This window comes from Photinus pyralis, unplaced genomic scaffold (genome assembly GCF_008802855.1).
Source record: "Photinus pyralis isolate 1611_PpyrPB1 unplaced genomic scaffold, Ppyr1.3 Ppyr1.4_LG9, whole genome shotgun sequence".
Lineage (NCBI taxonomy): Eukaryota > Metazoa > Arthropoda > Insecta > Coleoptera > Lampyridae > Photinus > Photinus pyralis.
Window position 1 is genome coordinate 21,217,682 of NW_022170878.1, and position 72,089 is coordinate 21,289,770.

Here is a 72,089-nt window from a genome sequence, read left to right on the forward strand (position 1 = left end):
AAGTCTGCTTGCTGTTTTCAAGTTTGCGCTCGGTGCTTGTGTTTAGAATGCGCTCGTGCAAACTGAAAGCCACTCCAATGTACTTCAAACAACGGGGTAATTTCCGAACTGTTCTTATGATTCGGCTCTAATTAATGAGTTGTTCGATGAAAAGGTTTTTTGCTTGTAATTAGCGTACTTCAAAAATAGAGCAGTTAAAGGGAAATCTTTCCAGGTAGGAGAATCTGGGAAAGACAATATTTCATAGTTGCATTAGGAATCTACGAAAAGGGCTAACAACGTTCTTCCTCACAACATCTAGTGCCGATAGCACTTACAAAAAACCCCACAGAAAAAACTTAGCTCAATGGCATTTTTTCTGCACCTATCAGAATGCAAAATATACCGACTGGAAACCTGATTTTCACCAGCGGCTACTGTAAGCGATCCGAAAAAAACTTCTCGTTCCATTTTTTATTTGAAAAGCGGGTCTTCGACTCGAAAATGTTCCTTCGCCTATATTTTAACAGTCGTAAATAAAAGGCATTCCTTCGAATCGAAAGTTTTTCTTCGTCGCGAAATTTAGGAGTGCCGAGTGCCCGCTACTTAATATGTTTTTACCCGAAGATAAACTGCTAATTCTTTACTACTATCCGGCTTGATTTCGCTCACGTTGCGGTTCTCGGGTTACAACCGCAGAAGATCTTCACAAATACATGAAGATATTTCTCGCAACGCCGCTAAAATGTCGTCCGTGAATCAATTTTTTTTCACACACCAGTATTTGTATGTTGTCGCTCTTGAAATTAAACAAAAAGCCTTTCATTTTTACTTGAAATAAATTAAACAAATATAGCAAATGAGCTCCTGGGTATGGCTGTAGCATGTGCAAAACCAAATTTTAAACCTGATGTTAGTTTTGCTTTTATTTAAAGTGTATATGTATGAAATTTCATTTAATTGCTTCCATAAATAAGAATGTTGGCGTTGCACATCCTACACAAAACCAAATTTGGAAAATGGCGCTACATTTGCTTTTATTCCAAGTGGCTATGTATCACATTTCATTTGAATGCCTCTATAAATAAGAAAGTTGGCACTGCGCCTGCGCAAAACCAAATTTTGAAACAGATATTAAATTTGCTTTTATTCCAAGTGGCCATGTGTCAAATTTCATTTAAATCCCTCCATAAATAAGAAAGTTGAAACTGCGAATGCGCAAAACGAAATTTTGAAACTGGAGTTAAATTTGGTTTTATTCCAAGTGGCCATGTGTCAAATTTCATTTAAATCCCTCCATAAATAAGAAAGTTGGCACTGCGCATGCGCAAAACAAAATTTTGGAACTGGCGTTAAATTTGCATTTATTCCAAGTGGCTATGTATCAAATTTCATTTAAATAACTTCATAAATAAGAAAGTTTGCAATTCGGTCTGTAAATGGTCGAGATGCGCAAAGGTTACTGTGAATGCTGATCGATTAGGCTTAACTTTTGGAATGTATTTTATATGGCTTAAGCTATGCGCATATTGAATTTCATGCAATTCGGTTTATAACTAACGGAGATGTCAAAAGGGCCTACTTTATTTTTTGGGCTACATTGCCAATTCAGGAACTCCGATCTACAAATTTGATGAAGAATCCACCTGCAAATTTCATTGGAATCTGTCCATTCGTTTATGAGTTATCGTGCTAACGGACGGACGGACGGACAGACATCGCAAAATTATAAACTCGCTAGGAGCTCGTTGTCAAAATACAAATTCAACACCACATTTTTGTAACAGGCTAAGCGATCACCTCTTAGAGCATAAAGAAAAATAAGACATCTGAAAGGTTAGTATAGTCCTGAAGACTCTCATGGACCAATACTTTGCACTGTGAAAATTAAAAAAAACCCATTCAGGTTTATTGCAGATTTCTGGAGCCAAATGTCTTTAGAGGGCTCTTGAAAGTACATGGAAAACGCTTGAAGGCCCTTAAAGATTCTCTCTAAAAGAATAGGAGTAGAAATTCAACAGTTGATCAAAGCTTTTAAATGCCCTTAAACACTTGCTCTCATAAACATTTTTTATCAAAAATACAAAATCTCATGGGAGATATAAAGGCACGACATTGAAAGAGAAACGGGCCTTCTTTTCTGAACGCAATGAACTCGATTGGTGTGCCCTAACAATCAATAGAAAACTCGCATTTCGGTGCAAATGGAACGAACGCAACTTTTAGGCCCGAAAAGATCGTGGCAACCGCGCTCGCTTTCCCAAATGCGTTTCTTACTATCGCCAGACTTACTTTCGTTCAAGTTTACTATGAAGCGGTACATGTGAAAATTTTCATATTTTAACAAAATCAATACCAAATTTTTACATCGGCAAAGCGACCACTTATTACACTATTCTCTACGCCTCACACCTTCTATACATTTTTTCATGTCCTTTTCACAGTAATCTTTTGTCTAGATTTCTTTCCACCAACTCACGCATGCCCCAAACCTCCCTCCTTCACTTCTCTATCGTAAGCTGTTTGTAGGTCTTTCAACCCCCTTCGGGGTTCTTTTACACCTTCCTTCTGTCACCTTCACTCTTCACTTTTACCTCTTTAAGCCACCAGCCTGTAGTTACTGCCTTCTCCTTTATTCGTACTCTCCACGATCCTCAATTCCGTCATTCCTACTTTAAACCACCCTCGCTCCCTCACATTTCTTCCCGTTTCGTATTCTTCGTACTCGTACCACATCTCTTTGCATGCCCAGTTCACGCCTCTTTAACATCGGGTAGTCACCACCCCTCTGGTGCCTCGTTTACAGCTTTCTTTCCCTTTGCCCTTTCCTATTTTCTGTTTATTTTAATATTTGCCTCTCATTCATTTTAGCGCATTTTTTAAGAACTAAAAAATGTACTATTGTTTGCGTTTCGTCCGTCAGTCCGTCCGGACCCACTTCGGTAGTTTTTAACTACTTCATGAGAATTGTTCTAGCGACCTGGAATTTTTTGCATTACATTCTACCCTTCATGGTAGTGAAATTGTCGATCGGGCCGACAATTGTCGATTAAAAGTTATGAAGTCGTTTTTGGCCCTTTTACGCATTCGTAGGAACCAAAAAGTGGGGCGACCCCCGTAAAATCACACCGTAAACATTTGGCAGAATTTAATATCAACACAGCGAAATTTGGCGTTTTATTCCAGTGCACAACAACAATGTCGCGTATTCATTTCACGAAATTGGAGCTGCTCTGTTGGAGTTCACTGGTATGTATGGGCATCTTTGATTGGAATTCACCACGAAGTTAACGTAACGTGGTACAAAGAGTCCACTATACTATTAAAGCGTTCTATTTCCAAAATTTTTAAATAACGCTGTATTGTTCCGTGTAGGGAGAGAGAATCAATTGTAACCTGAATCCCGTCCACGCTGGTTACTGTAAGTTGTTTAAATGTTGTGTTCTGTATAAACTACTGGTTGGTTTTTTTAGAATTTGCATACTGATTTTGCTTAAAGTAACTTTGATATTTCTGAAGAAATCGACCTACGAGAACCATTTGTTTAAAAAGATTCCGTATTGCATTTCATTCAAATCCAAAACAATATATTTAATTAACTAAGCGTATTTATTAGATTCCTTTGAACCAGAACATTTGCCTTGGGACTTCAGACCTTAGAAGGAGATAAGTCAAATTTTAGCAAAGTAAGGGGTGTAATTATATAACATTTTAATTACTGAGCTAGCCTTGGGTAAATTAAAAATTAATTGTTATATTGGTATTTCTGTCAGTGCCGTAGAGATTCAATTCCATCTTATGCAAGAGGGACTTTCCACCCCTGTAAATGCAACTAGCCCGTTACAGTCTTAATAAGCATTTTCAGGAGAATTATTTACATCATAACTGTGAAGATGATCCACAAAGGAATTGTGGTACTTAAATTAAATTAAACTTAAGACTCATGACAACAATCAAAAAGACTTTTCTACATTGTACCCTTACAAAATCTTGAAGATCTTTAAGGATCTCCTTCAGTAAATTTTTCAAAACTGAACCTGTCCGCTCTCAAAGCCAAATCTAGAATCCCCTTTAAGCCTCTCTAAAAACTAATTTCCACTCAGTATTTTAGAGAATGAAACCATACTATAACTTTCATTGGTCAATGTTTTTTTTTCAACCAATCCCAGTTGTTTTCCAAAACTCACGCAATTTAAGAAACCGTACACTCAGCCCCCTTCACGTGCAAAATGAGAAATGCAATACGAGACGGAAGTAAACCTATCCTTAGGCCAGCCACCTCGACCTAAAAATACAAGCTCATTTAGCACCAGCTGCGTAAAAATGATACGCATTTTCTTGACTCCAATCATCCAGATAAATTCTTTACATCATAACTAATCATGACTAAGATTCATTTGGGGAGACATACCTTGGCCTTTGTTGGAATATGGGGGATTATGCTAATGATGACAATAACAAGAAAAATCTGAACCCGCCTACGAGAAAGAAAATACCAAGAATTCATTCAACGGGTTAAAACAGTACATAGTTTAACGTTATATGTTATAAACATAATTAAATGTCACCCTTCTTGTGGATTGTCTTCCATAATTTTCCATTTACGTCACTGCTCCACGTTATAACAGATCCATACAATGAGCCTGTATAGTAACGAGATAAGCTGTAAAAGAGAAGGTTGCACAGCGCTGCATATTCACCACCACTTACCCTCAAGAACACTACTTTAGGCATTTTAAACTAAACATTTTTGTTCCTGAAACGCTTGCACGTCTTTTATACATTTTCACTGAGCGATAACGTTATCAAAAGATTACCATTAATGATCCTCACCTAACCAACACCAATTAAAGGATCATTTAGATATAAAGATGATATTGCAGACGATATGGTTTCCACATTTTCATGACCATATCATCGGGATCAGTCCGAAATGCAGCGAGGGAATTTGGAACGATCCAGGGAGGACTCTAACACTCTTATTTTTGGGATCCTAAATTCCACCACAAACATTTTATTTATTTATTTTATTTTGTATTTATTTTCACCCTACAAAGGACGCTCTAAGGGACGGAGGGAGGATGGCGTGGGAGTTTTGATTTTCGCTGAAGAGCACCTTTCCCTTTTCGAAAAAAGGTCACAAATGTGGAACTCTAACACGGTGTTCAGGTTAGTTGAGTCAGTTAACCATTCTTGGTTCTCAGTCTCATACTTCCCAATTTTTCTCCTCACTCTCCCCTCGTCAATCAGCGATCTATGGTTTTCAATAGTCGGCTTTCGGTCTTTTTTTTAACACTAGTCCGATTATTTACCGAATTCCAATTCTTTTGATCTTTTGAATCCTGCGTTTCAAACAGGGAGTTGGGTATAGTAATACAGAACTGACAATAAAGATTCATTTATTAAAGACATTCTCAGAATGTAACCACTGCAAGTGATCGGTTATTTAGTAGTGACCGTACTTGGAGAATCCGTACGGGGAGGCGATTCTGCCGAGGTATCCGCCGGCGTAACCGGTAGCATAGCCAAGCGATCCACCGAAGTGAGCGCCGGCGTAACCGGTAGCATAGCCAAGCGATCCGCCGAAGTGAGCGCCGGAATATCCCAATCCGTGTCCAAAGTATCCGTCGCCGCGGATGAGAGGAGCTGTGGCGATCAAAGGAGTGGCAGCGGTGTAGACGGGTGCTGGGGCGGCGAGTACCGGGGCGTGGTGGACGGTGGCCGGTTGGATTTCGTAGGTCCTCTGTTGGGGAGCGACGGCGACGTCGGTCTTGTACGATGATACCACGGCGGGTCCTAGGTGTTCAATCCTGGAGATTGCTGGAAGAGCAGGTGCTGGGAGAGCGACGGGTGCTGGGGCGGCGTAAGCGATTGGAGTTGGGGCGGCGTAAGCGATTGGAGCTGGGGCAGCCAAACCGATGGGAGCCGGCGCTGCGTATCGGAGACCGCCTTCCAAGAGTCCGGCCTTTGCGGCTGCAACGGCGGCGAAGAGAACTACGAACTGAAACAAAAGTTATCACTACCTGATCTTCACTGCAGTTAGTTCTTACTTTTCCGAACATTGTTGGTTGATTGAACACCGATGAATGACAATTTTTCATTGGAACTTTGCCTATTTATATCTCGATACAACGTTACGACCGCCTCCAGCTCCATTTACTACGCGCAATTCAACTTCCTAGTTCGGTCAACGATTAATGATAATTAGAGAGGATTGTTTGGGTAATTACGTTTTAGTGCAATTAGAACAATAACTACAGGCGTACGTTTGAAAGTTGTTATTAATTAAAGACGTACTTGTGGAAAAAAAGCGTTTTCGGAAAATTTTTGCATTCTTGGACGGACTTATGTAACCATGGCTACGCGCTGATGATTTTTTGCACTTTTTCAGGCTTCCAATAGTACTAACCTCTTTTGGCGTTGAACAATTCCACTGGATTCCACTAAAAGTGCACGAAATATTAAATAAGAACGTTTGAGCTTGAGCTCGATGACCTGAGAAGCTCAATGAAATTGAGGCATTTCTTAGACCTGAGAAGTTCAAAGGGGTTGCACAGATTAATCAAATATCTGGAGGATTTGAAAGAGAAAACAAACCTGAAAAATGGGAGAACTGAAAAGAACTCCAGGGATTCAAAGAACTTGTAGATTTCGAAGAATTAAAAAAGCTGAACAGGAGTTGAAAATCTTGGATTTAGAACAATTGGAAGAAGGCGCAAAATTTGAGAAATTCTGCGAATTGACGGAAGGAAAAGATTTAGAAAAACTCGGGAAGTTGGGAGTGCTTAACCAAGAAGTTAGTACAAGGTTATCTCCAAAAATTGAAAACGGCAAAATAATTATAAGAATACAATATGAAGAGGTTGGAAAGGATTGAAGACCTGCACAACATGAGAATGTCGAAAAAACCAAAAAAGTGGGAAAACTCAAATCATGGGGAAGTAATTAGAATTGGATGTGATCAAAAGAAGCACAAAGTAGCAAATGAAAAATGGAAAGAACACGAAAAGAAGGAAGAGCCACAAGAGCTTGAAAATCTTGTGGAACTCGTGGAAGTGGGAAAAGTTGAAGCTAGGCGAACAACAGGAATTTAAAGAACCTGATGAGGAAAAATGGGAAGGAAAAAATGTGAATATGACGAGGATTTCGAAGAATTGGACGTATTGGAAGAAGTCCAAGAAACTGATGACCTAGACGAATATAAAGATTCAAGAAAAGAAGAAAGCAATAGTCCACGAAGACACAGAACGCAACTAGATAACTGGACTACTTCGGAAATATTAGTTGCAACGAAAAAATTGGGAATACTGGACCAACTTGCAGAGTTTGGCGAACTCAAAGAATTGGGAGAACTTTTAGGATTCGGAATCGCGAGAAATCTATAAGATTTCTGTCAACCTTATATTAGGAAATCGAAGAATCGGAAAAATTGAAACAATTAGAGACAGAAATAACTCGGAGAACCGAAGAGCGAAGATCTGTGTATCGGCGAAGAATTGAAAAAACTGAAAAGGATGAACGAATTCGAAGAGCTTGAAATACCGAAAAATGTACAGAAATTACAGAAACGTATACAATGAAGTAATGGAATTTTAAAAACTGGTAAGAAGCTGAAACGGAGTCGAGTCACTCGAAGAACGAATTAAAAAGATTTAAAGAACCCGTAATTGGAGAATTTTAGGAGTTTAAAGGCTTTGGAGTAATGAAATATTTAAAAAACAAATGAAGAAACCGCAATAGCTCGAATGAACCGGAGAGGCCGAATATTTCAAGGAATTGAAAATATTGGGAGAAGTGAAAGAATTGGAAAAAGTGGATTAAATGTGAAAGGTGGAAGTAGAAAGATTAAAAAACCGGAAAAGTTTAAGCGCGAAGAAAGGATCCGAAATTGTGGAAGATCTCTAGTTACCTGAAGCTTTTATAAACATAGAAGAGCTCCACGTGGAGCTGAAAGCATTTGAAATAGCGCTTGAAAAACTTGACTTCGAACAAATTCGGAGATTGGATAAAATGAACTTAAAGGTTCGAAGAACATCTTGGTAGACGTAGGGGGACTAGAAGGTAAAAGACCCACAGAGCCTACAAGACGTACTGAATAGTACTAAGAGGGTTGAAATAGCGCATAGAGGGTACAAACCCCTGCAGAATCTGGGAATACTAGGGGAGTTTGAAAGAGAATAGAAGGATTAGTTCAGAAGGAACAAAACGCATTCCAGAGAGAACGGAACTGAAAACGAAAACAGAATCACAACGTGGAACGGAAAGGGAACGAAAGGAGAAACTAACACAGAAGAGAGTTAGACAGGGAAACAAAAAAGGATAAAAAGAGAGTACGAAAAAGGAAACGAGATAACGAAACGAAAACTAAGCAAAAGCGGAAGCGAAACGGCGACGAGATAGGAAATAAAAAAAAGAGTAAAAAAAACAGTGGACAAAAACAGAGAAGAACATATCGAACACCGAAAACAGGAGAACGAAAGCAGGAACAATGAAAAGCCAAACACGGAATGAGCAGAACTGAACGCGGGAAACAAAACGAAACCTAAAATGAAGAAATAGAAGTGAGAAGAGGGAACTAGAAGAAAAATGGAAATCAACGAAATATTAAACCGAACGAAAGTCAAAAGAGAAGCAAACAAAATAGTGTCAAAAGGGAAACCTAAACGAGTAACGAATGGGAACCAAAAGAGAAGCGAATATGAAAGCGAAAAGTAACACGTAAGACTGAACACATCATTCGAAGCAAAAACGGAGACAAAGACAACGCAAGGGTACAAAGAAGTAGAGAAGAAGAATTAAGGATAACAGAAGAGGGGCGCAAAAAAAGAAGGAAGAAATATAAGGCGTTAATTGAAATTGAAGTAGAAACCAGAACGAATGGAGGAACGAAAAGAAAGTAATGGGTAACTGAAAATGAAGGAAAGATGATATCGTAATTGAAGCGAAAAACGCACAGAAAAAATAAATAGGAGACTACGAGGGAAGGTAGCTGCAAAGAAAAATGGAAAAATGGAAAGGAAGCGTAGAAAGAAAAATTAAAATGAATACTGAAACAAAAGTGCCAGCGCATATTGAACCAATGGAAAACAACGGTTGGTAATGCCCTAATCATGCAAGAACAACAATCGGACAAACTTCTTTTTGTTTAGTTTTCTGGCATATTCTCGGAAGTAATGAAATTTTCTGGTTTTCTTAAAGCATGGTACTGGTACCGGCTCATTAGTTGCGCATCTTTTCTCTAATTTGACTGGTTTCGGAAATCCTTATCTTGGACACTGTGTATTATGTTATTATTCTCTGGGGAATAGCCGCGTGTCATTCTTATTCGGTCACTCGGTAGATAATAACCTTTGGCGTGCAATGAGTTGCTCAAATTTCCAGAAGACGTGCATATCTGAACAATTGTTTATTTGTGTTTGTCATACTTATAGCTATTGTAGTTAGACAATAACTTCAAAGAACAAAATTAATGTGGAAACAAGGACATACTTCGGAAGGACAAAGAGTACCTACCGACAGACCTGTAAAAGATACTCGCAGAAAGTATGTAGTTACATTATAGTTATAGACTAGCCACATATTTGGAAATATAGAATGTCAGAAGTATTTCATATAACAATTGGGGAAACAGCTTTTTTAGACTAATTAAACCTCGCTGAATCCGAAAATGCATGTTTCCACGTCGTGATTTAAACCGGAAGTCCGGAATCCAAGATGACGTCCAGATTACCTTTGAGCGCATCTATACCTTGTCTCTTTAAATAAAATCGTAATTTAAACGTCGATCTTGAGGTTTTCAATGGTAAGGAATTCAATGCAATGCTTTAAAAAAAGGCATCTTATGGTTTTAGGGCCAATTTTTCGCCCAAAATATGGCAGTAAAAAGACCATGATTATAGAGTAATTCTATGGAAATCCTAACGCGGCATTTTCATTACGAAATAAGGTTACATAATAAACAAAAACGCTATTTTTTCACTTGATACACTTGTTAAACTAACTTTCCAAAATTTAAACTTATTCCTGCTCCTGAGTTAACTCATCACTCAAGATGCGAGAGTTCAGACATTGACCTTTGCAGTAACACAATTTTGTACACGGCAAATGGGACCTTTTGCATCCGCACATTCTGTTTGCGCATTGCGTTTGACAATTACAGGTTTTGAAATCAATGCACTCTTTTGGAACAGGATCAAGGGTCATCAAAACGGGCACTGTTGCAACTTCCATCTACAACTTTTTTCCTCTGCTTACAGCGTACACGGTGTCTTGGCCAATAGACAACTCAACGTTCCTGTTTATTGCACTATCTGAAACCTCCAAATAGTCATCTTCGTCGTCTTCTTCACTATAATCGTCCAGTTCAGAATCCATATCATAAAGGGCTCTTTCTTCACCAAGCAACACTTAAAAACAAATGAGGTCACTTAGGCGCTACGGCTGCAGCCTCAGGTTGCGAGACGTCCAGAGTGGCCAGGCGTTGAGTTGAGGTCTTCTCGAATCTTCAGTGCTGCATCGACAACTGTTAGGAGGTCATCTTCGGAACGATACTCTGGCAGAGTCAACCCGGAGAGGTCGTCACTCGTCACCAGCTGCCAGATCTGCCGTAATTTTTGCTGACAATTTCGCGGGTATCAAAAGAAGGTGCCGTGCAGTTTTTTCCCTGGTAAAACAGGAATACGTCGGTAAAAACGTCATGAAATCCTCTAAATGTTGATCATCTGGATCGGAAGGACACAGAAAGACATCGGAAAGACGCAAAACCTGGAAATAAAAAAGGAATTTTCACTATCTATCTAGGCAATGCCCTTAATTCTAATGTAAATAAGAAATTAATAATGACTTACGTAGCTCAAAGGACGCTGATACTTTTAGCTGTTTGCAAATTTCCATGAATGGTAAATTACTTTGTTCGACGGGCCCTCTATGCTGCTTTTGAGCCGTTTTAGCTTTTAACAACCATATATGCTGTGATATTTTACGTCTCCTGCTATCAAGCACAGCATACAGTTGATTCGAATATGCAGCCTGCAATCAAATGCACTTAAATCCATTATGGTTTTCTTCATATTATTATCAGACTGAACAGTGAACGAGTATGGGGTGTTCCTTTGTATCTTTTTGACAAAAAATGCACTTTTCATTGAGCACAGGAGCAGTCTTGGTCCTAGTAAAATAACGACTGTTGGACTCGGGAGTAGAGGCATTTTGTTCAACAAGCTCATTTTTCTTTTTCAGCCGTTCCATAATATTATGTACTGTGTTAGTGAAGCTGGAGTAGCATGAACGGTGGTCTTGTCGGCATTTTGAAAATACAGCCTCTGCTTTCCTAAGTTCGTTAAGTAGCTCTGACAACTTCTCCTCCTTTCCTCGACCTTTCTGGCATAAAATCACAGATTATGATTAATCGTAGTACTCGCTTGTAGGAAGGAATTTAATGTAAAACAGCCTGCGGGGAATTAATAACACACCGCGTTTAAAAACAAAAATCTTTCACACGAAAATTAAGAAGAGACGACAGGTGACTACTTACCGTAACAACAGCTACAACAAAAGCAAAGAATTCAGGTTCTCTTACTGCACGTACTGTAGCACTCGCATTTATTTACTAGTTGACACGCACTGTATGCATAAAAACTGATCCTTTCTTAAAAAACCGTAAATCACACCTTCCGCGATCAGCGAATAATTAACATGCTCCATCAACATCAGCTGTTTTTTTAAGCATTGCATTGATTTTCTTACCTATGAAAACTCCAAAATCGACGTCTAGGTATATTACGATTCTAGCTCAAAAGACACGGTAGATACGCTCAATCATGCTCCGGATACCATCTTGGCCGCCATCTTGGATTCCGGACTGTCGGTCCAACTGTCGACGTGGAAACAGGCATTTTCGGATTCAGCAACGTTTAATTAGTCTAAATAAGTTGTTTCTCCAATTGTTATATGAATTGCTTCTGACATTCTTATTGCCACACAGTAGAAAATCAATGAATGAATTTATCCAATTTTTAACGACTACATAATCATAAATCGAGAACAAATTACTCATGGAAATTTCACTCAAAATCTAAGTAGTCATCTTCCTCCCGATATTGGTAAAATAGCCTTGTACTATGCAATCGCGTAATTGTGTAATGAGAATTTCTAACCACTGACAGGATTCTGTGGATGATCAAGGTTCTGCACGTGTTAGTGCTTTGCTCACCATAGGGTGTTGTCAGGAGAATATGACGCTAAGAGTATGAAGAGTTAAATAGCAGACGAGGAAGAGAGAGAACAGTCGGTAGTACACAGTGCCATACAATAGTTATAATCTTCCTACCAGAATGCAAAGGTAAGATTTTGTAATATTTGCTTCAGCTTATACTTAAATAATAAACCTTTAAACAATGCAATTCTCTATCTGTAACAACGATCCCCAATTATAGTCACGTCACCTCTCGTATGCATAGAGCTACCCCCTAGACGTGACATTATTTTAAAACATATTGAAAATCTATCCTAGTCTATTACTTCTACTAAAAAGTAACTATTTACGATACGTAAATTGTTACTTCACATAAAAAGTATCTTAAGTCACAGATACTTGACATCGGTATCTAGATACTGTAACTAAATTATATGAATGTATCTCAGGTACCTGAAAGTATCTTTAGATACCGTAAAAGTATTTGAAGTATCTAAGAACTTAGAAAGTATCTAAGATACTTTAACGTATTTAAGATACTTTGAAGTATTTAAGATACTTTACAGTATGTAAGTCTAGGGTAAAGTTTTGATGTTTATTGTGTCTTAAGAAATTTGTTTATTACCTCAATTTTTTATTTGATACATTTGCTCCAGTTAAAAATGCTCGCATCACTAAACGTCCATCTCCTTGGTTGACTGATAATATTAGGTGTATGATTTCATTAAGAAACGATGCCTTGGCCAGATTTAAAATAACAAAATATAAACCTCATTGGGAATATTACAAAATGCTGAGAAATTATGTAAATTATGCCATTAATAAAGAAAAGAAAGCTTTTTTAGAATACCGAGTGAATAAGTCACATAAACTGTGGAGGGATCTTAGATATCTACTAAATATATATAGTAATAAGACGTTTCAGAGAGAGATTCCACCACAGTTAAGTGACGTTAATGCCATAAATAAATCCTTTGTAAATAATTCAAATATTCCTTGCGATTGTGACTTATTAAATTTCTATACACATAACACTCATACTCATTTGGATGGTAAACTTAAATTTCGAGATGTTTCTGAGGATAATATAATGCGAATAACCTAATGTCCAAAGCTACAGGTGAAGATGGCATAAGTTTACATATGTTACTCCTGTGTTGTCCTTTAGTAATACCGCATGTTACTTATATAAAAAATTTTTGTTTGAGGACAAGCACAATTCCAGATATTTGGAAAAGAGTAAGGGTGGTTCCATTAGTAAAACGCAACCCACCTAAGGATTATAATGATTTGCGACCAATTAGCATCCTTTCAGTATTATCAAACGTCTTGGAAAGAGTAGTATCAACACAAATCAATGATCATCTACGTGATTATGACATTTTGCCTGCATCTCAGTCTGGTTTTAGAAGCGAATACAGTTGTGTGACTGCATTATTGAATATGAGTGACTATTCAATTCATCTAACATTTGTCACATTTCAACCAGTGAAATGTCTCGATTTCAAATTGCTGCGCCAATGGGAACGAATTATAGTGATAATTTCACGTGTGGTATTTCAGCGATAATTTCACGTGTGGTATTTCAGCGACAATTCAATGCGATTATTCAATGACATTTGTCAAACTTCCACCAGTGAAATGTCGCGAAATTTTGTCGTATTAACCGGAACATTCTTCTTAGTTTGTTAATCAATTTCGACAACCCACTTATCACCACATCTTTTAATTTAATCACTCATAACGAATTAGCTTGGAGCACAAAAGTTCGAATAGAATCGATAGCAAAATGAAAAGCAACTTCCGTAATTTATTTTGACGTTTATTGTTGTCATGGAAATACATTCGCGTGGGTAATTATGCTTAATTTTTCTTTTGATTCATTGAATAGTCCTCCGAATACCATTCGTAGTCGAAGTATTTTTAGATTATTTTTGAGCTGCTGTTCCACTCATGCTAGTTACGCTTTTTAATACCACTCGCGCAAGCGCTCGTGGTATTAATCAGCGTAACTAGCATTCGTGACAGCACCTCAAAAATATTCGACAATACTTCGACTACTTATGGTATTATATATGATAATTTATTTGCTGCGAGAGATTCAGGCAGGATGTCGGTCATTGTGCAACTTGATTTTTCCAAGACTTTTGATACTATCAATCACATCACAGGATACCTGTAGCATTACTACATTATGTTGCTTTTAGTTCGGAAGCTTCCTTGCTTATTCACAATTATTTGGAAAATAGAACGCAACTTGTTATGATTGCTGGGGAAAAATCTTCTTTGGCTCATATAACGGCTGGTGTGCCGCAAGGATCTGCCCTTGGTCCATTACTTTTTATATTATATACCTTTAATTTCCACAAAAGTTAAACTGAGACTAAAATTCATCAATATGCGGATGACACCTCCAGTAGCAATGATGTACCTAATTCGTACTAATGAGATACTGAATACTGACATATGCAGTTTAATTACAACAGCTGAAAGCCATGGTTTGCGAATCAATTCCGCTAAGTCGTAAGTAATTCTGTTTGGGCAGTCTAGAATGAGAGCAGATTAAGTCTCAATTGGAGGAGCGTAAAGTGTTTGGGTGTTGTCATAGACTGTAACTTACGATTTAAGAAACAGGTGTCGGAAATGATTAGAAAAGTATATGTTAATTTAAAATTAATTTCCTGTAATCGTTTCAGTCCGAGTCAACATATCAGAACTATACTGTGTGAGGCATTGGTTCTATCACATTTCAATTACTGCGACGCTCTTTACGGTCCCTGTTTAGATTTGGCCGACGTAAATAGAATTCAAAAAATCCAAAACTCTTGCTTGAGATTAATTTATGGTAAAAGAAAATACGAACACATATCCCACAGTTTAAAATTGAATTTAGCAGTAATTCTAGATTTCTTTCGTTAATTAAACCACCTTGCCATAAAACATCGTTCTATGAAAGATCCTTTAGTTAGTGTATGGCGAATACTTATAACGCAATGATAACGTACTTAAAAAACTAGATACCTCTAAATTAAAAAAATTAATTCGCCAGACCATGTTTGACAGGCAATGTAACTATTTTAATTAATTAGTACCCCACATCATAGGAAGTATATTAACGCTTCAACAAAAAAATTTTTATTTTATTGTTCTTTTTAGTATTATTGTTATTTGAGCCATAAATTGTGCCATTGTGTATTTTGTTGTGTATTTTGTTATAATCTTTTCTGTAATAATTTATTAAATGATTGGGTTAAGTGGAAGAGCAGAATTGGAGGCAGTCGCCTCCACTAACTGAACGTCGCCCATTAAGTTGCATTACTTTAATTTTGAAATATGTCATTTAGTTTATTTTTTACTGTAATTGTGTGTATGTAACTTAATAAAAGACCTAACCAAAATTTATTTTTTATAATAATCTAGATAGATTATTTAAAACACCTTTACTTGAATAGAAATTAACAAACAGTTCAATAAGCTAAATCCAATAAATCCGCCATAGATAGATGTGGTGTATAGGAAGAACATCAATTTTGTACTTGTAAACATTTTTATTGGACCGTAAAAGAACTAAACGTTCAAAATTTTCGTCACTTAGCGCATGTCGTCGTCGAGAATCAATAAAAGTGGCGAATGAAAACAAACGCTCTACAGGCGCAGAAGGTCTAAGATACTTATAAAGTATCTAAGATACTCTGAAAGTATCTTAGTTACTTTTCATGGTATCTAGATACTTTAGAAGAGTAACTTGTATAAGATACTTTACAAAAGTATCTAAAACTAGTTACTTTTTGGCTCAAGAGAAAAGTATCTTAGATACCTGGTATCTTAGATACTTACAGTAACTAGATATCGAAAATACTCTTTTTCTAAAAATATTTACAGCTCTGCCTACCGATTAGGTTTTTTGTCTAGGTCTTCGAAAGGATGGATTTATTACTTCCTCCGAATTAACCAAAGATTTGCTGAAGAAAACCTAACACCATGCGGAACACCATGAAAGAATGAAGAGCGCAGAACCATAATATATCCTAGAGAATTTTTAAAATTCAGAGGGTTTAATAAATTCTAAAGTAGATTGAGATATACAGAAGATCCAAAAGAGACAAAACTTCACAAACAACCAGATGATCTACTACTATCACAAGGTTTAGAACCGAACGATCATCCTGTAGGTACAGGGAGATCTAGAGGACTCTTGAAAGGGTGTTAAGAAAATCAATCACAAGCTAGAGAATGGAGAGGAGATCGTAGTGATCTAGTACTCTGGAGTTAGGAAACTTTGACAGCAACGGAAAATCCAAAAGATCATTTTGACCTGGTAGATCCAGAAGGTTGAAGATTCTGTTAATATTTGAATTGTTCGGGTGGAACGAACTAGAAAATCTAGAAGCCGTCAAAGATTCAGAAGTTCATAAAATGTAAAAGGTCCAGGTGGTCCAGAAGAACAGAAACAAAAAACCGTAAAGATACCGGAGATTTTGAGAGTCTTTAAAACGTTAATTTAACCTGAGGGATGCCTGTCAAAGGAGTTTGGCCTACTACTTAACCTTCAGCTAACCGTAACGTTTTCCTTCAGGCCTTCCTAAAAGCGATTTATGAATGAATTTGGATAGCGTTTTCTGTGAAAATGTTTACATTAACCCGTGTCATTATTGCATCACCTACGGCGTTAACTTTCCGTAAAACTTACATAAGCCTTCATTCACATCGTACCAGCCGTAACAATTAGTGCAAAGTTCACTTTCAATTATTCCGAGGTATATAAGTCAACGACACTCAAAGTGTCATCAGTTTGGAGACATCAGCAACATCAAGATGTTTAAGGTAAAGTCATTTCGATTCTTTGTTTCGGTGAGAGATTAACATTGGTTTTTAGGTTCTAGCTCTTTTCGCCCTTATCGCCGCAGTAAGCGCTGGTTACTTAGAACACGCCGGTTTAGAAATTGCCGCACCGGCCCCTGCCGTTTTCCACGCTCCGGCTCCTGCCGTTTACCACGCTCCGACACCAGTTGCCTACAAGAGCATCGTCACGCCAGCCGTGACCAAGACCGACTTCCTTCCAGGCTCCTACTCGTCATCCTACAGGAGCGACGTCATCACTCCACGCGTCCAATACACCGAAACGCCCGGATACAGTTACTCGGTTCCGCAACCGCCCGCGATCGCCTACGCCCCGACCGTAACCAAGGTTGCCCACTATGAACCGGTTGCGCCCATCATCCCCGCCCTTCCGGTCGTGGAAAAGTACGCGCACGTCGCTCCAGCTCCACTTCCTTTAGCCCACGGTGAACTGTTGGGACATGGATATTCACACGGATACAAAGGATATTACTAGGAATGTACTAAAACACAAATAAAGCCTAGTTTATTAATGCGCCTTCATCATTTCCTTGTAACGTAGAAGAAAAGTGCTTCTTACAAATTGAACTTCTTTCTTTACCATTAGTTTCCGCAAAATACCATTAGCTACTACTCCTTTCAAGGGAAAGAAACCACAATTAGAATTATACATTTATAATGACGACTTCCGCAGACTGTTGAGAGTGAATCATCATTTGTTGAGTTAAGTTGTAATCTCCCATGAGTCAAAAGTCGTGGAAGACTTTTGAAGGTTTTTGGAAGACCTCAAACTTTTTAAAAACCATTAAGAATCCGTAAATACTTATGATAGGTACCTGTTAATGGCTCTAATCTTAAGGACTATAAAAGATTTGAATGATATAAAATGATCTAGATTGCTTTTAGAGATTCATAAACCCGCTAATAGCTCAGCTGCTAAACACTAAATGCACTGTAAGCACTTTGGGGCTTTTACATGGAGGCTATTCGAATCTGTAGTCTGGTATTGAAAAGCTCTTTAAAACTAAAGCTTTTCAGCGCTCACTAAAGCACCTTAAGGGTTCTAATTTCTAATAGATTTTTACGGTTCAGATTTAGAAAAATGATAAGGTACAAACTTTAAAGGCCAACTGTCTGTTAGTCTTCTTTAAAAGCTCAAAAGGTTTTACCGGCTCGCGTCAAACAAAGTAGACAATCTCAAAAAGAACTTCGGAGATTCTTTGAACCCTCCGGAAGCTCTTGAAGACTGTTTCGACTCTTGAGAGTACGGATCTCATAGAAAGAGGAGCATTCTAGAGAAAGTCACTTTTTTGAGGCTCTTGAATATTGTTTCTTCCTCAATTGCAATAAAAGCTGTTGAAAAGAGTTAGGGACATACAAAGGTTTTAAAGGCTCAAGATTGGTCTTTTAAGCAATTTTAGAGTGTATTAAGGGATTTGGTGGCTCTTACAAAAGTTCTTACCCGCTCGTTAGGGCAAGGTCAAGAGCAGAAATCTCTTGGTGAGAAAACTTTTTGAGGCCCATGCAAGCTCTTACACAGCCTTAATGAGATATAATGCCTCTAAAAGGTCCTTAAACTTTGACAAAACCCTTTAAAAGTACTGTAAAACCTATTGAAACCTTTGCATTGGTAATTCTAGTGATTCATCAAGTTCTGAAATGGTTTTAGAGAGAAATAATGTCTCTTAATATTATTATTATATTAATGGCCCTTGAGAGTTTTTAAATACCCATAAAACCGACCAATGAGGTCTCATAGACTAATAACGGGAGAATGCTCTTAGATATGTGGTAATAATTAAAGTCGCCTAAAAGCTCTTAGGAACGCAAAAGGCCTTTGTGAAGAATTTCTTTAAAAACATCGTAACGACTTAACGTGGAGGCTCTCTACAACTGTACGCGAGACTTAAAATTGTTTGGAATCCTTAAGGATTCTTAAGCGATCACATTAAAGCAGTTTTAAGATCTTAGAAGATCTTTGGGATCAGATCTGAAATACTCCTAACGAATAAGGCTTCTAATGGTTCTGAAAGACCAGGCGTCTCACAAAAATTTTTAAATTGGACGACTCTATTAAAAAAGCGTTTGGAAGGTTTTTGGTGCACCTTTACAGGAGATCATAGGGTCCGTTTGCTACTCCTAAAAGCTCCGCTTTTATAGGAAAGGAGCATTTCAAGAACCTCTAGACGACTTATTTTTAAAGGAATTGAAGGCAGCTATCAAAGCCTCTCGGATGCCTTTTGAAGCGCTGCTTTTACACGTAATCGGTCTTTTCAAATTTTGGATACGTAACTCCCTTGTAGGCTATTAAACTGTTTTAAAAACTCGTAATAACTCCCAACTTGCAAGACTCTTAGGGGCTTTAAACGCGACTAAAGACAACTTTCGTAAGGTCGCAAAGGACCATAAACATCTCTAAAGGCTAATAATATGGTAATGCTCTTACTTTAAAAACTGTTAAGGAGTTAATACTTTGACAATTGAAAGCTAGCTGTCTATTAACTAGGACAAAAAAACCCTCGGAAAAATTACCTGGACCTACCAATAACCTATTTTCCAACACTGCTGGGTGTCACACTCTCTGTTATTCGAGAGGGGTTTTTATCCGGGGGATTGTATACTAATAATAATGCCTTTCAAGAGATTTAAGTGTTGTTAGAACTTTTCTTAAAAGCTCGATTTTTAAAGAGGACAGGTTCTCAAGGACTCTCAAGGATTACGGGAAGCTTTTGGTGACCCTTTGGAGAGCTCTTGAAGGGATTTGGAATTTGCATAAGATTCTCAATTAAAGGATCGACATGTAGAGAAAGAAGAACTTTTGGTCGTCCTGTTACGCTCCCTTGATACTGTCTGCATCTCTCAAAGGTTTTAAAGAGCCTTTAATGACATTAAGCCTTCTTCGAGATTGTCACATTCGCTTAAATATTTTTACTGGCTGGTCTGTAAAGTGTTTTCTTGAAATTTAGATAAATAATAATCTTGCAGATTCTAAAATCCCTTAATGACCCTAAATGACCGCCCAAAGCTCTCTCAAGGAACTTTAAAGGTGGTCAGTACAAGCTCCTAAGTACTTCTAAAGAGCAACAAGACCCTTTAATTTGGGTGCGTAGAATCCAAATCAATTCGTACTTTTTCGATCAGACTAGGAACCAATTTCGAAAAAAAATTCAAAGGGCTGTAACTTTTGAACTGGTAGCCCAATCTTGGAACTGTTTGAAATTATGGATTCTACAGGCCACATTCTATAAGAAAATTTTTTTCCGGGTCGATCTGAGACAATTTTTTTTTCGGGGCTCAAAAAAAGGCAGTGTATAACCTTCCTTTTTTACCAAAAATCGACTACACCAAAATTTCTCGGGAAAACACTTTTTCTTATTAATTTGGGTGCGTAGAATCCAAATCAATTCGTACTTTTTTGATCAGACTTCTCAATCAAAAGTTATAGACTAGAAACCAATTTCGAAAAAAAATTCAAAGGGCTGTAACTTTTGAACTAGTAGCCCGATCTCGAAACTGTTCGAAATTATGGATTCTACAGGCCACATTCTATAAGAAAATTTTTTTCCGGGTCGATCTGAGACAATTTCTTTCTCTGGACTCAAAAAAAGGCAGTGTATAACCTTCCTTTTTTACCAAAAATCAACTACACCAAAATTTCTCGGGAAAACACGTTTTCTTATTAATTTGGGTGCGTACAATCCAAATCAAGTCGTACTTTTTCGATCAGACAGCTTAATCAAAAGTTATAAACTAGAAACCAATTTCGAACAAAAATTCAAAGGGCTGTAACTTTTGAACTAGTAACCCAATCTTGGAACTGTTTGAAATTATGGATTCTACAGGCCACATTCTATAAGAAAATTTTTTTCCGGGTCGATCTGAGACAATTTTCTTTTCGGGGCTCAAAAAAAGGCAGTGTATAACCTTCCTTTTTTACCAAAAATCGACTACAATAAAATTTCTCGGGAAAACACTTTTTCCTCTTAATTTTTGTGCGTAGAATCCAAATCAATTCGTACTTTTTCGATCAGACTTCTTAATCAACTATAGACTAGAAACCAATTTCGAAAAAAAATTCAAAGGGCTGTAACTTTTGAACTAGTAGCCGAATCTTGGAACTGTTTAAAGTTATGGATTCTACAGGCCACATTCTATAAGAAAATTCCTTTTCGGGGTCGATCTGAGACAATTTTTTTTTCTGGGTTCAAAAAAAGGCAGTGTATAACCTTCTTTTTTTACCAAAAATCGAATACACCAAAATTTCTGGGGAAAACACTTTTTCTTATTAAAATCTCTTAACGATCTTCAAAATGGATTAAAGGTTTTCTGCTGGCGGTTTTAGGTGCCCTTAACTACTATACTTACAAACGCTTTTTATAGACTTTTAAGTGGCGTGGGCTCTGACAAACACCAAAGTCTCACGAGGTTTCAAAAAGGTTCATGAAGAGTGACCACAACATATAAACAGAAAGTGATGGGTGGCTTTGCTTAAACTCCCTTAAAGGTTTTTGGATGCTACTAAAGTTTCTAGAAGCATACTTTAGGAAGCTCCAGAAGAATACAATAAACGCGTGTGTTTTTAAAATATTCTAATTAGAGCTAGTGGATGATTTTGCAAACGAAGGGCCCTAGGGGTCCCCAACATTTTGTAAAATGTCTAGAACGGAGTCTTCTCAGGATTCGTAGGTATACACAGACTATTGAAATGTCTTGAAAAGTACATAATAGTCGCAAACAGCTCTTACAAGCCCCTTAGGTGGCCGAAAGGTTATTAAAAAGGTGAATACTCTTGAAGAGGTCTTTTGTACGTCACGTAAGCAATTGTCTTCCGCAATTCCGTCCCCTTACCTCTCCCCTTCCATTCTTCCTACAAAACTCCCACGCCCCATTTATTTTATTCTCTGCGTATCTCCTGTCGTCATCAATGTTTTTCGGTGCTCCATCTCTATTTTCGTTCCCCATCTCACCTTCTTCCCCTTTGTCTTTTTTCCCAATACTAGGTACTCTGACCTCTCTCCCCCTCGTCGTCTGTGTGTAACTTACACACCTTTATCTTCTTTCTCCTCACACCTCCCACCGGATTATCACGCACAAGCGTTTTGCCCTTAATAACTCCTTTGACAAAAGATAAGAAAACAGTATGGAAACACTATGAACTAACAAAAACACAGAAAGACAAAGAGGATTATATGCAGTGAAAAATGAAATTAAAGGAACAAAGAAAAAATCCTAGAAGGGGTTTGGAGAAGAGATAACAGAAGAATACGAGGAAGAATACAAAACAGATTGTAAGAAATTCTGGACGAGAATAAAAAAATTAAGGGGGGAAAACAGGGAACACATGAGAATAAATAAAAATAAACAGGGATAAACACTAACAGATACAAAAGAAATACTAGAGAGAACATTACATAATTGAGTATACCTAACACGATAGAGCCAGAAGATAAAATATCAAGAGAAGAACAAGTGGAACAGGCACAAAGAATAAAGAGAGAAGAAGTCGAAGAGCCAATACAAAAATCAAAATTGGAAGAGCAAGTGGAGAAGATGGCATTGCACCGGATATTAGGAGAGAGGTATGGGAAAAACTGAGAGAACTGGAAATACCCAACATGTTGGTAAACACGGTGAGATGTACATATTATGAAACAGTAAGAGCAAGAGTGCAGATGGCGGGACAAAGACCAGATGAATTCAAAATGTGTAAGGGAAGGAGACGGCATAAGCCCTCTACTTTTTATCATTATTATAGACAAAATTACTAAACAAATTCAAGAAAAATATAACCAAATGGACAGGAACCTGGCAGCAGTTAGAACGAGCAGCCCGTTATTCGCAGATGTTGTGGTATTAATAGTAAATCAGAAGAAACAAAATGCAAAATTTAGTAAACGCCTGGACTAAAGAAATTGAAGACAGGCGAAAACATGAAGATAGAAATAAATACAAACAAAACAAAAATAATGATCATAAATGAAATAGAAACAGACAAAGGAATCAAATGCAAGAATAAATAATATTGGAAGGAATAACAACACACGAATGCTTGGGAAGTGTAATGGATGGGAAAATAGAGCTACTACATCAACAACAATATATTACTCAGTAAACAACACAATACTAGGAGATAAAAACGTAGGTATAGAGGTAAAAAGAAAAATACCAACTATATACGCTTCGGAAAACTGGACACTAATGAAGGAAACGAAATGGAAATGAAACAATTTCTGGAAAAACCAAATGGGACAGGGTAAGAAATGACCTGATCAGAGAAGTAGAAGAACAGAGGTAATAACGGAAAAAATAAAAAGAAACAACTGAACTGGTTTGTGCATATAATAAAGAGGAACCAGAGAGATTTACAAGAATGATAATGGAGATGGGAGAACCAAGGGAGAAGTAAAGAGGAAGACCAAGGAGACAATGAATGGACCAGATCCGAGAAATAGAAATGGAAAGAGGAAAGACGGTAGAGGAAACGAAAATCCTAGCAAGAGACAGGATAGAATAGAGGAATTGAATACAGCGGATAAGGAGTAGAGAAGAGAAAGAAGAATAACCCTTTTTTTATGTGAATTCGTTCTTTTATTTTCATGGGAAATTGCAATGCGACTAATGTGGCTAATATTGCAAATATTTCATTGGGACATTTTCCAGTACCGAATGGTACAGGAAGTATTCCATGGGCAAATATGTAGGAAGTGAATTTATCTGAAATACGTGTGACAATTTTTGAAAGTCTTTTCTCCATCAAATCATATTCTTCTTTGTGTATCAACCAAATGGCGCTGACAAAAACTCAATCTTATTACTAAAGATAAACAAGGTGGGGTTGCCTCTGTACTCTTAATACCTATAATCGTCATTAAGCTCATTTACAACTTTCAACATTCCATCAAGATATTAAAATAGAATGATAATTAAGACTTGAAATACTAATCATACGCATTACTTGCTGGAGGAAAAGTTGCTTGAATTGCGAGTATAAAACGTAGCAGAAGGTGTAACATGAATCAGTACCAACAAGCTACTCCTCAACCAACAATGTCTGTTACGGTAAGTGCCAAGGAGAAGAATCATCTAAGCTTAGCATTAATTTTGTTTCAGGCTCTGTTACTTGTCGCTTTTGCTTCGCTTGCCAACGCTGGCATCTTGGAGCCGCTACCAGCTGCGTTAAGGCTCTCAGTTTCCCAACCAGCCCCAGCTGTCAGCCTAGTGTCACCAGCCATCACTAAGACTGAGTACACACCAGGATCATACTCATCGTCGTACAGAAGCGATGTCATCACTCCACGTGTTAAATACACCGAAACGCCCGGTGTCAGCATTACGGTACCCCAACCGAGCATTGCCATCGCACCAGCCGTAGCCCGTGTCGAGCACGTCCTCCCAGCAGTCGAAAGGATCGCCGTTCCCACCGTTGCACGTGTTGAACCCCTTATCGCTCCAGTGGAAAGGATCGAAAAAATTCTACCGGCCCTTCCATCCATCGCCCGATTCGAACATCTCGCACTGCCAACCCCCGTCGAAAGAATAGAAAAGGTCATCGCACCACTTCCGACCGTCGCTAGATTCGAGCACCTCGCCGCCGCTCCCCTCCTGGAAGCGCGCACCATTGCCTCGCTCCCAACAATTTCCAAAGTCGAGCACCTCGCTCCGGCCGTCGCCCGAGTTGATCATCTCACCACCGCTCCTCTTCTCACCGAAACCCTTCACGGTATCGCAACTCCAGCCATTGCCAAGACGTTCGCCTTCGGAACCGCAGCGCCACTTCTTCGTTCCGAACTCGTTGCACCTGCCGCATATGGATATGGCCTCGCTGGATTCGGCGCACGTGAAATCGCATTAGGTCACGGCGTCCACTACAAGTCTATTTTGTAATTTACACGTTTTATGTGTAACTTAAAGGGTTGAATAAATTTTTGCATGGATTTCAATTTTGTTCTTAGTATTCCTTCGCCTAACACTTCATCCACATTGGAAATAAAAAGGAAGAACCATAAGCTTTTCACTGTGGTCTAAGTTACGTTTAGGGTTTCTACGACACCACTACCTATACCCTTAGAAACACCTGATGTGTTGTTAGACCCTTAAAACTGTTGAAGGTTCTTCTTAAACGGTCCTGAAAAGTTCTTTCAGATGAAATTTAAGCTCTACCTTGAAATATTCCTCATCCTCATCCACTATTTAAGGCTGTCTTATACCTTCAAACGCTCACAATAGCACTTGGATGTTGCAGAACGATGTTCTAATATTTGATAAGCTTCTGCTAGTTGGATACCTTTGGAAGATTTTGCAAAATATTTGGGACCTCTAAAGGCTCGTATAACTAAATCTGTATTAAATGCTTCTCTAAAACTCTCTTGGACAGGGCTGAAAACCTTCGGATCTTACAGTAGTAAAATCCTTAAAAGGTTGACCACTTTTTTACTGTGTCTTTGAACAGCACGAAAATTTACGCGATTTAGTCTAAATCACCGATAATTTGCACAAAACGGAAATAGTAATAAATATAATAAATATATAATATATAATATATAAATATAATAAATAAGGATAATACCCTGTAGGTTATTGTCCTGAAATGTCGCCCACGTTGTTACTAAATGCCTCACTGAAGAGGATTTCAGGTTATCGGCTGATGACGCCTGCAGGCTGGGTTCGGTGTACTGCACCAGTTTACACGCCAAATGGCCCGATTTTCGCAGTAATCAATACAAAGCTTCATTAATAACACACCGCAAGAATTTAAAAAAGAACGCATACACTAAGGACAAAACGCAGCATTTCGTACTGTTCCGATTTAATTAATTATAGAAAACTCGGAATACACTTATTTTTCTGCTCCACATTTTCGCTTTGAATTGTTACTCTACCACTTTTGCATGCCGCCACTTTGCTAGGCAGACCTCGAACGAACATTTCCGCACTTTTATGTACCAACATACTCGGTATGATAAGAAATAGCTGTGTGTTCGTCGACCTAGCATAATATTACGTGACAAATTACCACGTTAATGATACAATATGATTCTTTTTTTATATACACAAATTTTCCTCAAGGCAAAGATCTAATATTTGAAGGTAAATGAACATTAACCACTTCAATGCTATAGGGAGGTATGGAATACTGCATTTTTCCGTAAAATGTTTACGGCCCTTACAGCATCATTTTAGGCCTGAGTCTTGAGTGAAAACGTAGCATCGGGTGGTATGAAATAATCCCCAATATATTACGAAGATGGTACGATAGTTTTAAGGAAATGAACATTAAATTTTTCATACCCCTCAGACCTCCAGTTTCGGATTTCTCCCTAAAACATTTACGGACCACCTACAGCATCATTTTTTTTGGAAAGTCTTTAGGCCTGAGTTTTGATGTAATACCGGGGGGTCTGGGGTGTATTACGATTTATGGAAATGAACAATAAATCCTGAATTGTTGGGGATGTTCTATACTCCTCCGGATCACCAGGTTCTGCATTCTTCTCTAAAACGTTAACAGACCCTACCACTTCCCCCTCCGCCTAACCCCCCGGATCTGCATTCTTGACCTTTTATTATTGTGGACCACTCCTACAGGTTTTTAACGGTTCAGAATGGCGCTTAAAAGAGCTCCTAGGAACCCTTAAGGTCTCAAAAACCTACTTAATGGTTTTCGTTTCTTACAGACCTCAAAGGCCAAAGTAGTTCTTAATAACCCTAAAAAAAATTAGTAAAAACGCTTGGATCGTATTTGCGTAAGGAATCTCAGCGCTTTTGGAGTCGGAATCTGTGTAACGTGGTTTTTTAAACCCTATTTAAGTAATATTGTTACGCCATCTATGTATTTCCTCTGAAAACCCGCGTAGCTTAGATGTAATTATTACCTTAGTTCTTTAGTTCACCACTAGAGGCCATCCGAGTATACCTTTTTTGCACATAATTCTGTCCCTTTTTGTCTTGCGATCATACTCCGATCCAAAGTTTTGAACAGACTCCAAGTGAAGGACCTAAAAGCTTCTAACTCTTGAAAACCTCGTGGAGAACTTCACTGTTCGAAGGATTTAAAAATTTGACAAGGTTTTTGTAAGATTTTGAAGGTTTTTAAGAACCGCTGAAGACACATAAATCGACGTAAAGGGAATCTGAAAAGAAGAGACGTAAAGAAACGCACTCTAAGGAGAGAGGCGTAATGAAATGTAACGTGGAAGAGTGCTGATGAGGATAGCCGAGTATGAAAATGTTGGGAGTAGTGGAGCAGCTGTGACAAAGGTGTGTAATACGTATAAAGCAGGAGCGCCAGCAGGAGGGTGGTGTAAAGAGGTCATGATGAAGATAATAAAGAGACACGAATGGAGGTGGGCATCACGGAGAGCGTTTCATTGGGAAAGAAGGGGTAAAGGAACCGTGTATAACAACAATTTCCAGAAAGTAGGCGGGAAAAAGGGGTGATGGAAGCGAAAACGAGTAAGTTGTAAAAGAAACGGGCGTTAGGGTAAGATGCGTGAAAACGACGTGTAGGATAGTTGAAGAAGCGTGAGAAAAAAAGATGTGTGAACGAGGAGCGACTACGTATGAAGCAAAGGTAAAGAAAGAAAGTAAGAAGAAGGAAGATCTGTACAAGCCAACGAGGTGTAAAAGGAAAATGTGTCAAAATCGTTAGAAGAATGTAGACAGAAGAATTGAAAGATTTCAATGGAATGGAAGAATCCATTTTGTGGAAGTTCAAGAATTAGAAATTGAATTATAGATAAAGGTGTTTTTAATATGGAACGCCGTTTTACTTTTTATTACGAAAGTTTACAATGTAACATTATAAACAACAGTTAATTTTATTTCCCGATTTATTATGTTTGTTGTTTTTATGTGAAACATTAAATAAGTTTGTTTAAAAAACATCACTTAATTGAAATGATGTATGAATTATATAGCAATGTGTATAACGAAAGTTTAACAATACAAATCAACAAACGAATACATAAACGAACAGTAATATAACTAACTAGAACTAATTCAACAAACATAAAAATTTATTCATATTAAATGTGGGATTAAGATTATGAACAAACATTTTAATTCAACAATCATATTAATTCAATTATTGAAGTGTTGTACAAATATTCCCAACAATCATTTTAATTCAACAATCATATTAATTCGTGCTGTTAAAATCGGAAAGCATTATTTAAAATTATTGTTGAATTAAAATGTTACATGAATTAAAATGTTCGTTGATAACTTTAATTCGTATCTGTGATTGTGCGGAAGTTTCAGGAACTACAGTTTAGTGTATTTGGCTACGTGTATACTAGCGCCTAATTAAAATGATCAACAAACATTTTAATTCATGTAACATTTTAATTCAACAATCATATTAATTCAACAATCATTTTAAAAGATTCTTTTACTACGTCTAACAATAAAAATTTATTTGTTTGTTGAATTAAAGTGATTGTTGAAAATATTCGGCCTCAATTTTCATATCGTCGAATTTATATGACTGATGAATTAAAATGTTTGTTGATAATTTTAATTCCACATTTAAAATGAATGAATTTTTATGTTTGTTGGACAAAATCGTATTATTAATCGAAGTATTTCTTGCAATTCAATTTAATTGTTTGTTATTAATTGTTTGTTGAAATACAGTTTCATATACACTCATTCAATATAACAATATAATTTATTTCACATTTTTATTAAGTAACATTTTTTAAACAATCATATTTAATACGTAAGACAATAACAACAAACGTAAAAAGTAGAGGCATACGATTGACTGTTATTTAAAATGGCACATTGTAAAATTTTGGAATAAAATTATACAAATATTTTCAGAGAACATTTTAATTCAACAATCATATGAATTCATGCTGTTAAAATCGGCAAGAATTATTTAAAGTGATTGTTGAATTAAAATGTTATATTAATTAAAATGATTGTTGATAATTTTAATTCGTATCTCTGATTGTGCGGAAGTTTCAGGAACTACAGTTTAGTCTATTTGACTACGTGTATACTAGCGCCTAATTAAAATTATCAACAATCATTTTAATTCATGTATCATCGTTATTAATCAACATTTTTTCAATCAATCTCTTAATACGTAAGATAAAAACAACAAACGAAAAATTTAGAGACATATGTTAGAGATGGCTTGGTAAGAAAAATAATATAGTTCGTTGTTGGTATGGTTACATAATAATAACAAGATTGTAAAATAAAAATACAAGTTGCGTTTTGATTTCTTGTTGAAGAAACTACGTATATCAGCGTGTAGGTACACCAAATTAGCGGCCCCGTTCCTCAGAGTGATACAGAGTGGCGACCGTGACAGGACAAGTGGGTAAATTTAAGTGGTGTACAACAAAAAGTAATAGAGATTGTCAAACAAAAAGTTGAAGATGACTGAACCACTCAAAAAACGACGTACTGTAGCCCGCGGTGCTTTTACTCGAGCTTTCAATACCTTTATGGAGACGGTTTGTACGGAAACCACTTTGGACGTTAAGCAAAGCGCGTTTCAATTACTAGAAATACGGCTGAAAGAATTAGATATCAGTCAAGAACATTATAACAAAAAGTTGTTTCAGAGTGACATGTCGGAAGATGAAATTAGTGCTGAATTGGAATCAGATGATACGTACCATAAACAATTTATCGACGCGAATATCGCAATGAATAAATTTCTTGCATCTGCAACACAATCTCCTGAAATCGTTCCGTCATTTACACAGAAAGCGTTATCGAAATTACAGATACCGAAGTTCGAGGGATCGGTAAAGGAATGGCTTCCTTTTTGGAGTCAATTCAAAAAGTATCACGAAGATCCGACTTTAAGCAATGAAGTGAAGTTTCAATACTTGTTACAGGCTACAGTCGAAAAATCTAGCGCCAAGAATATAGTAACCAGTTTTCCTCCCACGGGAGATAATTATGAAAAAGCGATAGAAAGTTTGAAGAACCGTTTCGGACGAGATGACCTCGTGAAACAGTTTTATGTACGAGAGTTATTAGCCCTTGTACTTCAGAATGCGTCTGACACAAGGAAACCGAAACTGTCAGATTTATATGACAAATTGGGATCGCATTTACGGGCACTCAATTCATTGGGTGTAATGAAAAAGGACTACGCTACGTTATTGTATCCTTTGGTTGAATCTTGTCTTCCTGAAGAGGTCCTACGAGCATGGAAGCAGTTCAGTAGGAAAGACGGTTTAACAACTGAATCGCATGACCAGCTGACCCAATTGATGACGTTCCTGGAACTAGAAGTGTGCGATCAGGAGACTATTAAGATGGCAATGACAGGCTTCAACATTACAGCGAACCAAGAAGGAAGGAAGCAGTTGCGAGGGAAGCAAACCTATGAAGTTCAAGGTGATGTTGCGACTGCAAACGCTCTGTTTGTTTCGAAATCCAATTTGTCGTGCATATTTTGTAATGGCGAACACGAAAATAACAAATGTACTGTTGCTCGCAAACTAAACTTTGATGAGCGGAAAAACATAGTGAAGCGAGAGAAATGTTGTTTTCGCTGTTTAAAGCATGGCCATAATTCGAAATCATGCCGTGTAAAGTTAAGCTGTAGTTGGTGTTCAGGCCGACACACACTTCTTTTGTGCGAACTGGTAAATAAACACGAGAAAAGTGCATATGTTTCAGATGGAGAAAGCGATACCAATACTCGTCGACCACAAAAAACCGCGAAGGAGAATAATTTGACAACACTTTCGGGATGCCCAGAAGTTTGTTTACCAACTGCAAGAGTTGTTTTGTACTCCGACACCAGAGAACAAGTAATACGTGTACTTTTCGACGCCGGTTCTCAACGCTCGTATGTACTTTCGTCTGTAGCTGAAGAATTAGGCTACGAATCCCACGGCAAACAAGAAGTCATTCATTCCCTTTTCGGTGGTCAACGGTCGAAGGTAGGAAGCCACGATCTGTTTTTAATTAGGTTGCGTGATTTAAATAACCGTTTTGCTTGCAAATTTATTGCATTAGGTCAAGATATAATTTGTGAATCAATTCCGCAATTAAAGTGTAAACCCCTGTTAAAGGAATTAGATAATAAGGGCATACATCTCAGCGATATTGACGGTGATTCAACTCCCATTGAAGTTCTTATTGGGGCGGATGTAATAGGGAAATTGTTCACAGGGAAGATACGCGAATTAAGCAATGGGTTAACTTCTTTTAAAACTAAGCTTGGGTGGACCGTAACGGGAAAATTACCGTCAACATCGCAACTTTCAGATTCGGCGATACTTTTAAATGCAATGTTTATTGAAACTGCTACGCCAACTGACTTATGGCAATTAGATCTACTTGGTATTACAGATCCGATTGAAACAGTAGAAAGGTCAGAAATAGACATGAAGGCACGTAAGTATGTTTTAGAAACAGCTAATTTTAATTCGGATGGTCGATACGAGGTTAGATTACCTTGAGTGGATAATCACCAACCATTACCTACGAATTTCGAAATTGCGTGCAAGCGGCTATTATCTAACGTTAAAAAACTGAAAGGCCAAAATATTTTTCTTGAATATGATGAAATTTTGGACAATTGGTTAAGCGAAAATATTATTGAAAAGGTTCCCTTTTCCAAAGGTGATTTGCATTGTCATTATCTACCGCATCGCGCAGTACTGAAACCAGGTAGTACGACTCCGATTAGACCGGTATTTGACGCGTCGGCAAGCACTCCAGGAAAACCGTCGTTAAATAATTGTTTAGAAAAGGGACCCAATATGATAGCGCTCATTCCGAATATTATTAATAGATTTCGGGAAGGGAAAATCGGGATTATAGCGGACATCAAACGAGCATTTTTGCAGATAGATGTTGCTAACGAAGATCGAGATTTTTTGCGATTTTTGTGGTTTAAAAACGAGGAGCTTGTCACTTATAGGCATAGACGTGTAGTATTTGGTTTGTCGTGCAGTCCTTTTTTGTTGGCGGCAATTATCGAACTACATTTAAATAATTGTTCAAATGATCAAAATATGACACGTAATCACAACTTTCAAAAAATATGGTCTGCCGACATAAGTAAAAAACTTAAAGAATCATTTTACGTTGATAACTGTATTACAAGCGTTAACACAGTTGATGAATTACATGAGTTCATCAAAACTGCAAGTGAAATATTTGCCATGGGAGGTTTCAATCTTAGAGGTTGGGAGTACACGCTCGATACGACTAGTGATAACGTTACCAATATTTTAGGGTGGGATAAACGGAAAGATGTTATTATGATTAATCCTGATGCTCTTGGACCGGGTTGTACTGATAATATAACAAAACGAACAACTCTAAAAATTTTTGATCCCATAGGTGTAACATGTCCCGTGTCTTTACAGCCAAAACTTTTATTAAAAAGGTTATGGAAAGAAAAAACTGATTGGGACGTAGAAGTAATGGGGACCGAGAGAGACGTGTTTTGTCAGTGGGTACGAGAACTGCCACTGATGAAACAAATAGAAATACCTCGTGAAATAGGGCCAGGAACGTTAAGTTTACACGTTTTCGGAGACGCTAGTGGGCAAGCATATGCTGCCGTAATTTTTGCCCGAACCGAGCATAATGGGAATGTCAAAGTCACTTTATTAAGTGCAAAGTCACTCCGGAAAAATCAACGATTCCTCGTCTTGAATTAATGGCTGCTACTATTGCCACACGACTCACGTCATTGGTAATTAACTCTTTAAATCGAAAAATAGAAACCGTATACTATTGGACGGATTCCACAACGGTGCTGGCATGGATTAAGAGCGATATTCAATGTGGTACGTTTGTTCACAACCGAGTTTCCGAGATACGTACACATAGCGACAAAGAAGCTTGGCGGCACATTTCGGGTGACCAAAATCCTGCAGATCTTCCCTCGAGGGGGTGCAGCCCGTCTCGTTTGGTAAAATCCATGTGGTGGCACGGTCCAAGCTGGCTGTATGAGAGAGAAGAAGATTGGCCCACATCCGAAGCAATAGTAAATGATGAAGAAGTACAAAGCGAAAGGAAAAAATCAGCGATTGTAAATTTGAGTAGTGCTGAACGTACAAATGATTTTAATTTTTGTACTCATTTTTCGTCTTACTCAAAAATTATTCGATTCGCTGCATGGGCCAGAAGATTTAGAGAGAATTGTAAGTATAAAAAGGAAAATCAAGAGAATTTTCGTGGAAATAACATTGATGTAAGAAACTTACGACTAATGGTTAGAGAATTAGAAGAGGCAGAAATACGTTTATTAAAACGTTTACAATTCGACATGTTTTCTAAAGCCAATAATCAAAAGTGGTCTTCGTTTAAAATAATGGAAAACAAAGACCGATTACACGTGTTAAAAACGAAAATTTTATATCGTGAAGATGATCCATTATTTTTATATCCAATTTTATTAGATTCAGATCACGATGTAGTAAGGTTATTAGTTAAAGAGACCCACGAAATATTGGGGCATGTCGGCGTTACGCTCATTATGAGCCGATTAAGGGAAAAATTTTGGATCACATCGTTAAGAAGAACGATAAAAACTATCGTAAACAAATGCATCGTGTGTAAACGACAAACCGCAAAACCTGCAAGCTGCGAAGAACCGGCTCTGCCACCGAACCGCGTCCGTGATGCTGGAGTTTTCGAAATCATAGGTGTCGATTATGCAGGTCCTGTTTTTCTTCGAAATAACAAAAAGGCATGGATCAGTTTATTTACATGCGCCGTGTATCGGGCCGTTCATTTTGAGTTAGCGTCGGGACTTTCTACTGAGGCATTTATCGAAACTTTACGTCGTTTCATAGCCAGACGAGGGCGTCCGCGAATCATTTATAGTGGATAACGGTACGAATTTTGTAGGCACTAATAAAGCGTTACGAGATTTAGATTGGAACAAAATAGTTAAGTTTAGCTCGGCACAAAGAATAGAGTGGATCTTTAATCCACCTTCCGCTCCCTGGTGGGGAGGGTGGTGGGAAAGGTTGGTAGGAATTTTAAAATCATGTTTACGAAAGGTTTTGGGAAAAGCGTGTCTATCGTACAAAAGTATGGTGACAGTGCTATGCGATGTGGAGGCAATCATAAATGATAGACCTTTAACATATGTATCAGAAAATCCTGACGATTTAAAACCCTTAACACCTTCTATGTTTCTCCACGAAACAAAAGAGATAGGCGTACCGGATTGCGGTATGCTTTATACAGAAAAACTTAATAAACAATTTAAACATAGGCAACATATTTGCAATGATTTACGAGCGCGTTTTCGGTCAGAATATATAGGCAAATTGACTATTAGAAATCAAAAACAAAAGGTCTGTGATTTGAAAGTTGGAGATCTTGTAATGATCGACGACAAAATGAAAAAACGTTTGGAGTGGCCGCTTGCGCGCATATTGAGTGCAATCCCGGGACGTGATGGGATTAATCGTGTTTTCATTTTAAAAACAAAAAAATGGGATAGTAAAGAGACCAATCCAAAAATTATATTCACTAGAAATATCAAAATCAACTTTTGATAAAGTAATAGCTGATTCTGTAAGTCAGGGTGGTAAGCCTAGTAGTTAAGATGTAGATAATTAGTAGTTTAGTTAAAGTATTCAATGGTTAAAGCGAAGAAATAATTTTAAGATTTTGTATTTTCTATTCTTCTTGTATTGTTTCCGAAAATTTGTAATTTCCGTAAACGGGGGGGAGTATGTTAGAGATGGCTTGGTAAGAAAAATAATATAGTTCGTGTTGGTATGGTTACATAATAATAACAAGATTGTAAAATAAAAATACAAGTTGCGTTTTGATTTCTTGTTGAAGAAACTACGTATATCAGCGTGTAGGTACACCAAATTAGCGGCCCCGTTCCTCAGAGTGATAGTTTTTTAACAACATAAGATTGACTGTTATTTAAAATGATACATGATAAAATGTTGGTATAAATACTAAAACGGCGTTCCATATTTTAAGGATGGGTAAAATGACCTGAATGATCCGAACCAAAGAATTTGGAGGTTACTGATAATCTGGAAAATCCGAGGAAGCTGAAGAATTGGACGAATTCATCAAACTGGAAGGTGTTGGAGTATACGAAAATCCAGGAAAACTAGAGGAAACATACGCGCTCTGAAAAATCTGGCGGATTTAATAAAATGCGAGAATCTGTACAAGGCAAACAATCAGACTGGAGGAGATCTGAAAAGAACGAAAGAATCCGAAGGATGGAAAGAGATCCAAAATATTCGTAGAGCCATAAGGAGCCACAAAATAAGTTTCGTTTTCGTCTTTTCCTGTTACATATTTTTTTGGCATATTTACGTGTAAAACCTTTTCATCCCTTCATCTTGTACTCTTCTACTGGTGGTATGCCATGGTTAACCATAACATTCGATCACAAGTTGGATTTGGCCTTGTACTTGCTTCAAAGGTTTCCACTGGTAATTCTCATTACGACGGTAAGACCCGGAGGTACTGTATATGTAATTAAGCGCAACTTGCGTTAATTATTGCACATTACGTGACAATCACAAGTGAAAAGTAGTTTTGAGAAGTGAAGTATAAAATCCCAACCGGTCAGCGTAAGGATCATTCGCTTCATACAATGTCTTTCAAGGTAAGTCATGAACATCGTTGCGCTGGTCCCCTAACTGTCTCTCCTTTGCATAGGTTGTGGTACTTTGCGCCGTGGTCGCCATCGCCAACGCCGGTTACCTGGAACCCGCCCTCAGGTACGCAGCTCCAGCGCCGATCGCGTACAGAAGCTACGTCTCGCCGGCCGTTACAAAAACCGACTTCATCCCAGGATCGTACTCGTCCTCCTACAGGAGCGACGTCATTACGCCACGCGTCCAGTACACCGAAACTCCCGGGTACAGTTACTCGGTACCACAACCACCGGCCATCGGTTACGCTCCGACGCTGACCAGGGTTGCCCATTTTGAACCGGTCGCGCCGATTGTAAGGGCACATCCCGCACCAATTGCTCAAGTGGGCTACGCGCATGGAGCCGCTCCATTGGCATTTGCAGGGCATGATTTGAAATACGCCAGGGCTGCTTCGGTTTGGGGTTAGGCGGGTATTTGACTATTATTATTATTAATACAGTTGATATTTCAACAAATACAAATTATAACAGATCTCTCATTATTACTCTCTCATCCCCTTGTATTTTGATACAGTATATTGACGTAGAACCCTTTAAAGAGCACACATACAGTGCAATGAAGATTATAAGACTCATATCCTGTTATGGTTCTCCTCCTAATATATATGCATTATGGTCTCCTGGTATCGAGTATTTAATCTACTAATTATGATGTTCTCCTTATAGGAAAGAATTTAGTACAGACACTAGTATAATCTCTAAATCTTGTACCCAAAAAAGAAGTTATAGCCTTTTCATGTTCTCCTGGTAGAAAATACCGACAAGATATTTTTTCTTCTTACACATTGCAATCAAAGATAGTTCTTCGCTAATGCCCGTGTTGTATAGATTTAGGGGGGTCTGTCAAGAAAAAAAACCCTTTGCGCCACTCTTAAGCTGACACCTATTTTCGATTATATTTTCCTAATACTTATGACGGACAATGGAAGAGAACTGAATGTGTAGGTTGTGAAAGCGCCTTTCTAGCAGACGTTCAACAGGTATGGGACAGGAGAAAAAGAAAAGAAAACGCTTGGTGTAAGATTCTTCATATTATTTGGTTGCTTGGTATTCTTTGGTTCCTACGAATATTTTAGATCCCTTTTTATCCCTCAGTAGAAGACACAAAGTAGATCTTCTCCTCCTTCAAACTATGTTCATCACCACCTCCTTTAACGCTTTCTTTCCGAATTTTTCTCGCATGCGCTTCTTACCTTTTATGTCCTTTGGCATTTTCTACCTTTCGAACTAGTTCGTTAATCTCTTTTTATGTCGTGCTGGTATGAATTTTTCACATTTATTTGGAACTTTTCCTCCTTCTTCGGCCCTTTGACATTCACATCGCCCTTTCATCGTCATTCATTTCGTACACTCTTTGTGCGATTTCCTTACACCTCTCCCGCACCATCTTCAGAATTTCTCTTTGCACCCTACCATTGCGCTTATTTATACACCATCCGCCTGCTTAACACTTTGTTACCCCACGCCTGTTTCTTCCACTTTACTCATTTCTTCTTTACATCTTTCTTATAGTAACCGCAAAGACAGTTTTCTAACGCATTCTCCATGTATTAGGAACAGGAAACACCTCCCTGCAGACTATGCTCTTCTGGCACAAAGGTTTAAACCAAGACAACGTGTTGGAGAATTTCTCTTGCGATCTTCATCGATTACGTTTTCCTGGCAAGTAGAGGAGTTCGTTTTTTGGCAGATTATCCGTGTATGAGTAACAAAAACACTTCCTCGTAAATTGCATTCTCTCAATACCGAAGATGTAAGAGTTTAAATACACATTCAGTGTTGCCACGCTTAATATGACAATCATCTAAAAGGACAACCTCATCTATTATGCTCTCCTGGTAGCTTCAGAAAATTGACAACAGATTATTCGTGTGTTGTGTTGCATTCTCGCAATACATAGATCGTAAGGTATTTAAAAAACTTCTTTTCGGCATAGAAAAGGATTTCCCTATTGATTATATTCTCCTGGTAACAATTATCAGTGTATTAGGAACAGTGTTGAAAAACCTCTCTTCAGCATAGGAAAGAGCATCCTCGTCGATTATGTTCTCCTGGTAGTTAGAGAAAATGCGCAAGAACTTGAGAGAGAATCTAGTAGCACCTCTTCGTTAATTGCATTCCTTCAATACCGAAGATGTAAAAGTTTAAACACACATACAGTGTTGCCAAGCTTAATGTACCGATCATCTAAAAGGACACCCTCATCTATTATGCTCTCCTGGTAGCTTCAGAAAATTTATGACAGATTATTCGTGTGTTGTGTTGCATTCTCGCAAAACAGACGTCGTAGTGTATTAGAAGAAAACTTCTTTTCGGCATAGAAAAGGATTTCCTCATTGATTATATTCTCCTGGTAACAATTATCAGGATATTGGGAACAGGGACAGATTCTCTTGCAGCATACTCCTACAAATTATAAGGATCAACGAAAATAAGCTGCTGAAAAACCTTTTTCCAGCATAGGAAAAAGTATCCTCGTCAATTATGTTCTCCTGGTAGAACTTTTTGAGAGAGAAACTGAAACACTTCGTCGTGTATCCGATTTTGGCAATATCTAAATGTTTGCACAATAATGAAGGGCTTGAACATTCCTTTTCAGTATAGAAAAGAACCTCCTCATATTGATTATGCCCTCCTGGTAGCTAACTTCTCCTAAGGAACATCCTCGTCGGTTACGTTCTTCTGGTAGCTAGGAAATATTTTTAACAATTGTAAAGAAAGTGTTGTAAACCTGCCCTTCGTAATTGATGTGCTTATCGATCATGTTCTCCTGCTAGCTACTTAAAGCCATTTTCTATGATTATCTCTTTATTACGAGCAGAAACTATGCGTGCATTCCATCTTCATAATACATAATTTTTGAAAATGGAAACGAAAGTGTTGGAGAACACTGCTAGGACAAAAAATCCCTCTCATTGTTTTTCAGTAAAATTATATTCTCCTGATACAAAAGTTAGAAAGCTGTACAGGGTGTCCCATTTTCGATGCTTTTATACGGTATTTTCGTAATTGTTAGTGCTATTAAAAAAAGAATATAGGGGTCATGGGCTCATGTTGGGTTTAAAGTGGTAAATTAAAAACTTTAACAGATTCTATCGCTTAAGGCATATTGGGGACAGTAAACAAAATTGCCATTTTCAGAATGGCCCTATATTTTCTTAGTCAAACGAAATACAGAAGAAATTCTTTTAAATGATTGTTGCTTAATCTGCCGGTTTAAAATAAGTATGCAGGGTTTATCGGACGTAATCTAATTTTTTTCTGTGTATTTTAATTTAAAATGAGATCATTTTGAATTCCCTTTTCGAAAATATAACATAACAAGTTAAAAAGTAATCGTAAACGATTTACATAAAGCGCATATCCACTTGCATTCATTTCCCATTTGTAAGATGCAACTTCTGTTAAAATCGTAAAAATCCGGCCACAAATATGAAAGATAGCGTTGCACATGGGCAATCCATTGTTGACGTGCTACTTCAATTTCAGTTTATAGAAGAATTTCATTTCAATGCTTTTCTAAATAAGAAAGTTGGAACTGCGCATGCGCAAACCTAAATTTTAAAACTAATTTACTATAACTAACTAATAAACTAAGATTTTCCTTTATTCCAAGTGCCTATGTATCAAATTTCATTCAAATACTTTTATAAGTAAAAAAGTTTGCAATTCGGTTTATAAATGGTCGAGATGCGAAAAGGGCAATGTGAATTTTGAATCGATTCGATTCAACTTTTGGCATTGCGTATTATATGGCTAAATCTATGCCCATATTGAATTTCATGCAATTCAGTTCATAACTCACGAAGATGTAAAAGCGATCGAACATTTCTAAACAAAGTTATCGTTCACAGGGACAGATAGACGGACAGACAGACAAAGGAACAGACGGAGAGACCAACCGGCAGGCGACAAATAGCAATGCAAAATTATAAACGATCTCTAGGATCGTTAATAAACGGCAAAAGTGTAAAATTATGGAACATGTAAAAAACGGTTTTTTGTTTTTTTTACAATAAATTTTTTTTGTAAGCGGTACAGAAAAAATTCCTTCCTTGGTGCAAGACTCGACACCATAACGAACCAAATAGCGAAAAAAGTAGAACAATAGCTCTTAAGATAAAAAACTAGTAGCGTCGCAAAGTTAGCGGACGGACGGACGGACGGACGGACGGACGGACGGACGGGCGGACGGACGGACGGACGGACGGACGGACGGACAAAGTGGCCACAATAGCGCATTTTTTTTTTATTTTTGTGGAAATGCGCTAAAAAAACACAAAGATTTAAAAGGGATTTAAACATTGAAAAATATTTTTTTGACTGTGTATCAGTTAAACCTTTTTTAATGTTAATTAGCATAAAGAAAACCTTCTCATTGACTATGTTCTCCTGGTAGACGGATGTACAGTACTTTTCTACAAGAACCTCCACGAATTAGGTGCAAAATTCTAGTCCCCTGATATTATAATAGTCAATGTTTAAATAAAAATAACATGTTGCAACACTTCTCCTGAACATTGCGACGGGTATCCTCATTGCCTATGTTCTCCTGGCAGCCTTCATTTTTCACTTCATTTGCTCGGGATCGTTTAGCATCTTTTGGTACTACGTACCTTTTCTACCATTCGGTTTCCTCGACTGCATATATGCATATTATTCCAATAAATTTTCGCATATTAGCTTCTGGAGCTCCTGAGATTTCCTCGTTTTACCTGATAACTTAATATGGCTGCAGCTACTGTGTTTCATCGTCCTCGCTTGTTTGAGTGGTTCGGCTTCGACTGTCCCCTTTTCTTAGACTTCTTCAGTTTCTTCCCGAATTTTTTGGTTTGTGGGGCTTTTTCAACATCCATCACCTCCAGCTGGTTCCACTTTTTTGTTTTTTTTTCGGATCCCTTCATATCTCTGATTCCCTTGGTTTTCTCGCATTCATACGCTCGGATCACCACCAAAGCGAACTAAGTGGAACTAATAAGACTATGGCGACTAAGGAAAGTAACTTAATGGGCCAAAGAGATGCTTGTTCCTAGTGTCAACGCAGTGGATTTCTTCAAAATTAATTCATTTGCAATTCCATGGAGATTTATTGGAGAGGATGGATAGGCTTCCAATTAAGAAGCACTTTGGTGATGTGGATGGAGTAAAATTGAATTAAGGATGCTCTTTAATTGATGCTTAATTAATTGGATTTGCTATCTAGAGATTCACAGTCTCTTTTAGAAACACGGAAAGTAATTACCTCGTCGTTGTTATTACTTTAACACGGACGACAAGGAACTAAAAAATCAATTAGGAAAAATTCTGAAGCAATTACTAATCCTGCACGAGCATTGAGAAAAGTTGTTTCTTTTGCGTAACATTTTGGTATAAAATGAGTGCGCCGTCTACATACTGCATCAGTAGCACTGCTAGCCGGTCCAACAATGTCTCTTAAGGTAAATTTCCAAAAGGCATGGCCCTTTAGGCGCAATTATCTTATTTTAGGTTATATTCTTCGCCGCCTTCGTTTCAATTGCAAGCGCCTGGAACGTGGAGTCCATCCCATCGGCTTTAAGGCTCTCAGTCTCCCAGCCAGCTCCAGCTGTCAGCTTAGTCTCACCAGCCGTCACCAAAACCGAGTACACGCCAGGATCGTACTCGTCCTCTTACAGAAGCGATATCATCACTCCGCGTTTGAAGTACACCGAAACCCCAGGCGTCCGTATCACGGTACCGCAGCCAAGCATCGCCATCGCACCGGCCGTAACCCGCCTCGAGCACGTCCTCCCTGCAGTGGAAAGGATCGAAAAGATTGTACCGGTCGCACGAGTCGAACCGCTGATCGCAGCCCGCTTCGAGCACCTCGCTCCCACGTTGGAGAGAGTCGAAAAGATCGCTCTCCCCGCTCCTCTCTTCACCGAGAAGATCGCAAGAGTTGAGCATCTCGCCCCGCTCACGAGAATCGAGCACCTCTCTACGCCGGTCATTGCGAAGACCTTCGCCGGTCCACTTCTGCGTTCCGATCTTGGATTAGTCGCACCATCCGCTTTCACCTACGGTGTTGGTAGATTGGATTTGGGCCAAAAGATTCACTTCTGAAGATAATGGACCTGTGTAGTACTACTTCATGTTGAAATATAATTTTGCATTATCACAATACAATTTGTTTCACTTAGTCCCCATGGATTATATTCTCCTAGAAGCCAGTAACAGTTTACAAAGCTTCCATAAGGGATCCTCCAGGAATTCTCCTAATACCACATATTAATCGAAAATCAGGTGATGGAACGTTTCGGTTTTGCTTAGAAAAGTTCTTCTTCGTGGATTACGTTTTCCTAGTGTCCATAAAAATAGTGAATTAAGAGTAGAAACTCTTCGCACAACTTATTTTCTTGATGCAAAGGTTTATACCAAAATTAGGTACTGGAAAAGGATTTGATCGTGGATTACGTTCTCCTGGTAACCCGAGCAAATACATTTTTCTAACGAAGACCCAGCCAATTAAAAGTGGAAGCGCCTCATCGCACAACATGTTCCCCTGATACACCACTTGAAGCAAAAATAAGCTGTTGGAACATTTCTTGCGACGTTCAAAAAATTCTAAACAGATACTCGTGTTTAGTTGCAAACTTCCCCTCGCACAAAATATTCTCCTGATACAAAAGTTTAAACAAAAAATAACGTTCTAGAACACTTTAGCTTAGAAAAAGACCTCCCCATAAACTATGCTCCCCTGGTAGCTAGGGAAACATTTTCAGTAAATTAAAAGCAGAAACACGTCCTCATGCAACACATTCCCCTAATGCAATAGTTTAGACAAAAATAAGCTGATGAAATATTGCTTTTGAGCTTGGAATGGGTATGTTTTCCTAATAACCATAACAAATTTACTAAATTTCCACCTCCACGTGCATTTTACTCTTGATACTGATATTCCTCTGTTACAAAAGTGTAAACCAAATCAAAATGATAAGACAATTATGTTGAGATTCTCCTGATACACACGTCTAAATGAAAAAAGTGCAACAACGTATATCTCTGGCTTAGAAAAAGAGCTCCTCATAGATCATGTTTTCCAGGCAGCCAGAGAAAACACGTATACACATATACTGAACAACTCCTCAAGGGTTATATTTCCTTGATAGAAATGTTTGAATGAGAGTAATGTGCTGAATCATTTCTCTTGTTTATAGAACAGGACTACTGGAATACGTTCTCCTGGTAGCTAGAGAAAATTTACATTTGCCCGACAGGCACTAAAAACATCTTCGCATATTATATTCTCATGATATGGAAGTTTTGAGTGACACCAAAATATTGTTGTTGAACTTGCTCACAGGTTGTGTTCCCTTTGTAGACAAAAAGGCAAATAACGAGCCTAAACTCCTCCTCGCGTAACATATTCTCCTGATGCAGAAGTCTAAATGAAAAGGTAGTTCTAGAACAATTCTCTTTCGCTTTGAAAAGAACTCAGCCTATGTTTTCCTGGTAGCAAAAGACGATTTACATTATATTCCTAAAATACACACAGTGGTATTAGGAACAGATACACTTCTCTAACAGATACTCATTAAGCACCTCCTCTCAAAACATATTCTCCTGATACTAAAAGTTTTAAGTGAAAATATGGCGAGGGAACCTTTTTTTTAAGAAGACCTGTTTACAGATTATGTTCTCCTAGTAGACAGATACAATTTTTAACATTTTACTAACATATATTCAGTAAATTAGGAGCAGATACAGCTTATTATGGATTAAACTCTGTTTATACAAACGTTTAAACGAAAAGGATATACCGAATCAGTCTTTTTGTTCATAGAAAATGGTCTCATCATGGATTATGTTCTCCTAGTAACTAGAAAAAAATGTACTACATTATTTACTCGGAGTAGGAATACCTTTTAGATCTACCTATTCGCCTGGTATAACAAAAATAGATATTTTCTTGGGCATAGAAATTTACCTCCTCATCGATTACGTTTTTCTGATAGTCAATAAAATTATAAAAAGTTCTTTCTACAGATCACTCGGTGGATTAGAAGCAGAAACATCTCCTGCGCAACATACTCCCCTGATACAAATGTTGCAACACTACTCGGTAGCAGGTACTTGGGGAATTAGGGACAGAAACATATTGTAGAGCATTATATGTTCCTTTAAAAAAAATTGTTCTCCGGAAGATTTACAACACTTTTGTAACAGATACCTTTCAAATTAGAGGCATTAACGCCTTCTCACACATATTCTCCTGACATGAAAGGTAGTGTGTTTTTCGCGATGGTAAAAAGAGACGTCCTCAAACATTATGTTCTCCTGGTATAAGTATAAGATTTGCAATATTTTTGTAACAGATACCTCTAGAATTAGGGACAGAAGCACCTTCTCGCACATTACATTCTCCTGGGACGAAAGGTAGTGGGTTGAAACACGTGACGTGCGCGTAGAAAGAGACGCCCTCAAGGAATATGTTCTCCTGGTAGAAGTATAAGATTCGCAATATTTTTGTAACAGATACCTCTAGAATTGGGGACAGATACACCTCCTCCCACATTATATTCTCCTGGAACAGAAGGTAGTGTGGTCGAACATTTTCCGTGAGCGTAGGAAGAGACATCCTCATGGATTATGCTCTCCTGGTACCTAGAAGAGATGTACAACATTCCTCGGACTATTCAAATTCCTTAGTTTCATATTCTTCGATTTCCTGGGGTCTGCCCGGATATTGAGTTCACATCGAACCCTTCATAAGATGTACCATACGATTGGCATTTTGGCGCATTTTTTAAGAATTAAAAAAATGTGCTATTGTTTGCGTGGTGTCCGTCCGTCCGTCCGTTCGGACCGTTTCGAACTACTTCTAGGGGAATGGTCCTAGAGTCCTTGAATTTTTTGCAGTAGGTAGCCTATACCTTGAAGGTGTGCCAGCCGGCCATCAAATTTCGCTGTCTAAAAGGCCCCCCCCCCCCTACGAATTATTTCCTGAGATGCTGTTTTCGAAAGTAACACGTGCATAACTTTTACATACGATAACCAATTGGTCTCAGATTTTGCATACGCATGCCTGTAGTGGTGCCAAGCTAAACTTTAGAAAATGGGAAGGGGGGGGAGTAAATACATGTTCTACCCTTCATGGTATTCTAATGAAATGTCTCATCGAAAGAAATTGGTTTGTACAAACTATAACTTTCTCGTGCGACTCTCTTTCGCGATCAGTGAGCGACAGGGACAGAGGGGGGGGGGGGGGGTTAAAAATTAGTTTTATCTCTCATTGTATTCTAATTAATTAAAGGTTTCAGCAAAAGGAACCGTTTTCTACCAACTACTGCCCTTCTTTCTGTCATCTTATCAAAGTACGGGGTTTAGGGGGGGGGGGAGTGGAACTACCTTTATCCTTCACGGTACTCTAATGAAAGGTCTCAACTAAAGGAATTAATTTTTACCAACCATAGCCCTCCTCCTCGACCTCTTATTGTGATCGGGTATATTCCCTTATACCTCAAGAACGGATTGTCGGAAGAGGGTACTCATAAAGGGCGATTGAGACGTCTGCAATAAATATATCCATTGGTGTTGTCAAAACAACAGCTATTTCGTTAAAAAAATGAGTTGTGCACAATTTATACTTGTTTTTAGATAAATTGGATTCATTAGAAGTTTGATACACTTTCAAATCTCTTCCCATTTTTAGGATTGCTCAGATATTCAATTTTTATAAGATTCTTGAAATTATTACATAAGATTCTTCATATTATTTTGAAGATTCCTCGGGATTCTTCCAATATATCCTGCTGTTTTTACATCTTAAGATCGATTTGGTATTTTATATTCTTCACTTCTACAAATTCATCTGATTTTTGAGGTTCTGTGGCCCTGGGGGAACTAGAGTAAACGGGGTATCCCCCAATCTGGCCAAAACTATCTTCAAAATAGAATAGCAACCAATCCAGAGGGCAAAGAGCACAAGTTTATTTCAATCTATGGGGTTCCACAGGGCTCCGTTCTTGGTCCCGTGTTATGGAACTTCGCATACGACGGCGGTCTCAGGGTCATGGTGTCGGAAGGTCCAATTTTCTGATGACCTAACTAAATTGGAAGAACACAGCTGCCAGCCTCTTAGAAAAGGGGGTTAGTGGGTGCAAGTTCCACAATACCCGCACAGTAGACCCATGTGGGGGTGTGCCCAGGCATTCGCAGTTCTTTCATTAATGAAAAAGAGACTATTTCGAATCACGGTTTGCTTCCGTTTCTTCGGATTCTTCTGACTGGCCCAATTGCCCTTCTTGGAGTGGTATAAGGCGAACTTAGGTACTAGCTCTCTCGCCTAACCTCCCGTTTAAACCACTTGTGTTTTTATTTGCTCCCGTTTCAGCGTTCTTTCATAGAACGTTTGACAAGCAACTTGTGAACAAAACGCTGCATATGGAACAAGGTACGTCCAGACATCGAGAACACGGGGCGTTATTTAAAGAGCATTTATTAACAAATGCATTAAGTTATAACATGCAGTTGTCTACCAGCCGGCACGATATGCCCCCGCGTATCCCAATGGGAGCGCTCGGGCGTATCCGAAGTGGGATCCGTACCCAAACCCGTGTCCGAAGTAGTTAGAGCGAACGACAGGTGCGGCGACCACGGAGTGTACAGCGGGAGCGACCAGGGAGGTTCTTGCGATTGGGGCCGTATACAACTCGGTCCTGTGGACCGAAGCAACTGCGGGCGCCAAATGGTCCACTCGAGCAATTGCCGGCGCTGCGAATCCGTATGCTACTGGTGCTGCGTACCGAAGTCCACCTCCCAGATATCCAGCGTGGACAGTGGCAATTGCGCAAACGAAGAAAACCTACAAGCACCCTACAGTGGTTGTTGCAAGATAAAAATGGCTTACCTTGAAGAACATTTCTGTTGCTTTTCGGAAGATGACTGATACCCAATTGGAATCTGTCTTGGTTTATATACTCAAGAGACTCCCGAAACATGAATTGATTTTCCTGTTTTATCCAATTAACTTGATTGATCGAACTTAAACAGTTAGAAGTTAATGACACTTGGAAGGTCAATGGAAGAATGTCAATCATATCCTCATTAAAAGTAGACGGCGATTGCCATCTACTAAATTGGTTTTTAAAATCACTAAAAATAGAAAATGGGAACTAGCTGCAAACGACGTGACTCGAAGAACATCCTTAAATTCATACAAATTGGGGGATCCTCGGGATCCGGATCCTCAGATGTTTGGGCGCTGAAGGCAATACATACTACTATTTGATAGCCAATTCCCTTTTCCTTCTTGAGGTTCGCAATTCGGTGAATACAAACTTGTACGTCGAACAAGAAATAGTATGGAACGTAAAACGTGTATGGAACTTGGACCCTAAAAGAAATCAAAGGTAACCCATTTTCTTTGATGGCATAAGATTTACCTATCTCTTATATAAAAGTAGATGAAGCAGTAATTGTCGATGGAAATGACAGTAGAACAAATTATAGCCGTACACGATCAATAAACGAAACGCAACACGGCGGTACTTACGATGAAAGAAAAGAACGCATACGATAACCTCCACTGAGAGCACACGTGAACTTCGTCTAAACTAATTACTTCGGAAATTCCCAAATTATGAGTCCAATCGTCAGGAGATCAATATAATCGGAAGATGGCAATTAGAATTCCATGCGTTCTACCTTACGCTTTCAGCTGTTTTTTTTATTCCACGTGTGATTCGACGCTGCAAAACAAGGGCCGACCGCCGGAAAAATCGTATTTGGAAATTAACCACACAACTAGCTGTCACGTACGCTACAGAAAATGACCAGAAACCAGAACCAACATCATCGCGTTCCTTATCTTCTATTTACCTTACCTATTACTTAGCCTACTATTTTTCTAGCACGGTATAAGATAATATCGAAAGGCTTTTTAAGGTTTTAAAATTTGCTAGGAAAAGTGTCAGGCTTATGATGCAACCGGTTTCAATTCTACGTGTCATAATTACTTGAGTTAAACCGAGGTAATTTTCGCGTTTACAATCACTCTTTGTGCAAATAAAATAATTGGATCAGTCTCGAGCGATAGGCCAAGTACTTACTGACAAAAAAACAATGGACGATTTGAAACCGTAACCCGCCGAGTGCTGTAAAAAAATCAAGGGGTTGACGTTTACCAATTTATTTGCAATTTAGTGCTTTTGCTCGACACAGAGAGAGGTTTGTAATACAGTGCATAAATAGACACATTTACGTTTGAAAGGTTTGTAAATGACCCTCGGTCAGCTTTTGATTAAAATTACTTTTTGACATCAATATTACGCGTATTTTGTTTTGCTGGTGATGGACATGTTTCGGTTACAGAATCGGATGTCGTAATATGTACCTATAAATACATTTGAAAAACAAATATTGCTCTTTCCAGAATTATTAAATTTGCATTCGTCAAATATAATACCATTTAATGACGAACGGGAGAACGCAAAACTAATATGTGGATGATTAATTTGTCGCAATTGCTGTATTCGTAGTTATTCCTATTGCAAATGCCAGACGCAGTCCAAGTCCTTCAAGTATTCCAACGATTGTAAGAATCGCAAAGGTTTTCCATATTTTGTAACGTAGCTCTAATATTCGAATTTTTTTGGAAAGTTATTTTCGAGATTATTTAGGGGTGCGCAGTGTTGTATGTTTTTTTAGCAGAGGATGAGTGAAGTAGGCGTGGTAATTTCAAAATTTGAATAAATTTAGATTTGGATAGAAGCTGTAGTTACCATTTTAAGGTTAGAAATAACATTTTTATTCTGTGTATTTCAATTCTATGCAGTGTTCTCATAATGGGTTCCAGAAGTCTGGCGGCATAAACTCGGAGTGGTTTTATCTGCAGCGTAAGGATTGGGTCATTCCATTGTGACAAATGAAACGTGGCATATTTTAACATACGTAGGATGTTTTGTTTAGTTCGTAGAAGTGAAATAACGAATCAGTCATTAAAGATGGTCGTTCTCGTTAATAAGAAGCCATTTTGTAGGAGTTAATTATGTAAAAAGAATAGGGAGTTTCTTGTCGATTGATTCGGTCTTGGCGTAGAGCTCGCAACAGCGGAAAGTTCCAATATACGCCTCCTTGTTTAATCTTTTCCAATCGTTGCCATTGTAAGTCTTCAGCCTATTTTTATATGAAGATCGTCATCTTTAGAAGGACATTTCTTGAGGTACCGTTACTTTATTAACGAGCTCCTAGCGAGTTTATAAGTTTGTTGTGTCCGTCCGTCCGTCCGTCCGTCCGTCCGTCCGTCCGTTAGCACGATAACTCATAAACGAATGGACCGATTACGATGAAATTTTGCAGGTGGATTCTTTATCAAATTTGTAGATCGGAGTTCGTGAATTGGCAATGTAGCCCAAAAAATAAAGTAGGCCCTTTTGACATCTCCGTTAGTTATGAACCGAATTGCATGAAATTCAATATGCGCATAGGTTTAGCCACATAAAACACAATTCCAAAAGTTGAACCTAATCGATCAGCATTCACAGTGCCCTTTGCTCATCTCGACCATTTACAGACCGAATTGCAAACTTTCTTATTTATGAAGGTATTTAAATGAAATTTGATACATAGCCACTTGGAATAAAAGTAAATTTAACGCCAGTTTCAAAATTTGGTTTTGCGCATGTGCAGTGCCAACTTTCTTATTTATGGAGGGATTTAAATAAAATTTGATACATAGCCACTTGGAATAAAAGTAAATTTAACGCCAGTTTCAAAATTTGGTTTTGCGCATGCGCAGTGACAACTTTCTGATTTATAGAGGGATTTAAATGAAATTTAGTACCTACATAACTACTTGGAATAAAAGAAAATTTAACATCAGTTTCAAAATTTGGTTTTGCGCATGCTAGTTAATCACGTGTAAAAGAATAGGTTGTGCATGCGCACCAGTGCTAACTTTCTTATTTGTGGAGGCATTCAAATGAAATTTCATACATATACACTTTAAATAAAAGCAAAACTAACAACAGGTTTAAAATTTGGTTTTGCACATGCTATAGCCATACCCAGGAGCTCGTTTGCTATATTTGTTTAATTTATTTATGTAAAAATATTGAAATGCAATTAGCTGTGCACTTTTTTTATTATATATATAGTTCTGTCACGTTTTTCCATTGCTATTTTACTTAATTAAATGTTTTTTTTCCGACGGTTTTACACAATTCGGAATTTATTAGGCTTCAGAAGTTAATTGGGCCCTTTCAAGTTTGACCTTTTTTCCCTATTAGTTTTTCGACTAATGATAATTTAATTTCCATGTAACTTGATAGATGCCTGTAAATTTTAAAAATCATTCCATTTCACCTTTTATTATCAGCCTGAAGATGACATTCTTAATAGTATATCGAAACATGTAGCTTTATTTTAAGCCGTATAACCAATTTTAAAATTTCAACTTTATTAAAAGAATCTATGGGAAGGGGGGTCTAAACACCGAAAATAATGACGATTTTGTATTTCTGTATTGTTTATTTAAATCTGGTTATTTATCTGTAAAAGTCGAAATTGCGTGATAAAATGTAGAAACATCTGGTCAAGTCTGCGTGTACTATGAAATGCGTTTATCTGGTTGTTTTGCGATAAGGGATGTTATCGGACGTAATTTAATTAACGCACGTGTTTTGGTGCCAATAACAAGAGAGGAGCGCGTTCCTTCGAAACTGGGTTAGCAAGGCTTATTGTAATTGGCGCATTATTTCTAAATATTGGAAAATGTTTTTTGTCTGGTGGAGATGGTGTTTCTTTAAATATTGTAGATAACGAAAAAACGAGGCTGTTGCAGGCTAGGAACGAAGTTAGGATGCTGAGAGGATGCTAGCATTATGCCGAATAGTAGTCGGTAATGCAACCACTGCGCCACCGGCTTCGGTGCCCACTTAAGTTTGTCCCTATGGCTTAAATAGACGTTGTTCCTGTATTACGTGTGACTATGTTCTTTGGTTCCCTCCCGTGTTCGGTGCTATGTGGGTGGCTGTACAGGCGCTTTAATCGGCCTGAAAGCCTATCGTCCTCATGATGGGTGCTCAGGCAGCGTGAACCAGATCGTCGATCCGGGGGTTGTGATCGAGTTCGGTTTCCGATGCATACTCTGATGGATCCGTCCGGTTCCTGTAATTTGACTACCGGAGCTCCCATGGCGATTCACACAGTTCTCCTCCTGGAGTGAACATGTCCGCGTTTGTTTGTAGGAGGAGGTGGAGATCATCTCCGTCGGGGCAAAGGGTTCCCTTTCTCTGATCGTAGAGTCACCACCTCGACTTCCAGCGTGAAGAGGGCAACGGCCTGGCGGGGGAGGGGAGATTGATGGCGACGGTAAATCCTGTAAGGCGACCACAGAGGGCGCAGGAGGGGTGACCGCGAAGATGCGATAGGGCGGAGTTGGGCTCCTTTCGAAGAAACGGAAGATCAACTCGCCGAGCCACCTGGAGTTCCTGGGTGGGCGGCCGCTTGGGGCATGCGGCGGAGTTTTTCTCTGCGGTGACTGCTTCCGTGGGTTCCAGCGCGAAAAAAGTTGTTGAACTTGTTTCACTGAGAAAAGCACTCTAAAAATGATCATGACTGATGTGTGGTATGTTCCAAAGATTTCAAGAAATCTTTTTTCTGTTTTAGCAGCTCAAGATAAAAATGAAAACAGTAAGTTCTACTCCACTGTGACCAAGTGCTGGTTAGAAGTGAATGGAAAAACTGCCCTGTGCGGAGGTCTGTACAAGGCAGCCATCGAACCAGTGATTCCTGAGAAAGCAGAGAGAGTCAACATCGCAGAAGTAGAAAACTCAATGCTGCAACTCTATCATGAAAGATGGGGAGACCAAGACAAGCGACACGTGAGAGAGATGCTCAAAAGAGTATTAGGCATCACCGTGAAGCTAGTGAAGGGGGTTTGTGAGCCCTGTATTTTTGGAAAGGAACATCGCTTGCCGTTTGGTGCACGAGTAACTGCAACGAGACCTGGTTAACTTTTTTCTACTGATGTTGTAGGCCCATTTTGTGAATCCTTCAGTAAAAAACGATTTCTTGTGATTTTTAAAGACAATTACACAAAATTTTGTTATGGTTGTGTGATAAAACATAAATCAGATGTGCGAAATTGTGTTAAAACAGTTCTTAGCACACGCAAAAACCCTTGGGCACAGCATTGGAAAACTACTCAGTGATAATGGTGGTGAATTCGACTGTGAAGAGGTTAAGAGCATCCTAGTGGAGAACGGAATCACTCAGAGACTAACAGCGCCCTACACACCAGAGTAAAATGGAGTCAGTGAGCGTGAAAACCGAACAACAATCGAAATGGCCAGAGCCTTCAAGTACTCAAACAGTGAAGTTGATTTTCCAGATTCTATTTATGGGCAGAGTTGGTAATGACAGCCATTTACGTGTTAAAATAGAACAGGAAAATCTTCAAAAGAAGGGGTAAGTCCTTATGAACTGTGGATTGGGAAGAAACCAAGGATAAAACATCTACGAGTTGTTGGATCTGTCTGCTATGTTCACATACCTGCTGAGAAGAGAAAAAAGATGGACAAGAAAGCAATCAAAGGATTCCTCGTTGGATGTGATGGTGATGAGCGTTACAGAATTTATATTCCAAACGATCACAAGGTCATTGTTTCCAGAGATGTTCAATTTCAAGAAAAAATTAAAGAATGTGAAAATCAAGTTAAGTTTCCAATAAAAGAAGACAATGAAGGAACAGAAGAAGATGACAGAGACTATGAGCTACAAGTGGATGCAGAAGAAAAATTTAAGACGGAAAAAGAAGAATATTTTCAGAAGAATTCTGAAAGAATCTTGAGGGATAGATCGATTTTGAGGAAACCCCTACATCTGGAACCATATTCCATGCTGGTGGAGGAGTTTGTAAATCTAGTGACCGAGGATCCTGAGACGTTTGAAGATGCCCTAAAAAGAAGTGATTCTGTAGAGTGGAAGAAAGCCATGGATCGTGAAATCGCTTCGTTGAAAGAAAACCAGACCTGGATTTTGACAGATCTTCCACCTGGTGCGAAGGTAATTCAATGCAAGTGGGTCTTCCGACTTAAGAAAAGTCCTGACGGTAGTATCGACAAGTACAAGGGGCGGCTAGTCGTCAAGGGGTTCAGTCAGCGTCATGGTATCGATTGCAGTGAAACCTTCAGTCCAGTCGCCCGGATGGGGACAATCCGATCGATTCTTAGCATTGCAGCAAGTGAAAACATGAATTTGATGGAATTTGACGTCTCTACTGGATTCATGTACGGAAATCTTGAAGAAACAGTTTTCATGAAACAGCCCCAAGGATATGAAGGTGGAACCAAGGTCTGCCAACTCAAAAGAAGTCTCTACGGTCTCAAACTAGCGCCAAGATTCTGGAACAAACGTCTGGGAGCTTTTCTTCATGAACATGGATTCAAGATCAGTAATGCTGATCCGTGCTTATTTATTCGAGAAAGAGATGGACAAAAACTTATCATTGGAATTTATGTAGCTGGAACAGATTCAAGAGAGCTAGAAGTTTTCATTGGAGAGTTGAAATCAGAATTCAAAATTGTCTCGAAAAATGCAGACTATTTTTTGGGAATTGAAATACAACAAGAAGAAGGGTTTATAAAAATTCATCAGAAAACTTATGCAGAAAAAAATTTTGGAACGGTTCAATATGTCAGATTGCAAACCAGTTTCAACTTCAATGCTCAAGGGTGAAGAAACTTCCACATCACTTGATTCATGTTTCATGGAGACCTAAATCGGGCACTATTCTCAATCTCTACGAAACTATTTTACGCAATTCATCAACTAAGTCGTAAGTGGATTGTTATAAATCCCACGTGCTCTACGTTCACTGCACCTTTCCCAAATTCGCCGAATACGTTAACGCAAATTCTTTCGAATTGAAGCTAGTTACTTAGGTGCCGCAGGGCTGTCAGTAATTGATTCCGGAAACGTGTACCAATCGGTAATAACTAGAAGTCATTTAGTGATTAGGTATAAAGACCCAACCGCAGTGTAATGCACGACATTGTAGAAATAATGGCGTTTAAGGTAAGCTTACGTTTTGACTTTTGTGGATTTTTCATTTTTGTTTTTCAGATTCTCTTGTTCGCGGTTTTCGTATCGTTTGCCAGTGCAGGCGTACTCGCACCAGTACCGGCCATCGTAAAACTGACTGTAGCCGCTCATCCGCCGGTTGTAAGCGTGGTCTCACCGGCAATCACAAAGACCGTGGTCTCTCCAGGTTCCTACTCATCCTCGTACAGGAGCGATATCATCACGCCGCGGGTCAAATACGTCGAAACCCCTGGCGTCAGCATCACGGTGCCGCAAACGGCTGTCGTCGCTACTCATGTCCATCACGCCGTTCCGGTCGTTCCAGCCGTCGCCGTAACGAGAGTAGAGAAGGTCGTGCCCGTTTTTCCAACCGTCTCCGTCTCCAAAGTCGTGCCGGTTGTGCCCACGCTGACCAAAATCGTGCATGCTCACCCGGCACCCCTGATAGTAGCACCGACGGTTACGAAGACCGTGGCGATCAAGTCTGCGTACGTTGCACCCATTCCTCTTACCCACGGATTGGTATCCCACAGCATTGCTCATTTATAATAATGTAATTTAGTATCTTAGTAAATGTGTAGGAAATAGATTAAAGTAGTTTTATTTCAAAAGTCATTTGTGCGCTGTGAACCACTAGGGAAAGTGATAGAAATCCCGTAATAAAAAGAATCGCGAAAAGTATTGCACAATATACGAATAGAAGGGATAAAAAAGGAGTTTTTAAAGGCAGTGAGTTTCCGAGATATAGATGGCCACTAGGTATGAGCATTTTGTCTCACTCTTTTTCCTTTGCTCACTTCTTCAGTTTCTTTTCCACTCACTCTGACCATCACCTTCTAGATTTATACAGCTCTCTCAACAGGTTTCTATCGCTCCAGTCTATACCAATATCCTTCAGTGTCTCCAATTTTGGTAACGTAATTCAGATCATCTGGTCAAATACCTGTACTATATGTACAAGTTTGGCATACTAACCCTGACTATAGCACATTGGTATAATGCCTTCAGTGTCTCTGAGGAATACCACCACACCCAATCACATTCTTATCCTTGAGATCAATTGCTCTTTCTACTTCACACCTCACAATCTCTGGTTCTTGATTGTTCTTTTTACATCCATATACCATCTTGCCATATATTCCTTTATACCTGATGATATTTCACCGCGTTTATTGTTTTTACCTTTTTTACTAATCGGTTTGGGTTTTCTACTGGTCAGTCAGTGTCTTTATCGTTTTGCACATTTCCTCCATAAGCCCTAGTTTATTTGCCTCTTCTATCTCTATGTACCTGCTTCTCATCAATTTCTGTTTAGCCATGGCATGTCACATTCCCTTTTTTTGATTATTAATTTGCTTGTATACTTATTCCTTCCTTCCTCAGGAACGATTAATTTTCCATTTCCTTCTATCATCAATCTTGTCCAGACATCCACTCTCTCCTTCGTTATTTTCCCACTTCTTCATTCAAAGCATTTTTTACTACTTCCTTCATGTCTGAGGGTGCTTTTCCAAGTCCTCTCAAAGACAATCTTTGTACCACATTACCCGGTCACTGATAATGGTTTGGTCCAACGTCTTTTTCAACACAATTGATGCTCCTGCTCTTTTTTTTCTGCCATTCTGCGTCTTCTGGGTCGGTCGTGTTCCTAGCCTGGTTCCCTCGCGTTTTTAGGGAGTGCAGATTTTCTTTTTTGTAATGCCCACTTACGTTCTTTATCGAGGGCTTCCCACCTTTGTGTCTCCTTAACAAGCTTCCCTGTTGCAACATATTACATTTATGTGCAATGCGCCATGGTGTTTTATTCATGTGGGTTTCTTCCCATCGTTTATGACCACCATCGCCCCATCTGGTGTACTCGTACGCCAATTTGTTTCCCCTATTAATTGTCTCCATAACATTTTTGATATTTTTCTGGCTTTAAGTATTAGTTCCATTAGGGTGTCTAGTACCCTTTCAAATACCGAGCTGGCCGGGAGGCCGAGTCCTGTGAGGCGGACGGAAGAGAAAATAGAAGAGATGGAAGGCATTATGATTGAGGAAATGGGAGTGAGGAGAATGAAGAGAAGGGAAGAGCAATGGGATAAGGAAGAACTGATGGAAAGGATAGAATTAGATAAAAATGAAAGAAGAGAAGACAAGAAACAATATAACGATAAAAGTGGTAAAAAGATCGCAAAGGAAAAAGAGAACCTACCAGTAGAGGTGATCGTAAAAGGGGCGAGAACAATTGAAGTGGGGGAAAATACTTATGTCCGAGGAAAGGAAGAGGGAAAATGAAAGGGTAGCAGGATATAATATATAGATGACGAGTTGACTTATGAAGGCAAGGAATATGGGGGATATAAAAGTAATAAAAAAGTGGAAGAGAAATACAGTAGAAAATGATGATAGAGGTGGAAGGAGGAGAATACGTGGACGGAGAAAATAAATTGAGGGAATACCACAGGGGGAATGAAATAATAAATGAGGCAAGAGGTTTCGCCACAGATAGTATCAAGGAGAAACTGAGAACACTAATACACAAGGTATGGAAAGAAGGGGTAATAGTGCCGATTTACAAAAGAAGTGACGACAAAGACTGTATGAAAAAATTGAGGAATTGATGGTATTGAATAAAAGGTTAGAAAGGAAAAAAAGAGGTGTTAGTGGAAACACAAATGGGATTCAGAAAAGGGAGGATAACAATCAAGATTATAGATACACTGGTTGGTAAAGGACTGGAAAAATAGGGCGGAGAAGAGATAGCGTTTTTCATAGACCTAAAGGTAAAGACTAGAAAAGGAAAATGATAAAAGATGGAAAAAATATAAATTCATTTGACGAACAGGATCAAAGGCAGATAAAAAATACGGTATCTGGATAAGGGGAATGAGTCTTCTAAATTATTTTGGACATGTATGTAAAGGATCGAGGCTCGGATGCCCACTTAGTCTCCTCACCTTGTTTAACATTCATATAAGGGATATGGAGAAAATGTGAACACAGGGTCAAAGTAGACGACTCGTAGTGGGAAGAAGCAAGATGTGGTCCCTGGCATACTCGGAGGAAAAACACATGAAGGAGATGGAGAGACACAGAAAAACCGAATAGAGTTAATTGTCGAAGAATGGAAGTTGATAGGATTTAGGAAAGGCTAGAAGAGAGAGAGAGGGGTAGAATGGAAGTGACTGGAGAAAAGCGTAGAGAAAATAAGATAATTTAAATATTTAGGAGACTAGATGCAACTAAATAATGGCTCAAATGCACAAATAAGTGAATTAAGATAAAAATGGGGAAGTTAGCAATGTGACAGGTGTGGGGAATAGAAGAGGGGAAATACATTTTTGATGCAATAGTGTGTGGAGTGTTCGTATATGGAACGAAGACCAGGGGCGGAAGGGATGGGATGAACAAGAAGGAATATAAATAATGTATTGCAAATGGGTACGGGGACTAAACGGAAGGACAATAACTTACAATACTTACTTATTTGGAAATGGATCAAGTTGGGGCGCAGGATAGAAGAGAAGAGAAAGTGACTTTGCGAAAGAATGTTGTTTATCGACCAAAATGAACACCAAAAAAAATTGGTCGGAACAAAGAAAAGAAATTATAAAGGGAACTTAACCTAACACTCTAACCTAACCTCACTGAAAACTTAACACCTAGCTTAACATAACCTCCTCCCAAATTATATTCTCCTGATACAAGATTTCGCATAGCATAACTAGCACTCTAACCTAACCTCACTAATACTTTAATCTAACTTTCAATCACCTCCTCACACATTATGTTTTCCTGATCCAAGATCTAAAGTCATAATACATTCGTATACTGGGGGGTAGTTCATACCACTCCTGTCATAAGTTCTGCCTCAAAACGTTCAGCCCTAAGTATTCTTGTCAGCAATCGTGGTGTTAAAGGTGAACAATACAAATCTGGGTGGTCTCGGGGTTATGGTATCAGGAGAATATAATGGATGAGGAGATGATTTAAGGATATGGTAAAGTATGAGTGAGGTGTGATTAAAGTGCTAGTTAGGTTAGGTGAGAAATATTGGATAAGGAGAATATAATGTGCGAGGAGGTGATTAAAGTATAAGTGAGGTTAAGTTAGAGTGCTAGTTAGGTTAGGTGAGAATATATTGTGCGAGGAGATTGAAGTTTAGGTTAAAGTATTAGTGAGGTTAGGTCAGAGTGTTAGTTAGGTTAGGTGACAAGTTCAGCAACAGAGAGAGAAAATCGAGAATTGGAAACAGAGGGTACAAGGAACTAATAAAAATGGGGTGACGAAGTATCTAAGAGAAGGAAGGGATAAAATCAGAACATCAAGCTACCAGGTTCATATGCGGAAATGAGGAGATGGGGACGAAGAAGTGAAGAGAACAAGAAGAAAGGAAATGCAAACTATGTAGAGAGAAAGGTGAAGATATTGACCATATGATAAGGGAATGAAAAGAGGTAGGAAGAACAAGAGGTAGGCCCGGGCCCGACGAAGACCCCACCACTGCCTTCACGAGCCAGCTCGTCCGCCTTTTTGTTGACTCCCAACTAGTGATGTGGATTGTAGATAACGTTTTTTAAGTTACATAAAAAACGGTTATATTACGCGTAACTTACAAGAGGTCGGTTTTTTATGTAATTTATGTCTTTTATGAAACTTACGTAACATACTTTTTTAATTTAAAAAACCGTAATTTTTGTAAGTTACATAAATGTAATACCTATTTGATACATTTTGATCGGTAGGTACTACCACAGACCATCAACGGTACTACCAACGTAAACGAAATACCTACTGCTTGGGTATTTTATTTAATACACCAAAATATATAATTTAACAAGTGTTTTTATTTTCAAACACTCACAAAACGATTGGTAATTTTACACGTAATATTACGCACTTTAAAAAAAAGTGTAATTTAAAATCACTAGTTTGGCCCGTAGAATCCATAATTTCAAACAGTTTGAAGATTGGGCTACTAGATCAAAAATTACAGCTCTTCGAATTTTTTTTCAAAATTTGTTTTTTGTCCATAACTATTTATTGAGAGGTCTAATCGAAAACGTACGAATTGTTTTGGATTCTACGCACCCAAATTAATAAGAAAAAGTGTTTTACCGAGAAATTTTGGTGTAGTCGATTTTTGGTAAAAAAGGAAGGTTATACACTGCCTTTTTTGAGGCCCGAAAAAAAAATTGTCTCAGATCGACCCGGAAAAAAAATTTTCTTAAAGAATGTGGCCTGTAGAATCCATAATTTCCAACAGTTCCAAAATTGGGCTACTAGTTCAAAAGTTACAGCCCTTTGAATTTTTTTTCGAAATTGGTTTCTAGTAGTGATGTGGATTGTAAAATAACGATTTACACGTTACATAAAAACGGTTATATTACGCGTAACTTACAAGAGGCCGGTTTTTTATGTAATTTATGTCTTTTATGAAACTTACGTAACTTACGTTTTTAATTTAAAAATACGTAATTTTTGTAAGTTACATAAATGATTCAAAAAGGTTTATACAATATTGAAAAAAAAAACATAAAAAACATAAACGACAGGTAATTTTACAAAAATATTTGTAAATTACATAAAAAACATAAATTACTGGTAATTTTACTGTAAAATGGTAAGTTACATAAATTACATAAAATACATAAAAAACATAAACAATTGGTAATTTTACACGTAATATTGCGCACTTAAAAAAAACGTGTAATTTAACATCACTACTCCCAACTATTTTACTGACCATGGTCAAACCCAGTTGACGTCCTCGAAGAGTTCGCTCATCAAGTTCCGTCCTCCTTCTATTCATAAATAGAACAACCGTAAAGATCATGGCTACTGCACCACCTATCGACCTGTTCAAAAGCTCCCTGCATGAGCTCTTTTACGATGGTGTGCCGCACTGAAAAAGAAAATACATGACTATTAATTTCTTGCGTTCTTCTTCCATAGTGTAGCCGTCGACTGCTCACTACACTATTCAACCTCATGCGTAACAACTCCAGGCACAAAACGTCAAACTTCTTTATGCAACGAAACTTTATGTCCCCAAATAAAGATTATTATTAAACTCCCCGTTAAATTTAGTGCAACAGTGACATAGGCTTTTACAATAGCCCGGAAAACAACATCCATTCGTAAATTCCATTTTGTTGCTTCCCGGCGATATTCGAAACTCTGCTTCGTCGTTCGAATTGATAACCAAATGCGTTATTGGACCTCGCAATGTAAAATTTGTAACCCCGTTTTTGTTTGTTTGCCTTCATGGTCTACATGGTGATAGTAGCTGAGATGATTGCCAGTGGTTCTCACTGTTGAGCGCTGTTGATTTCGTTATACTTCCGACGCTTGTTTCTACTATACGATTGCTAATTAAATTCAGTTCAATCATACTAGATAGCGTAGTGGAGAAAGTGTTTACCTTCGGAAAATGTCGGTACTTAAAAATTTAGTGCAGCACTTACTTTACTAAACAACTTTTTTCGTGGTTGAATCAACATTGTATTTACATTTGTGGATTCCAACGTTTCTGATTGGTGATTGACATTTTCGATTGCTACAAATAATGTCTTTCTATGGAAGATGATTGCGGTGTAAACAGCAAGTACTATTTGTTTAGATCTGATACCATACAATTTGTATGATCGTCAACAGGAAAAAGCTTGATAATCGATTGCCTAATGTTCGAAACGTAGGTAAATTTGGAATAGTAGTGCGTTTCCTGTGTTGGAGTTAACATAAAGATACAATGAAAGTCCCTTTGTTACTGAACCTTTTCTTCTACGTGGTGTCGGGCGCACTGATTTTCAAAGAAAGCAAAAGGGAATCGAGGCAAAATTGTGCAGAAAAAATTATCAGCAACGTCTTTTATGATTCCAGGGCGTTGAATGTCTTAATGGATGATAGTGAATTATGCGACAGCGTGTGGGGTTCCCCAATTCCTAAAACGACAATAAATATCAAAAAATATATCGATGATCAGTATAAAATTTACAATACGGATCACGTGATTATGTGCGTAAGTGATATAAACACTTTTGTAGACAAAGTAATGCAACTGGTCAACTTGAGGGTCAGAGCATTCGGAAAAGGTCATGGAAGTATAAGATTTTTGATAATTACCTCTACCTACTTGAAACAGAACGTTAGAGAAATGTATCGACGTTTATGGAATGTTGGTTTTTCTAATGTATTCATTTACGTGTATGAAGATGAAGTTTTGCATACAGCTAACCGTTTCGAAGTAGGGAATGGATGTGGATTTACGCCAACCATAGTTCAAAACTTCAGCTGCCATGATGCAATGGACATGAGATACACTAACGTACCAATGAACCTAAATGAATGCCCAATTACCCTTGGTGATAAAGAATGGGGGGTATTGTCTGAACATGTGCCTCAGATGGTTTACACCATCTACAAACGTACTATTGTCAAATTATTGGTTAATCATTACAACGGCAAATTAATAGTATCCGACAGAAAGAACAACCAGATTGTGAAATCCAACGTTTCGTTCGTATTTAACCAAGTCCCAATTAGTAATGAGAATGTACACAGTTATTCCTCGCCCATCCACAAAGAGAATGTTGTATGGTTGGTACCTCGTGCAAAAATCATACCACCGATGGAGGTAATCTTCGTTACCTTTGAAAAACAAGTTTGGATTTTGATCGTCGTCAGTTTCATCATTGTAACGGCCGCGTGGTGGTTTATTATGTCATGCAAACAAAGGAGATGGAATATGGGAAATATGGCAATTGCGATGACAAATTTGACTTCACTCACAATTCTTGGTTCCGTCGCCAAAGTTCCGAAATCTGCCATTCTATGCTGTGTGCTAATCACGTACTTAGTATACGTTATCCACATCAATTGTGGCTTCACAGCCAACTTGATCAACATCTTGACACAACCGCAGTATGAGTTCCAAATCAGCAACCTAAAGCAACTGGCAGACTCTAACCTTCCCATATACGCTCCTGATAAATTTTTGGAGTTCCAATTTCACAGTAACGTCACCGACTGTGAACTGTACACAAAACTGAAGTCGTTGACAGTTCCCATTAAAAGCTCCCAGGAATATGTCATGGTGTTCTTAAAAATCAGCAAACATGGCAATAGTGCGCTTGTAACATTAGAAGAACATTTGTTTAACATGCAGAGGGAATTCAGCAATGAGCTAAAGGTATACAAAATTATAGACAACAGCATCACATGGCGAATAAATTATTTTCGCAACCATTACTTCGGGGTCTACTTCGAGAACTTTATTGCAGCAATTACAGAATCCGGAATCGGCAACGAAATCTATAAAAATTTGAAAGAGGCGTTTTTGAAAGTGCCCAGGGCTGAAGATGACGAGAAAGTGGTGCTAACCTTACGCCATCTGTGCTTTGCATTTGCCTTACTTGGTTTGGGATTGTCACTGTCAATGGTGGTGTTTTTTGTTGAACTCGCAATAGCAAAATGCACCTATCGTTGTAAGTAGTTACTTCAATCCCTACGTTCGTACCAACACGAAAGAGATAGCGATACATTGTGTCATTCCTTTAAAATTTACTAAAAGTGCTTTGCACACGCGCATTCGCCGTTTGTTCAAAAGATGTGCGTTGCTTCTCACATCACATCCAGTGATCCAGTAGTATCCTGTCTGTTCTCATTCAATCTCCGTTTCTTGTGTTATTTAAACATCAGTATTTTCCTCTTTAAAACTTTAATAGAAATGCCAGTGGTATTTTAGCTTAGTTAATTAGATGTTTAATGTAGCTTGGTATGGTCCACACAATCTTTAGCACTAACACCCTTACCCACTATTCGTTACTGAAAACGACCTCAAAGGGCCGCAAAAACTAGATGTAAGTAGAAACAAAGTTAATTCGAATTGTGTCACACAAACTGTTATTACTCGTCATAATTTTGATTTTCCCTGCCGTTTTGTGTCCGTCCTTGTACTTACTTAGTGCGCACGCAAAATGTTCGTGGAAGGAAGAAACAAGTTCCAATCTTGCTGCTTGTGAATACATATATTTCTACTGTCGTGTGTCGTGCCGAAACTCAATTTTTTGAAACCCTTAATTTGCAATAGAAGAAACATAGCCTACTCGACCATCGTTCTGATCAACAAACCGCGCCGTTAGTACTCCTTATCTTTGAACCGCTCCAAATTCAAGTACATTATATAAATCAATTCCCCGCCGCTGAATTTATTCAAATTGTATTTAAATATTTCAATTTTTGAATTGTTTTGGTTTTACATTAATTTTTTTCTGATAATCTAAAAACTAGGAAGGTCGGTCAATTATTTTATTCAAGATTTACTCTTCAACGGGGTTTGTAAACACACGCAACAAAATTAAAATAAAATGTAAATTTACACAATTCATAAAATTCTGAAAACGTACATTTCAAAATTATGAAAAAAAATGGTAATAGGATCTGAACATCCTCGAGCGTAACTAATCACGAAGTGTCCACTCTTAGGAAGAATCTCTGGGTGATTTTGAACGTAAAATATCGTCCCAAAGAAAATCTTTCTTCCTTTCTTTCAACAAACTTTTTACAGACAAGCATTATCTCAAACCACTTCCACTTTCATAAAATCCGCACCATTTTTCGTCGATCTACCGCGATGGAATGTTTTCAATTATAATTAAAATAATTTGTAGGAAGAAGGAAATTCTCTACAAGGAAAAAATCTGCAAACTTCAGCAATCTACATTTAAGGTTTTTTTCTGATAGTGACCTAAATTAATTCAACAAAAATGTTTATTACATTGTCCGGTAAATATTGTTGTTTATTCACAGTTTGTACATAATATAGTAATAAGAATTGTCATTATTTATCTATTTATATGAACACATGTTAAGGTATTTGTCAAAATTATGTTTAAAATGCACGATTGATCATTAAAGATTGTAAAACCTTGCTTTGATATATTGGTGGTATGCACTAATTCCCTTTAGCCATGTAACCTCTTGTAAAGGGACCGTTCAGTGTGGAAGCGTCAAGTGATAAGTACCAGGGGAGCTTAATCCCGTCCGCTGGTGTTTGAAGACTACCGGAAAGTGGTCACAGTAATTTAACTTTACTTAAAAGTCACATCTAACCCAAAACACGTGAACCTTACAACGGTTAGTATACTATATTATATTAGTATACTTTCTAACTTTGCCAAAATACTAGAAAAGATATTATATTCGCGAATCTTACCCAAATTCGAAATTATATTTCTCCAGATCAGCATGGCTTTATGGAAAATTGTTCAACTATCTCAAATCTGTCTTGCTTTACACATTGCTTCGGAAGTATTGGATAATCAGGGTCAAGTGGATGTAATATATACTGACTTCTTCAAAGCATTTGACAATGTAGAACACAGCTTGGTGCTGAGCAAATTGGACAAACTTGGTTTCTCTACTTCGCTTCTCCGACTGTTCGAATCATACCTTAGTGGTAGACTACAACGTGTGCAGTACAAGAATTACATATCTGACTCTGCTGTGGTTACGTCAGGAGTTCCGCAAGGATCTAACCTCGGTCCCCTACTGTTCTTAATCTTCATAAATGATTTGCGTTCTCTACCTTCCTGTAACACCTTATTATTCGCTGACGATTTAAAGATTTTTACATCCATTTATAGTAATGATGATTGCGTTTACCTCCAAACACAAATAAGTAAACTTGGCGAATGGTGTTCAAAAAACAATCTTCACTTAAACATGTCTAATAATGCAAAGTAGTTTCGTTTTCAAGAAAATCTCAACCTCTTCTACATCCTTCAATTTAATGATATTCAGTTTAAACGATGTACATCGGTCACGGATTTGGGTATTATATTTGATCTTAAACTTTCCTTTTCGGAACATATATCGGTGACTATTGCTTCTGCTTTAAAAATGCTTGGCTTTATTATCAGAAATTGTCGTGATTTTTCCAATATTTTTGCTATCAAATCTCTATATGCTGCTTATGTGCGATCCAAACTAGAGTATGGTTCTCTTATTTGGTATCCTTACTATGACTGCCATAAAACAACCCTGGAAGCAGTGCAGCGTAAGTTTCTGAAGTTTTTATCGTTTAAATTGGACAGAGTTTATCCCGCAATTGGTACTGATCATCAACTACTGTTATCTCGATTTCAGGTACATTCCTTAGAAGTTCGCAGAACTCTGTCAAGCCTTAACTTTCTCTTCAATTTGTTACACAATAACCTAGATTGTCCATCTCTTCTTACCCTTATTCGGTTTCATGTGCCACGTTCTTCGGCTCGTAATGTATATACTTTCAATTGTGCTAAGGCCAATACAAACTTACTTTGTAAATCACCTATATTTGTTATGGTAAGCAACTTTAACAAAATTGCTAATATGTGTGACATTAACACTTGCTCAGTATCTGATCTTAAAAGATTGATGGAATATTTTTAATCTTATTTTTAATCTTGTTTAACTTTAATATCATTTAATTTGGTTTTTATTAGGTTAGCAGTTAAGCTATTAGTATATTTAGTTATTGTGCTTTCTTAGATTAGTAATTGTCCTATAATTGGAATTTTATTCTGTTGGGCAATAAATCATATTATTATTATTATTATTAAACGGTGAAGACCGACTGTCAGATGAGCGCAGTAGCGTGGTCAAAATGCAGTAGTGTAGATGGTAGTTACGTAGAGTAATTTTTCTGGAAATACGGCTTGCTTCACAGAAATTAGGTTGAACCTAGGTTCTAGGGAATGCAATCCCGCAGCAAAATCTCAATCCCGGTATTTGCGGGATCTCGCAAAACTTTAAATAAGCTGGCAAATAAGCAATTCTGTGCGGTTAACTTCTGTATTAAAATAAATCGCTAATTATCACAATATTTAACAAAAAAGTACCTTCAGCCTAACTTAGAACTCGAAAAAAACTTCACCTGTAATAGTGCAGCGGAGAGCCGGCGCTAACTCGCTTATTTAAGGTAGTTTTTTTTCGTAGTAGAAAGAATTGGGACCCACACCATTTTGTTAAGAAATGTTTGAACCTTCAGAATCTCGCTTTACGACATTTTCCCGTGGTCCTGACAAAAGTTATAGGCCGGTAAAGTTGAACTTTACTCATTTTCGCGCGCACGATTAGACCACCGAAAGTATTTATTTTCTCAGCAACTAAGCGATATACATCAATAATTCCTTTTGTAAAATGAAAGTACATTTATAGCAGAATCTAAAGCATTCATATTTACCTACCTTGTTATGCACAGTTTTTAGAAAAATGGCCGTCAACTTCCAAAATTCGTGTAGCAGATGAAAAGTGCGCACTTTGAACTCTCATAACTTTTTATTTCACAATATCGATTTCCAATATTAATAGCTCATTCGATGCTCCAAAGCATTGTGATTATTTTATTTTCTATAATATTACCTTGAATTTTTCATAATAAAAAAGTTACGGTCATTTAAGTAAAAACCTACCAACCTCGCCGGTCGGGAGTCGCGAGTGAGACGGAGAGGGAAGGATAGTCAGCAGCGTTCGCGCAACAAGGAGCGATGCGTAAGGTTCTATTTTACTAAGAAATTTTTCTCCGAATACCAAAACTAGCCATTTAGGCCATTTACAAATGCATTCCGCCGAGTTGCATTGTAAAATCTCAAACAATTCGTTAACTCCATGTATTCGTTTAGGAGCCACCCTCAAAAAAGTGGTAAAGTTTCCATTTCTCCTTTAATTTTTTTCTCAGCAACAGTTACAGAGACTGGTGGTAAGTCTTTGAATAGGTTTTGCTGTATGCCCTTTCCGGTTTTGCAAATAATTTTTCAAAATTCCTACCAGAAAAGGGCACACTTCTAAATAGGGGTGCGAAAAAATGTTGATTTCGACGAAATTTGGTATCTGGTGGTTTTTGAATATAAAAATTAGGAATCTGAAATTAGTTTTTGAAAATTCGAAAAAAATAATTGCACTGCAATGCTTGGCCGGACAACGAAAATGGACCAAATTCCACGAAGTTTGTTGTGTAGGTACATACGGAACAAAATTGTTGAACAGTTTTTTTCAAACAAAAGTTATACTCATTTGAAAATTGGTCTTTCGGGTCAGAAAAATGTTCTCCAACAGTGGTATAACAAGTACAGTAAACATCAATATTACATGTTCTGCTAAGGGTGTCTACCTACATTTCACAAAAATTTGTAAAATAAAAAATAGTCACAGAATAAGAATAAGTAGGCCATATTCTGTGGAAACAGACGAAAAAAATTCAACGCACAGTCCTTTTTCAAAAGCGAGATACATCGGCAGAAGAAATCCAAATTCCTCGTTTACCTATCACTAGATACCAAATACTGACTTTAACAACCTAAGTACATGCTGATAATCCTAAGTAAGTTCCGGTATCTACCATTCAATATACATATGTATGCCGTTTTTGAATTCTCCACCAACGAGCTACAATACCATCCTAACCATCGTCTAGTGAAATCAAAAAACAAGCCTGAATCTTTGGGACAAAATCATACCACTGCTGATCTTGCAATATACAGCACAGCACAAGAGATACCTATTGTGGAGTATCCCCCAAAATTTACAGGGAAAGGTACCTACCTATTTGTACTTATATATTTCACCAAAGAACTGAGACATGAGTTAATATGAATTGTTTGAGATTTTACAATGCAACTCGGCGGAATGAATTTGTAAACGGCCTAAATGGCTAGTTTTGGTATTCGGAGAAAAATGTCTTAGTAAAGTTACGCATCGCTCCTTGTTGCGCGAACGCTGCTGACTATCCTTCCCTCTCCGTCTCACTCGCGACTCTCGACTCGGCGAGGTTGGTAGGTTTTTACTTAAATGACCGTAACTTTTTTATTATGAAAAATTCACGGTAATGTTATAGAAAATCAAATAATCACAATGCTTTGGAGCATCGAATGAGCTATTAATATTGAAAATCGGTATCGTGAAATAAAAAGTTATGATAGTTCAAAGTGCGCACTTTTCATCTGCTACACGAATTTTGGAAGTTGACGGTCTTTTTCTAAAAACTGTGCATAACAAGGTATAGGTAAAAATGAATGCTTTAGATTCTGCTCTAAATGTACTTTCATTTTACAAAAGGAATTATTGATGTATATCGCTTAGTTGCTGAGAAAATAAATACTTTCGGTGGTCTAGTCGCGCGCGCAAAAATGAGTAAAGTTCAACTTTAACGGCCTATAACTTTTGTCAGGACCACGGGAAAATGTCGTAAAGCGAGATTCTAAAGGTTCAAACATTTCTGAACAAAATGGTGTGGGTCCCAATTCTTTCTACTCCGAAATAGTTATTTACCTAACAAGTTCGGTAAGTTAATTTTTCCGCATGAGCACTTTGTTTGCAGCACGACCGTAGGGAGTGCTGCATTTAGTGCGAATGCGGGAAAATTCTTTCCGAAAGAGTTAGGTACAATATTTTTTGTAACGAATTGCGTAAAAAAAGGTCAAAATTAATAAAGTTTTGTAAATTAGCTTTTTTTTAATCATGAGTTGGTAACACAATCATATGTTTGGTTGGTAACATAATTTTGTAACTACCCACTTTTAATAATGCACTGGTCACATTTAAAACTTCCACATCTTTGGTTAATACATATTTTGCCTTTGCAATGAGTGCTACTACTGGTCACGGCATTGCATCGTTTGCACTGAATATCTTGAGTTGCGTAAATACACTCGTTACATTTAAAATCCTTGGAAGCTTTGTGTGTGTTAATATCAGCCCAATATGAAAGTGTGTAATTATTAACGATTCTGTACAAAACGTACCTATATGAGTAATTGCAAACTTTCATGCTTAATGAAACAGGTTATATACAAACGTGTTGCACAAAATTGGGTTAAATAATATTAGTATCGTATGTCTGGCATTTTCTTTTGTTCATTTGGATTGAGTTATTTTCTTCCTACGGAGCTGCTGCCGAATAGAGTGTAGTGTATGAAGATTGCGTTAGATGTCTCTGGGTTGCGTCAGTAAACCTTTATAGTCCTGTTCAAATTTCGCGCTTCAATGGGTGTCAAAATGGCAGCCCCCTTGTTTTGTAACTTCGCGCAGTTTCATGCGTTATCTCCCCTCTCCAATCTCCATGTCTCTGGTTAATATGTGCTTTCTTAAACTGCATATGCGAATAGTTGCAGAATATCACTGGTCACATTTTAAGACGTTTTAACAATAAATTTTACTTTTTCTTGAGTTCCAATTCTGAAAAATAATTTGATTGCGTTATGAGTTCTTGTTTATATATTTACGTAGAACTTAGTGTACGTCTGTTTCCGATTAATCGCACTAAATGCCCTCAACCAACGGTTTAATTGATTTTACAGCAGATGACAGTTAACCATGACATGACGTTCGTTGACTTCAATAAGTACTACCAACCGAAGAACGCGCATAACCCCTGCTCTCCAGCGGAAACTAAAAAACACCGCGATGCGGGAAAGTCGTTTTCCCGTGCATCGAGGATGCTTGGAAACATTATCTTTCCATTCAATGAGTACAAAAAAATTTTTTTTAGGCTATCTTCACAAAAACGTTGATTTTGTGGACGCTTTTGCGGCCATAAAGTTTAACTTTATTGTACGCTTCTGTCAAACTTTACTTTATTGTACACATCTGTCAAACTGTACCTACTTATTTGAAACTGATGTGTGAGAAACAGTAATCTGTTTAATACAAAGCGTCTATCTGGTCAAGCCCCATCAAGGATTGGGCCATCCACGTGCGTTTTTTTCATTTTCGGACTTGTAGGAATGTTTCACACTATTTTGCGTAATCACAATGTTCACATTTAAAATTATAGTTTGACGTTTCAATCTTTGCTGCTTGCAGACCTTTTTGAAGTGTAGAACCAAAACATGAGGAAGATGTTATTGCTTACATTATTATGCGAAGAATCACCAGCAATTAACCGAGAACACAAGTAGTTACCTATACCTGCCATCAAAGTAGGTAATCAGGTTTCTAATAATTGTACAGCATGTTAACTATAAGGTCTTGGAAGCCCCAGTTACGAAGTACCTATTGCATTTGACATTATTAAAATCTTGTGCAACGGAGGAAGTTGCGATTGTACTTTTACTCTCAAACGCCTGCTCTTATATCATATATGGCTTAGGGTTGCAACGCTTGCAGCTTCCAAAATTTCATCCTGAACTGTCGCTATCACCCATTTTGATACGCACAAAACACACGCAAAGATGCTAATTATAATTTATTACATACGACAGGAATTGCTTTGTTTTTAATTGTCTAAGATAACTATGATTTTTTCAGAAAAAATATGTTTATGAGCAAATTTTTGAATTCTTTTTTGATGATCGCCTAAAAAATGTTGTGTGCACCTTGGCCAAAAGTGATTTGTTAGGTCTCATCTGAATTGCGGCCTCGGCTACCGCCTCGGCCACAAACAGCAGCTTCGGCCAAAAAAGATCACTTTTACGGCCTTGGTACACAAATAACTATTGAACGATTTCGCAGGTCTCTCCGCTGCACTATAAAGGTGAACTACGAAAGTGCCTCAAAAATCATAGTACATTTTTAACGAAAAAAGTTTAACAATTATTTAAAAAATAACTTCTCCGTTATGCGTTTCATTAACAAAGTAAACAGAGTCGTCCCCTTGGTCGACAAATTCCTCAGTCCCGCAAATCCCGCGGGATCCCGCTCCATGTATGTGCGGGATTAATCCCGCAAAAATGCTGCGGGATCCCGGTATTTTGGGATCCCGCGATCTCGGTATTGCATTCCCTACGTGGGTTCGTAATACCTTGTTTCGACCTTCTGAGTACCTATGTATCACTAATTGATTTCCATTTAATATTCTAATAAAGAAACTGCAATCAAGTGACATTCATTTGACCAATTAAGCATCAATTCCGGTTTGTCTCGCTATTTAAGCTGAGCAACAGCACAAGTTGCTATCAGTCGACCTCCAGCCTATAACCAAGATGCACTTCAAAATAGTAAGTAAATCTGAGGGTGTTGCAGATGCTGTAAGTTACTTTCAGGTTTTGTTCACCTGCGCTGCAATTGCAACGGCCAACGCTGGCTACTTGGGAGCAGGTCTCCGGTATGCGGCACCGATCGGATTTGCGGCACCAGCAATCGGTTACGGTGCACCGGCAATAGCGCGAGTTGAGCATTTGGCACCCGCAGTATCGTCTGTACACAGAACCGAGTTGTACACTGCTCCAATTGCCAGAACTTCTCTTGTTGCTCCTGCCATACGCACCGTGGCCGCTGCCCCATTGATTGCACCAGCACCTCTCCTTCGCACCGGATACCTAAATCACGGTTTTGGATACGGTATAGCATCTGGCTCCTATGGGTTTGCAAGATCGTTTCCATTGGGATACGCTGGAGCATATCGGGCTGGGTGGTAGGTACTCTTCGGAAGGAGAACAACTATGGAATGTAATGCACTCGTTACGAATGCTTGTTAAATAAAATAATTGCACTTACCCGCACACTTGTTTTACGCAACGCTCAGAATCATTCCATCAAAGCTAAGTAGCGGGGTGGGAGCTCATTACCATCCCGCATTCATTCACTCTGGTGCATTAATGGTCTACCGGGAAACATGCACTATACATGTCGAAGCAGATTACTGAAAATCGTTGATAGATCTATCATTGCTAGAGGCACATTTAGAATTTCTTGCAAAACAGGTAAAGAAAAATTAAAAAAAATTTGGCGTGACAGACAGACAGGCAGTAAGACATTTTTACAATTCACAAAAAGTGGTGTGATCTTCAAAATTGTAGTTGCGGATCTAAGTTTCAAAAATTTGTCTGTCCGTTTGTCGGCCTTGTTACCTGAGCCGAAGGAAATGTAAACAATCCCGTTTTTAAGTGCTTTTAAAAGGTCTCAAACATATATCAATTTAAGAGCACTTCGAGGATCTGCCTTTAAAAGAAAAACGCCTGTAAGAGCCCGTTACAGCCCCAAAAATAGTTTTCAGGATCATTTATTATCTCAATTTTGGAGTCTTTGAGACCCTTTGCAAGATTCTAGGGGCATTTAGTAGATTTTTAAGTGCCTAAACACCCATAAAAATGTTTAAAATGTGCCGTCTCCAAAATCCAAGAGCAGTTAGGCAATATATCTTTCAGTGTCACTAGCAAAAGGTCGCAACCTTTAAAGAGCCTACCCCAAAACAGGACCTTAATTAGGTATACTGTAAATACCTCCGGATATTACAGTCGTAATACCGGTGAAAACCTTTGAAGCAAGTACAAGACCAGTATTCAAATTTCTGATGTTATGGTTATCTTGGGCACTAAAAGTGAAAAAGGAATGGAAAGCAGAGACCAGATGACAAAAGGAAAAGAGAGAAAGGCAGTGTATTAAAGTTTTCTTAAAGTTTTCCAAGGTGTTCTATCGGTTTTTTGGATTTTA

At 38.1% G+C, this 72,089-nt stretch overlaps 7 protein-coding genes across 7 annotated transcripts; 5 read left to right on the top strand and 2 right to left on the bottom strand.

The window, feature by feature from the left end:
• Positions 1-5,425: 5,425 nt before the first annotated feature.
• LOC116180073 (cuticle protein 12.5-like) lies at positions 5,426-6,135 on the bottom strand. The gene is made up of 2 exons (XM_031499904.1): positions 6,030-6,135; positions 5,426-5,988 (listed from the first exon to the last, which is right to left on the bottom strand). The coding sequence occupies exons 1-2, from the start codon at positions 6,133-6,135 to the stop codon at positions 5,426-5,428; spliced, it is 669 nt and encodes a 222-aa protein (XP_031355764.1).
• Positions 6,136-16,455: 10,320 nt separating this feature from the next.
• Positions 16,456-17,507, top strand: LOC116180074 (extensin-1-like). The gene is made up of 2 exons (XM_031499905.1): positions 16,456-16,996; positions 17,049-17,507. Exons 1-2 carry the CDS (start codon positions 16,988-16,990, stop codon positions 17,505-17,507), a joined length of 468 nt encoding a protein of 155 aa, XP_031355765.1. The 5' UTR covers positions 16,456-16,987.
• Positions 17,508-35,521: 18,014 nt separating this feature from the next.
• Positions 35,522-36,114, top strand: LOC116180213. Its single transcript, XM_031500096.1, has 2 exons — positions 35,522-35,600; positions 35,654-36,114. The coding sequence occupies exons 1-2, from the start codon at positions 35,589-35,591 to the stop codon at positions 36,056-36,058; spliced, it is 417 nt and encodes a 138-aa protein (XP_031355956.1). The 5' UTR covers positions 35,522-35,588; the 3' UTR covers positions 36,059-36,114.
• A 4,897-nt stretch (positions 36,115-41,011) lies between these two features.
• LOC116180264 lies at positions 41,012-41,767 on the top strand. Its single transcript, XM_031500165.1, has 2 exons — positions 41,012-41,089; positions 41,139-41,767. Exons 1-2 carry the CDS (start codon positions 41,078-41,080, stop codon positions 41,730-41,732), a joined length of 606 nt encoding a protein of 201 aa, XP_031356025.1. The 5' UTR covers positions 41,012-41,077; the 3' UTR covers positions 41,733-41,767.
• A 4,376-nt stretch (positions 41,768-46,143) lies between these two features.
• On the bottom strand, positions 46,144-46,530 carry LOC116180075 (cuticle protein 10.6-like). The gene is made up of 2 exons (XM_031499906.1): positions 46,519-46,530; positions 46,144-46,473 (listed from the first exon to the last, which is right to left on the bottom strand). Exons 1-2 carry the CDS (start codon positions 46,528-46,530, stop codon positions 46,144-46,146), a joined length of 342 nt encoding a protein of 113 aa, XP_031355766.1.
• Positions 46,531-53,592: 7,062 nt separating this feature from the next.
• LOC116180076 lies at positions 53,593-54,242 on the top strand. Its single transcript, XM_031499907.1, has 2 exons — positions 53,593-53,687; positions 53,736-54,242. Exons 1-2 carry the CDS (start codon positions 53,655-53,657, stop codon positions 54,240-54,242), a joined length of 540 nt encoding a protein of 179 aa, XP_031355767.1. The 5' UTR covers positions 53,593-53,654.
• A 6,742-nt stretch (positions 54,243-60,984) lies between these two features.
• On the top strand, positions 60,985-62,172 carry LOC116180077. The gene has a single exon (XM_031499908.1). The coding sequence runs from the start codon at positions 60,985-60,987 to the stop codon at positions 62,170-62,172; it is 1,188 nt and encodes a 395-aa protein (XP_031355768.1).
• The last annotated feature ends 9,917 nt before the right edge of the window (positions 62,173-72,089 follow it).

Bases quoted from the DNA above. Each gene is read 5' to 3' on its own strand.
- LOC116180073 (XM_031499904.1), bottom strand. From the start codon at position 6,135: ATGGAGCTGGAGGCGGTCGTAACGTTGTATCGAGATATAAATAGGCAA. The intron at 5,989-6,029 runs GTAAGAACTAAC...AGTGATAACTTT, and splicing joins AACCAACAATGTTCGGAAAA to TGTTTCAGTTCGTAGTTCTC.
- LOC116180076 (XM_031499907.1), top strand. From the start codon at position 53,655: ATGCACGACATTGTAGAAATAATGGCGTTTAAG. The intron at 53,688-53,735 runs GTAAGCTTACGT...TTTGTTTTTCAG, and splicing joins TAGAAATAATGGCGTTTAAG to ATTCTCTTGTTCGCGGTTTT.
- LOC116180077 (XM_031499908.1), top strand. From the start codon at position 60,985: ATGGACATGAGATACACTAACGTACCAATGAACCTAAATGAATGCCCA.